The sequence below is a fragment of the Ixodes scapularis genome, unplaced genomic scaffold (assembly GCF_016920785.2).
Source record: "Ixodes scapularis isolate PalLabHiFi unplaced genomic scaffold, ASM1692078v2 PGA_scaffold3__209_contigs__length_174095766, whole genome shotgun sequence".
NCBI classification, from domain to species: Eukaryota; Metazoa; Arthropoda; class Arachnida; order Ixodida; family Ixodidae; genus Ixodes; species Ixodes scapularis.
Genome location: NW_024609868.1, coordinates 48,613,423 through 48,685,511, shown reverse-complemented (window position 1 = coordinate 48,685,511; position 72,089 = coordinate 48,613,423). Strand labels below are relative to the sequence as shown.

The window sequence follows — 72,089 nt, the reverse complement described above, 5'->3', positions numbered from 1 at the left end:
TAAATTTACGAAGCCAAGTGGATGCCATTTTTTTAGACCTGTCAAAAACGTTTGAAAGGGTCTCCCCCAATAAACTACATTTCAAGTTAACGAAAATCTTAGGCGACGAACAAGTTGTAAATTGGATTAAGGACTATACGTCTCTGGACGATCTCAATTCGTGAAAATTAACGGAAATAGCTCAGCTCAAAAGACCGTGTGTTCAGGAGTACCTCAGGTTCAGTACTTTTCACTTTTATCTTCCTGCTCTATATTAATGACATAACTGATAACATCAACATCAACATTAGACTCTTTGCTGACGATTGTATAATATATTCTGAAATAACAAATTCTTCGGACCACTTAAAATTACAAAGCGCGTTGGACGAGATCTTAGCCTGGTGTAAAGAATGGCAGATGCTTATTAACACTGAAAAAAGAGTAGCCATGTTCATAAGTAGGAAGAACAACGTACTGAACCATTCTTATAAGATAAGCGGAAACACAGTACAAAACGTGCACGAGTTCAAGTAGGAGAGTGTTGTGTTCACAAGTGATCTGGACTGGGGCATGCACATAGACGCAGTGAGCAGAAAAGAGCTAACAAAATTGTGGTGAATAAGAAGGCGACTAAAACACGCTTCCCGCGATACCAAACTGTTGGCCCACACAACACTTATTCGGCCTGTGCTTGAATATGCCAGCCCTGTTTGGTTCCCCTTCACAAAAACTACCATACCAAAATTGGACAAAGTGCAGAGGCTCGCTGTGAGGTTCATTACCAATAAGTTTGGCCCGCGTGATTCATCATCTGAGCTGTGTTGAGTGCTCGGCGTGCAGCCATTAAAAAAAAGAGCTGAGCTCACGAGTTTGAACCTAATTTACCAAATAGCCAATAACTTGACTAAAATAGAAAAATCGAGGCACCTTATTCCCCACGAGGGAAAAGAAACCCGTTCAAACCATTGGGAAAATATTCAGGGAGTTCCAACCTAAAAGTTATTGCTTTAAATTTTCATTTTTTTTCCGCTAGCATTTTAGGAATGGAACAGTTTGCCCTGACACGTTGTCCGCGTTAGCTCGCTACCACAGTTCATGAATGATGGCGAAGCTCTCATGATGTGAAAATACCATGTCTCATCCAATCTGTTTGTTTCAAATATTTTTTACCCTCTGTATAACTCTTTTTTCTGCACTATGGTTATGCATCTGTATTTTGTACCACCCTACAAATATCCTCTAATGAGGATGAGTAGTATTGATAAATAAACAAAAAATAAATTTTCAAAATACTGCATATTTAGTTAAATGCCCCTGTGTTAGCAAGTCTTGTAAATTTCTCCCGCTAACCAGGACAACAATATTTCAAGCAAAGATGAACTGTATAAAGGGCGACACTGGCAAAGTTGGGAACCCTGAGCTTTTATAAATACAGAGAAACAAAATCTTTAATCCAGAGCGTTATTTCGCAAAGTGCCGTGTTCGCGACTTTGTTTCTCAAAATAACGAAACTAATACTCGGTGATTAATACTTCTTGTCAATTCTTCCTATGCCTAATTTGTCAGTAAATATTTCTGGACCCATAGCCAGAACAGTTTTTGTCCGGGGAAGCCACCCGAAATGCCAACATCGCGCAATACGCAAAACGCTCACGTGATTGAGAGGGTGCGTACAATCCTTTTTCGCGAACACAATTTTTTAGGATTTATTTTATTCTCCTGGGAATAGAGCCAGCAAATTATTGTTTTTTATCAAAATTAAAAATTGTCACCGGACATGGTTGTTCCATCCTATTTGAAAACGCTCAGCTGTGATTGGCGCTCAATCTGCACGAGCACGCGGGTACTCGTAGGTTTGTAAATACGCATGAGAGCTCGCGTGCAGTCGAGCTATGTCTAGTTGTTTTTGTTGTGTCCTTGGTACGTAAGAACTCAACTTTATTAGGGTATATAAACCAGCCCGTGTGGCTGGCGGAGATTGCATGTTGGAGGTCTCTGGAACGCTCGGCTTGGACGCGCGCGGTCTCGCTGGGGCGTAGGGTCCGCAGGCGCGCAAGGCACGCAAAAACGAAACTTGACACGGGCCCGGTACGGTGCTTTCATGACGCGTGGTCCCATCTGGTGCAACTCGGGGAAACTCCAATATACTCGACTCCTCGTTGAAGACCGGGGTGGGAGAACTTGAATACACCCCCCCCCCCCCCCCCCCCTAAACGAATTCTTTCAAATGGGCGCGATGGCGCGTTGTCCGACTTGATCGGCGCGGTGCGGTCAGTGCGGTGTTGAACGTGTTACTCTCAGATGGATTTGTGGGTCCCGCAGCAGCGCGCGAGGGTGACCCAGGAGCAGCGGCCGCGGTGTCACTCTGGCCTTGGCAGGTGTTTCCTCAGTTTCAGTCCCAGACGTTCCCGGCATGTTGTGCCTTGCAGCCGACTCGGCGCCGTCACGAGTCTCTTGCGGATCAAGGTCCGCGCCACAATAATCCGGAGCGCGATCACGCGTATCAGGAATGTCCGGCCTGTCCGACTTTCGTCGGCCAATGTGGTCAACGTGCCATTTCCAAAACGCGCCGTTATGCAGCTTCACCTGATATCGATATGAGACCGGACCACTGCGAGAGTAGACGACAGCGGGAATCCAGCGTGGACGTCCCAACGCAAAGCTGAGAGCGAACACGCTGTCGCCGGTTCAGAATTCTCACGTTGTTCTGCTGCTCTGCACGTGCTTCTCTTGGCGCTGCTCGATGTAGCGCTCATGGTCTGGACGGACGCTGTCCAAAGCCGACCTGAGTTGGCGCGACATCATCAACTCTGCCGGACTTCTTCCTGTCGATGTGCTTAGCAGGTTATGCTGCTCAAACAGAAAACGTGTGAGGCACACATCGATGTACGCGCCTCTCAAGTGTCTCAGCGCTTTCTTGGTGTCTTGGGTGAACCTTTCCGCTTGACCATTCGATGGTGGATGGTAGGGAGACACCAATGCTTGTCGGATGTTGTTGCGGGCAAGGAACGTGCGGAACTCCTCTGACGCAAAGGCAGGGCCGTTTTCCGAGACAACCACATCGGGCAGTCCCTGGGTGGCGAACATCCTTCTTAGTTCGCGGACGACAGCCGTTGCTGACGTGGACTTCGTAGTGATTCGAACTTCTAAGCACTTAGAATACGAGTCCACGACCAAAAGGAAGGTCTTTCCTTGGTAGGGGCCTGCAAAGTCCATGTGCAGTCGGGACCATGGCCTGGAGCTGCATTCCCAGGAATGCAATGGAGCTTGTGGAGGAAAGTCCTTTGTGACTTGGCAAGTCGAGCAGGTGCGGACCTGCTCTTCGATTCCCTTGTCCAGGCTTGTCCACCAGACGTAGCCTCTGGCGAGACCCTTCATGAGCACCATGCCGGGATGTGCAGAGTGGAGAATCTTAAGAACCTCGGGGCGGAGACTAGGTGACACAACTACGTGGCTGCCCCAAAGAATGCAGTCGCGGTATGCGGACAGTACGTCGCGGCGCACATAGTAAGGTTGGAACTCTTTTGATGGCTTCTCGTCAGGCCATCTATGCTTGATCCATCGGAGGACGCGGGACAGCTTCAGATCCTGTTTTGTTAGTCGAGCAATTCGCTCTGCGTCTACTGGCACCTCCGGAGCAGCCTCGAGCAAGAGAACGCCCTCCAGGGGGGGGGGGGCGGCGGGGGGGGGGGGGGGGGTTTGGGGCTGGAAGTTTTTTGTCGGCAGAGGCAACCGACTGAAGGAGTCGGCATTGCCCATCTGTCGATCTAGACGGTAGACCAGCTCGTAGTCGTACTGCCCCCGGAACAGATTTCATCGGAGCAGGCGTGGCGATAGAATCGCTGGGATGGGTTTGCTGTGGTGCAGGAGCCCAACCAAGGGTTTCTGATCTGTGTAGATTTTGAAGTGTCTCCCATACAGGTACTGGTGAAACTTCTTGACTCCTGACACCACGGTCAACGCCTCTCGGTCTGTTTGAGAGTAGTTCCGCCCGGTCGGAATCATCGTCCTGGATCCGTACGCGACTGGAGCTCCCAGGCCCAGGCTGATCTTCATAACTCAGCACAAAACCAAGTCCGTATGGCGATGCGTCGCTTGCGAGTATGAGGGGCTTGTGGACGTCGTAGTGTCTCAACACCGCTGACGATTCCAGAAGCTTTTTTTGCGTTTTTAAATGCCTGGTCGTCCTCCGGTCCCCATCTCAAAGACGAGTCTTTGCCGAGGAGACGGTGCAAGGGATCGAGCGTGTGCGCTGCTTCGCGTAGGAAACGGTTGTAAAAGTTCATAAACCTGAGGAAGGACTTAAGCTGCTGCTTATCCTTGGGTGCTGCGGCTTCCTTCTGAGCCTTGACCTTTTCTTCAGTCGGGTAAATGCCTTGGCTGTCGATGCGATAGCCCAAGAAGACGACTTCAGGCACTCCGAAGGCGCACTCCACCTTCCTGGATTCTGTTCAAAACCGCTCGGAGGTGGCGGTGGTGCTCTACTTTCATCGGCCTCCGACGATGATGTCGTCCAGGTAGACGTGCACCATTGGGAGTCCGGCCAGCAGTTCCTCCATGTATCACCGGAAGATGGCAACGACTTTGGCGACACTGAATGCGTGTTGACTATCAGCAAGTCGGCGGTCTCGTCGTCCACAGTCAGCTGCTGGTATGCTTAATCTAGGTCAGGGCGCGAGAACTCCTTGCAACCTGCGAGATTGGCGACGAGCTGCTCCGTGGTAGGTAAGGGGTATGTCTCCCATTGGAGCGCTGGGTTGACAGTGCACTCGTAGTTACCGCACAGACGAATCTTGCCGTTTTTTTTCACGACTGGGACGACCGGGGTTGACCAACGTGAATTTCGTACTGGCTGGTAGACGCCTCGTTGGACAAGAATGTGGATGAAGGCTTCGATGCGACGACTTAGAGCAACGGAGGCTTCGATGCGAGGACGTAGAGCAACAGGTACCTGGCGCGCTTTGAGAAACCGGGCTGTAACCGCAGGGGTGACCACGATACGAACAGATAGTCCTCTGCTTTTTCCTAGTCCTTCCTTGAAGACCTCAGGAAATTCGGCTACCACGACGCTGACCGGTTGCTGTTGTAGGGTTTGTTCTTCATAGAGCTGCTTCACACCAGGGTTGGGCAGAAATACTCAAAAATGTATTTGGAAATACAAATACTAAGATACATTAAAATAGTAGCTAAAATACTGATACTGAAATATATTTGTTAAAGTGTATAGCGATACGTATCGGAAATACATTTTGAATAGCGGCAAAATGTATTTGGAAATACAAATAGAGGAATGCATTTTAGGGAGGGCAGAAATACAAATGCAGAAATACCCAGAAATACAGAAATACCTGCAATATGTTGCTGGAATACTGCAACATATTTTTCGAATTTGTTTGAGACGCCAAATGAGATGAAGCTTGAGGTTGGAAGTGGAGGTTTTTGATCCTGAAATTACTTTCCCGTAGGCTTAGCATTTTGCCTTGAAGGTAGTGATTTCGGACGACGCGGAGTCTTCAGTGGGCTCAAAAAAACGTTCCTTCAAGGACTGACCGCGGTCCCTTCGCTGACATCTTGTCTGTCTGACGAGGGTTGCGAAAAGACTTCGTCCTCTAAATAAATTCCATGTCATCCTAAATCCAATCAAAACGTCACCACGCCCCTGTCAACATTTATCACATGACGTCACGGTGGAATTAACTGGTATTCTTTATCTGTAGGTGTGGCCTTGAACATAAAACTTTACCACGCTGCTGTATGAAAGGACAATACGTACTTTCGTTGTAGGTTACCTCGTTGAAGATTGTGCAGGCAGTGTCATTTGGAATTTTCGAGAATAGTGGACCACCTGAAGCATCCTGGAACACATGTCTTATCTTCTGTTACGGTTGAAAAAACAATACGGTGACATACCTGTTGTGAAGGCCCTTTCTGTTGACCCTCCGCCACCAATGTTGGGAAGTATTTTAAGTACATTGTACTTAAAGTACTACTTCAGGTAGATTAGGAAACTTGTACTTTACTCGAAGTACATTCTTCGAGTATGTACTTGTACTTAAAGTACTTTTTCTGGTACTTTCCGAGGAAAGTACAATTTCTGACTTTAAAGTACATTCCCCAAATTTAGTTTTGTTAAATTTGTATCTCGAAATGATGCTTTGTCAACTCCGAAGAAATACTGGGAGGGATATTCTACTGTCAGCAGAGACGTGAGCAGACGACGCATTGCTCCGCTTGTTCTGGAGGCAGTTTTCCAGTAGCTTCTTCAACTCTCGCTACTTCTCGGTCATTCAGCGCAAGTGAGAAGATTTAAAATATTATGAGGGCAAAATTAATCATAATCTAGCACCTGAAGCAGAGGTGCGGAACAATTAAACTTTCAAGTCGAAGAAAAAGACAACAGAGGATAACGTCAAATGTTTTGAGATTATTTCTTTTATCTTTTCCTTCTACTTGAAAGTTACTTAATTTTTTCGCACCTCAATCTCAGGTATCACATTCTAATTAATTATCACCAGCTCGCATGCACACTCACTGATGTCATGCTCTCTCCTAGCGTGTATTTAAGAACTGCAAAAATCTAGTGCAAGCGGCGCCAAATTCAGAAGAGGGACTTCTGAATTTAGCTCAATTCTTGAAAATAACTACTCTGTGGCCACTTGATTTTATCAAATATTCGCCGCCGTTCTAAAAATAGGTCATGTACCCTTATTACCCCTGGGCAATGCATACCAGTTAAAAAATCACTCTACTAATAAAATTAATTAATTAAATGACATCATGAAAGATTGTATTAAAATACTTGTACATTACTTTGTAAGTACATTGCATTTATAGTACTTCACTTTGAAAGTGCATTGCATTTATATTACTTTACTTCAAGTACATTGCACCCAGTGTACTTACTACTCTACTTAAAGTACATCGCGTCTCATTTACTTTGTAATTTACTTGAAGTACCTTTCAGATATAATTTACCCAACACTGTCCGCCACCGACGCATGGATTGCAGTCCTCAAGCTTCGCCTTGCATACTCCAAATAGAGACCTCGTGGATTGCGACCTGATATTGCCGGCACAGGTGCGAGCTCTCCGAGAAACAGCGCCGCGCTCGAGACGAGTCGCAGGTGTACGAAGTTTGGGTCGGCACAGCGAGGCCACGTCTGGCCTCTTTCCTCGGTGTCGGACCACCAGAGCAGCGGGTCACTTTCACCTCGGCTGATGGCGTACCCTTGAGCCGTGCAATACTACGGGCGTAGCCGCAGATGCATTCGCATATGTGTTGAACTTCACTGCGTGAGTCATCCTACCATTTCAAGTCAACCACCGCCAGGCTCGTGCTGCAACGGACTGTGACTCAGCTTTGCCGGCTGGGTGTACTGTGTACGCCAAGGCAAGAGAGACGGTTAGCAGCGGGCTTTGGATGCCATCAAACAATGACTAAAAAAAAACCCTACCTAAGGACCTGCGGCACAAGATGCTGTGACTCCACTCCTGGCACGCCACCTGGTTCGAGTCCCCGACTACTCAACACTTTTCAGAAGAAAGAAGAGGACGCATAGAAAAATAGTTTAGAGAATCGGAAGGAACCTTGGTCAGCATGATAACAATGCCCCAGAATCTCCTTGACCTTGGTGCCCTCAAAAGTAAAAAAAAAAAAGTGCGTTTGGATTTTTTTTTTTTGGGGGGGGGGGGTGAGTATTTTTTAAGATGTGTAACGAAACACATTTCACCCTAATTGTATCGCGATACAAAGGAATATTGGAAATGCATTTGGATACAGGAATACAGATACTAGTAAAAAAAATTTATCGCGATACAGACCTACATATAAAAAATGTATTTCTAAAACACTATCGCGATATATTTGTATCGCGATACTGCCCAACCCTGCTTCGCACCACTGAGGCCGATTCCCAACGAAGGAAACCATGCTCTACCCAGCAGGCTGGTGCCGGTTGTTTTCACCATCAGAAGAGGAAGGCGTGCCTTTCGGGTCTTGTAAGTGTCGTCATCCTCCAGTGTATTCATAATATCGAGCCACTCGTGGGTGTAGGATTGTAGCTGGAGTGGAGAGGGTCGAAGATTAGTGGTCGTGAGGTTCAGAACTCGGAAAGTTTCCGAGCTTATCACGATGCAGGCGGAACCTCAGTCAACCTCCATGGACCTGTGGCATGTCCGTTGATCGCAACGTCTGCGAAGACAGCGGGAGTGACGGAGCTGACTGTTGACAGTGACTGAAGAACCGGAACCTCCTCCTAGGGTGACCACCTTCCTGATAGCGAAATGCGGGACACGCGGGGCAGGGGGGGAGGGGGGGGGGGGTAGAGGAAATTTATTAACACGTAGACCACGTACCGAGGCTCTGTTAACAAATTTAATATCCTGTGCTGTTTATACACCTGCTAATTGTATTGCAGCAATTAAGCTCAAATAATTTGCACTCCCAGTGATATATATTTGTTATGCCAAAGCTGTTATTAAATGTGCCGAAATTCAAAACATAAAAATCGGCTGAAGCAGAACTCAATGCATCAAATGGAGTAAAGAAACAGTAAATCTTTTTCGGGTTATAGTTTCCTATCAATGCCTAATTTTATCAACATGGTCCTACAGAAATGTTTAACATTATGTTCTTTTTCGACCGTTGTGAGTTGCAGACTTTTCGCCTTGTGTAGCTGTCTTCACGGGAAAAAAAATCCGCGGCAACCCTTTGGCATTGACACAGCGATATGAAAATAATTACAATATTTTATATTTAAACTTTTGGCGAACAATTGTTTTTATAATATTTGGCCACCAAGGGAGAGAAAACGAAGAATGAGCATAGTTGTAAACCCGAGACTGGGGATACGGACAAGGAACAAACACAGAACGACACTTCGTCCGTGTCGTTCTGTGTTTGTCCCTTGTCCGTATCCCCAGTCTCGGGTTTACAACTATGCTCAATTTACACCAGCTAGCCTGCACCCTCACCATTGCTTCATAAGAATAAGCGTTGGCTCTCCTGCAAGTACGACGGTCGCTTCCCGCAATGCTTGGATAGAAAATGGCGTACCATTGCGATTCAAACGATTACCAGCGACCTCCGCGCTTCCCCGTGCCCCGTTGTTCGGCAGCGCCATGAGTTGCTGAGTAAATTTTACGACAGGCTGAAATCCGGGACAATTTGAAAATTTAGAAATTTCTCGCGGGACGCGGGACACGAGCCCTCAATGCGGGACAGTCCCGCGAGTCGCGGGACGGGTGGTCACCCTACCTCCTCCACAGGTTCACTCGTTTGGCGAACGGACTTCGTAACGTGGTAGACATCCTGATCTGGGGGATTGGTTGCTTCTGTCAGCTGGTGATTGCAGCCTCTGGTCCGCCGTTCGGAGTCAGATGGTCGTTCAGAAGCCTTGCCCGGTTTCTTCTTTTCTTTTGCCGCCTTTTTACGGCAGGCCTTCTGCAGGTGTCCTTCGATGCCGCAGAAGTGGCATCCGACACTGCGTAGGAGCAACTGGCGACGTGGCAAGTGGTACCCGGACTCGTCTTCCACGTATGTACAGCGTCAGAGCTTACTACGTCCCTTTTTGTGCGTGAAGCCCTGCTCTGCGCTCCGAAACCAGAAATCTTAGGCGTGGCCGCTTTCCATTGTGTTCACCCACCTTGGACCCGACATGTCTTCCTCGGACGAAGATACCCCGACTGTTGTAATGGCTCCTTTGGACCCATATACCTCGCCCTGGCTGAATTTTCGCCGGATCAGACAGCCTATCAAGGACACAACAGCTTTTTCAGGATCAACACGTCGTTGTTTATGTTTTCGTTGTTATTATTGTAGTTGTCAAGCCCTAGTACCAAAGCCTTTTCGATCTGGTACAAATTTGCTGCGTTTTGCTCCGCAAATAAAACTATAACGAATTACAATAGATCTGTTCTGTAGGCAAATAATTAAATAACTCGAGAACAGCTCTAAAAATATGCAATTGGTCCATTAAAAATTACAAATAAAGGTTTATGAACTCAAGTAATTATATTCGTTTTTTACGGATGACGTTCAAGTCCGGTTTTGTTTTGTCTATTTTGTAAAGAACTGCCTGACCTCCGAAAGCGCAGCCTCGATTAGAAGCATCCTAGCCTTCCTTGTTGGGGTCATTATGTTTTGTGTGTGCGCATTTTGAATGCCCCCCCCCCCCCCCCCCCTCCCCCGTCGAAAATTTTAATCCTCACGTCAGAACTCATGCGCCTGCGGAAAAAATGAGGTGCACGTGCCGTCCTCCGCTCCTTATCACGCGCATGCGCGGGTAGCGAGGCAAGGTAGTCACTGGAAGTGCCGCCATTGAATAATATAGTAAACGTTAAAGAGTGGCCACTGAAGCCCCATCGCGGCCCAGCTGATTCACAACACCCGTTGGCGCAGTGGTACTTAATTATTTACACATTCGTTGTATTTGTACCATCAAGAAATGGTTTTACTTTTATTTACATATTTCTAAGACTATTAGTAGATTCAAACGTTTTTTAAAAAAAATATTACAACGACTGCGACTGGGGCTTTGGAAAGAGTGACGTCAAACAAGGTGGCGGGGGGCGGATGCGGTGTTTTGTTGCTGTATCGTCTGGAGTTAACGACGTTCTTTCTTTGTGGCGAAGGTGAGACCATTAAAGCGTAACCACGTGGAGAGTGTTTCGAGCGTCTCATCACAGGAAGTTGACAGCAACTTCACAACAGCCCATTGGTGCGCTGACAGTCAACTGAGCCGCTGGGGCCTACGGGAGTGGGCACACTTTACGCAAGTATATTACTCGATGGGGCCGCAGTATTCACAGTGCCTCGCAAGGGGAAGTAGCGGACTGAATATGGGATAGCTGAACAGGAGCAGTGACGTGAGGAGTATGACTGTGCTTGACGTGCCGAAGAGACTCCGGAGGAGAAAGAGCGACGTTTGACTGTAGGGATCGAGAGGCGAGCCGAGCTCGTTCTGCTACGACAAGAGCTCGTGTAAAGAAACAAGAAACCGACAAAACATCTTATTTTGTTACTCGGTATAGGATTCGTCGGAATATCGCTTTCAGAAAAGACGAGCGGTGCTATTACGGTGACTGAAAAGCGTCTCCGACACGTCTCTTTACGTCCTGTTCCGCCCATGCATCGAAAGTAATCCCATGAGTGGCAACAAATGACGTCGCAAACGCCGCAATGTTGTGCTCTACGTCGTGCTGTCGAATCTCTCGACCCTGGCGATTCGGCGTACGAGTTCCTGGGAAAAGCAGGATAGAAGGCGAGTTTCGCTGTCGTCACAGCGTCCATACTTCGAGTGTAGGAACAAACGGTCCCGGAACTAATGGTTCCGAGTCCAAGGTGAACAAAATGGTCTCGTAAGAAGATTGTTTTGAAACTTAGATATACCATGCAATATACTTCATCCGTTCATCAGTGATTTCCTGGTGGAAGGAAGGATCTCGTTTATATTTTGAGGTAGGTTGGTTCGAAGGAAGTGATCGGGTATTGAACGTAATTTTATTCAAATTCGTCAGCGTGTTTTTGAACGAAAAATGTTTGAAACAGAAATGAATCCCCCTAGTTATACTGTTGAACCGGGTCCATATCACAAGGGCGAATGACGTTTTAGTGAATAACGGGAGCGCGTGTTAACCCCCCGCGCTGCGCTTGCCTCGCGTTGCGGCGACAGTCTGCGGCGGCCTCATTTAAAATATGTTAACCCACTTGGCTTGCCCGTAAACACGGCTTCGCGGCGGCCGACTATTCGCTAAGGTGTCATTCGGTGAAATCTGCGCGTTCGCTAAAACGCCTTTCGATGAAGTCAGTGCCCCCCTGTTGAAGCCACGAAACTCGAATTACTTCCCTCTCGTCATGACGCGTAGCGCTGGCACACATAACGAGGGAAGCTCGATACCTTTATAGGTGCATTACGTTTCCATAGTGCAAAACATTTTGGAGCTTCCCAGAAAAATATAAAAACCGGTCGAGCTCGTGCAACGGTCACCCTCGATATTCGGAGATTTCTTGTAAATTAAAAACTGCAAAATGTTTACCGGCGAGTGCCATTGGATTTTATGATATTTATCCGAAAATGCAGGAGCCACATGGGTGTTATTTATCTGCGACCATTTTTACCTAGTTTGTACTTGGGACCATCAGTTTCGGAGCCATTTATTCGGGACCATTAGTTCCGAGACAATTTGTTCTGGGACCATTTGTTTCGTTTCCCCCCAACTTCTGGCTGCTGGAGCTTCCGTGGACTGCCACACTGGACAGCGGCCTGCAGCAGAACAGGCGTCCGCCACATCCAACCCCGCTGCTGCGACACCGCCAAGATCGCGGCCGGTGAGAGCTTGACGCTTCCATAACGTCATAAGGCGGAAATCGAAGGGACACTCGTTTGGTCGCGGTAAATGCACCTGTCAGAGGCGCGTTCTAAGAAAGCAGTGCTTCCGCGTTTAGACGTAGCCCGCAGGGAAGTACCGCAGAAATACAGCCCCGTTTTTTGCTACGGAAGCGGATATAAAGACCCCTGAGGCGCTCACGTCTCGAAAGCGACATAAAAACTCGGCATGGAATCCGAGGCTCCCCAAGAGTGGTCTCGGGGAACTTTAAATTCTAGATTGTGGTTTACGGGATTAGGTTAAAAAAATGTACCGTGGGCACAACCAAAATATTTTGAATGCGCTCCTGTCGGCGGAGCGCTCGAGAGGAGTGCACCACCGAATGTAAACTTTTCCTCCCTAGCAGTGTTGCCAGATGGTCCCACCAAAAAACCGCCAAACGGCTGGGAGTTATAACCCAAATATAGCCCAGGCCGTAAAAAAAGTAGAGCCAAAATAGCTAAAACTAAAAACAATTATTTTAAGCCTTTTATTGAGAATTTTTCAGACACATACAAAACACGTTACATTCTCTTCAACTCTCAGATGCGCCACATTTTGTGTATATTATGTTACTTGTGAATAAAAAAAAAGCTTCGGAACGATGAAAATCCGTACAACACTGACCCTTCCTTCGTAGGCTTTATTGTGCAGCCCGGGAGATATGATCATACAGTAAAAGAACAAAATGCAAAAACAAAACAGTAAGAACACTGGGAGTTTCAAACCGGAACCCCCAATGTTTAAGGTCCTTACCAATATTGCCGCGCGCAGACTTGCAGAAGCTTCTCGTTTATTCTTGCTGCGAACATAACTTCTATCGTTTTTGTTGTTCTAGAAAGTGCGTGTTGATTCTCGCCCCAAGCGCGCGCTACGCTCGAACGTTCCCCGCCGAATCTTCGAGATAGTGACTCCCTCTAGATAAGAGGCCGCCCGCGACCTTGTCGAGTCAGTTTCGCCCCAGCGCTCGACTCTGCTGTCTCGCCGACTTCGACGCCCGCGACGCTCTGTTATTATCTTTTGTACCCTTTTATTTTTGGCACAAGTTCGCCACATTAAACGTTTATTTATTCCTGTTTATTTCTTGTTTATTGGTCACCGCCCGTGACATTTTGGTGGAGGTGCTGGGTACCCGCATGCCCGTGCAGCGCTCCCCTCCGAGTTCCCGCAGTGCAAGTCCGGACCCAGCCTCCCGAGGACCGAGCGAAGACCAGATCGAGACCCGATCCAGTCGCCGCACCCAAGGTCTACTCCCGGAACACGGACTTCTGCCACCCCGGACCAGGCAGCCAACGAGGCCGACGATGGACAACCAGTCGTCGCAGAACCCGTCCGCCGCCGCCGTCGTATACCTTCCCGTCGCACCCCGGACTCCGACGCCATTCAACGGGGAGGTCCACGAGGACGTTGAAGATTGGCTGCAACATTACGAACGAGTTGCCCGCCATAACGCATGGACACCGGAGCAGTGCCTCCAGAACGCCTACTTCTCTCTGGAAGGCACGGCACGCACGTGGTTTGAGAACCACGAAGTGTCCATTGCGTCGTGGGAAGAATTCCAGGCCGAGCTGCGACGGACCTTTGCCAACCAGCACCGACGGCAGCGTGCCGAAGAACTCCTGCGAGCGAGAACCCAAGGGCCGTCCGAGAGCGTCACAAGCTTCGTCGAAGACGTTCTTCACCTCATGAATCGCGCCGACCCAACCGCTCCCGAGGAGAAAAAGCTGCGGGTCTTGATGCGCGGTGTAAAGGAAAACATCTTCGGTGGCCTTGTGCGGAGCCCGCCTACCACCGTCGAAGCTTTCATCGCCGAAGCAACCAACATCGAGCGCGCGCTTCAGGCACGTGCTTCCCACTACCAGCGACATCCAGGCGTCGCTGCACCCACACTGCTTAACGGTGAAAACACTCTGGGTACACCGGACATCCGGGAAATTATCCGAGAGGTTGTCCGAGAGGAACTGCGAAGGTTGCTGCCAACTACCAGCCGTCCGCCAACCCTTTCCATCGCCGAGGCTGTCCGAGAAGAAGTGCATCGGGCGCTACAACCAGAGGTTCCCGTCACCACGGTGGCACCGGAGGAACCGACGTTGAGCTACGCCGCGATGGCCCGACGACCGCCGCAAGCTCCCCGTCAAGCCACGTCGCCACCCCGAAGAGACGCCCCAACGCCGCAGTACCCCCGACGACAGGAAGATCAGGCGCACCCAGAGCAACCTTCGCCGAGGAAGACAGACGTCTGGAGGACGGCCGACCGACGCCCGCTGTGTTACCACTGCGGGGAAGCTGACCATGTGTACCGCCGATGCCCATACCGACGACTCGGGCTGCGCGGGTTCCACCCGAACGACCCGCGACCTCGTTATGGTGAACGCCCTCGGGAAATCGACGAGTACCTGCGACGACCTCAGTCCCCCGAGCCTGCGTTCCGCCGAGAGTTCCGGTCATCTTCGCCACGACGTCCAGCTTCGCCGATGCACCGACCCCGACGTGAAAGCCTGTCGCCCCTCGCTCCACGCCGGGGAAACTAGGCGCGGCAACCCCTGGAGGTGGAGTTGCCGAAGACGACCGACGCCAAGATCCTCCACGAACGTCGGAGGGCCCCCACTCGAACGCTACCAGAGACCGAAACGACGCCCCTGCAGCGGTGTCCAATAACCTGAATGTCGTCATTGACGGCCACGACGCATCAGCACTCGTTGACACCGGAGCAGACTACTCAATCTTGAGTGGAAGGCTCTCCCGCCGCCTTCGCAAAGTCATTACGCCGTGGGATGGACCCCAAATACGAACCGCAGGAGGACATCTCATCACGCCCGTCGGAAGGTGCACTGCTCGCGTCGAGATTCACGGCGAGACGTGTCCGGTAAAGTTCGTCGTTCTACAAGACTGTTCCAGAGATGTCATTCTTGGCATGGACTTTCTGTGTGAATACGGCGCCGTCATCGACCTGGGTGAGAACAGACTGACGCTTCGGAAGCCTGTTCCGCCTTCAGAGAAACCCCAATCAGGGTCAGCCGCCGTCCGAGTCGCCACCGACCACGTGAACCTGCCGCCGCGATCAAGTATTGTCGTACCCGTCGTGGCAGATACAGCTACCTGCGGCGAAGTTGTTCTAGAAGGGAACCTTCAATTGCTCCTGGGAAGAGGAATAGGCGTCGCAAGAGGGATAACAGAACTCCAGAATGGCCGCACTGTGGTCCTCCTGACGAACTTCCGAAACGAAGCGCAACACCTCACGAAAGGGGCAGCCGTTGGCCACGTCGAGGAACTCCGAAACTCCGCGGAAATCGCCGCCATTGCTGACGAATCCTCGCCACCTCAGCCAGACAGTACGTCGCCAGCGCAGCTCGACATTGACCCAAAACTTCCGGGCCCGAAACGACGTCAGCTGTTTAACCTTCTCGCCGAATACCGCGACTGCTTTGCGACGTCGTCGAAGGTGCGCCAAACCGCCGTTGCGAAGCACCGCATCGTTACCGAGGACGACGCGCGCCCTGTGCACCGATCTCCATACAGAGTCTCCGTCAAAGAAAGACAGGTGATCCAGGAGCAAGTTCAAGAGATGCTGAACGACGACATAATTCAACCCTCAAGCAGTCCTTGGGCCTCCCCAGTCGTACTGGTTAAGAAGAAAGACGGGACGCTTAGGTTCTGCGTGGACTACCGGCAGCTGAACGCAGTGACGAAGAAAGACGTCTATCCACTCCCCCGCATCGACGACACGTTAGACCGGCTGCGCCATTCTCGATACTTTTCATCGATGGACCTGAAGAGCGGCTACTGGCAGATCGAAGTCGACGAACGGGACCGAGAGAAGACAGCCTTTGTCACACCGGATGGGCTGTACGAGTTTAAGGTGATGCCCTTCGGACTATGCACGGCGCCAGCAACTTTCCAGCGTGTCATGGACACCGTACTGGCAGGACTGAAGTGGCAGAGCTGTCTCGTCTACCTCGACGACGTCGTAGTGTTTTCCGGCGACTTCGACGAGCACTTGCGACGACTCCGAGCTGTTTTCCAAGCCATACGGACCGCCGGACTCACCCTCAAGCCGTCAAAGTGTCGGTTCGCCTATGACGAACTGAAGTTCCTAGGTCACGTGGTTAGTAACGAAGGCATTCGTCCAGACCCAGAGAAGACTCGCGCCGTCGCAGCATTTCCAGTGCCAAGAGACAAGAAGGCCGTGCGAAGGTTCCTTGGGCTATGTGCCTACTATCGGCGCTTCGTTCGAGATTTCGCAAGGATTTCCGCACCGCTCACAAGCCTCACGAAGGACGCCGAGAAGTTCGAATGGGCCGAGGAGCAGCAGCAGGCATTCCACGAGCTGAAGCGACGACTGCAGGCGCCTCCTGTTCTTGGACATTTAGACCAGGATGCGGAAACCGAGATCCACACGGACGCAAGTAACGCAGGACTTGGCGCGGTACTGGTTCAAGTAGAAGAAGGCACCGAACGAGTCATCGCCTACGCCAGTCGGACATTGTCCAAGGCGGAGCGAAATTACTCCACGACTGAAAAGGAATGCCTTGCGGTCGTCTGGGCGATCACGAAGTTTCGTCCGTACTTATACGGAAGCCCGTTCCGCGTAGTCACGGACCACCATTCGCTCTGCTGGCTTGCGAACATCAAGGACCCGTCAGGACGCCTTGCGCGATGGAGTCTCCGACTACAAGAGTTCAACATGACCGTAGTCTACAAGTCGGGCCGCAAGCACAGCGACGCCGACTGCCTGTCCAGAGCTCCCGTCGAAACACCCTCCGACAGCAGCGACGACGATAACGACGAGTGGTTCCTGGGCGCAGTGAACACCGGCGACATGGCCCGACGTCAACGAGACGATCCTGAGCTGCGCGCACTAATAGAACACCTGGAAGGGAGTGGGAGTGCCATACCACGTGTTTTTTCACGAGCCCTGCCGACCTTCGCCATTAGACAAGGAGTTCTCTACAAAGAGAACTTCGGCAACAACAACTCGACGTGGCTGCTGGTAATCCCGACCGACCTTCGAGAGGAGATTTTCCAAGCCTGCCACGACGACCCGACGTCCGGACACCTCGGTTACAGCCGGACACTGGCCCGTATTCGTGAAAAGTATTACTGGCCCAAGCTCCCCAAAACGGTCCACCTATACACACGATCATGCCATGAATGTCAGCGACGAAAGAAACCTCCAACGAGGCCGGCCGGACTCCTGCAGTCAATCCCTCCGCCAACGGCACCCTTCCAACAGATCGGAATGGATCTACTTGGCCCTTTTCCACCGTCGACGTCGGGAAATCGCTGGATCATCGTCGCAACAGATTATCTCACGCGGTACGCCGAAACGAAAGCCCTTCCTTCCGGAACTGCTGTGGAAGTTGCCAAGTTTTTCATTGAATCCATCGTCCTCCGGCACGGCGCTCCCGAAGTCCTGATCTCAGACCGTGGATCCTCGTTCATGGCCCAGCTGACACAAGAAGTCCTTCGTCTCAGCCACACCAGCCATCGTCGCACCACGGCGTACCACCCTCAGACCAACGGGCTGACGGAAAGACTCAACAAGACCATCGCCGACATGATTTCCATGTACGTCGACGTGGAGCACAAGACATGGGACGAGGTGTTGCCGTACGTCACCTTTGCCTACAATACGGCCGTGCAAGAAACCACCGGGGTTACACCCTTTCAACTGGTTCATGGTCGCAAAGTGACGACAATGCTGGACGCAATGTTACCCCACGAACCGGCTGTCGACGGAAGTGACGACGCCCAGGTGGTTGCCCAACGGGCAGAAGAAGTCCGTCAGCTCGCCAGACTCCGGATTCAAGCCCAACAACGTATCGACACTGGCCGCTACAACCTTCGTCGCCGGGACGTCCACTTCCAGCCGGGAGACAGGGTGTGGGTCTGGACACCGATCCGCCGCCGTGGTCTCAGCGAGAAACTACTGAAGCGCTACTTTGGACCCTACAAAGTGCTTCGTCGACTCGGGGATCTGAACTACGAGGTGATGCCCGATGGAACACGGACTTCATCACGCCGCCCTCCAAGACCAGAAGTCGTCCACGTCGTGCGCATGAAGCCGTACTACGCTCGATAGGACTGTGGACCTTATGTGTTCCAAATGTCTCTTTAGTTTACCGTTATTTCTGTTTGCTTTGTTTTCGGTTTGTGCTGCATCGGGACGATGCGCTTTTAAAGGGGGGGATAATGCCGCGCGCAGACTTGCAGAAGCTTCTCGTTTATTCTTGCTGCGAACATAACTTCTATCGTTTTTGTTGTTCTAGAAAGTGCGTGTTGATTCTCGCCCCAAGCGCGCGCTACGCTCGAACGTTCCCCGCCGAATCTTCGAGATAGTGACTCCCTCTAGATAAGAGGCCGCCCGCGACCTTGTCGAGTCAGTTTCGCCCCAGCGCTCGACTCTGCTGTCTCGCCGACTTCGACGCCCGCGACGCTCTGTTATTATCTTTTGTACCCTTTTATTTTTGGCACAAGTTCGCCACATTAAACGTTTATTTATTCCTGTTTATTTCTTGTTTATTGGTCACCGCCCGTGACAATATCGCACCCGTCTCTTTTACTTTGTACAGAATATTGTCACAAAGGAACAAACGAGGAAACAAAGAATAACTGGGGAAACTGAAACGTTTAATGGGGGCGAACTTGTGCCCAAAATTAAAAAAAAAGGAACAGAATAAAGCAGAGCGTCGCGGGCGTTGAAGACGGCGTGACAGCAGAGAACGCTGGGGCGAGACTGACTGGCTCGCCACGCGGAGCCCCTTATGTACTACATGCGTGGGCTTCTGGAATAATCGGCGTAGAAAGTTCGACGCGTAGACCCATTCGGACTTCGAACAAGCAACAGGATTCTCGAATTTACCAGAATACTAGTCTGCAGGAATAAATAAAAAGCTGCGCCGCTCCCAGGAATCGAACCCTAGCTTTTCGCGCGGGAGCCAAATATGCCTACTTGGCCAGCTGCGCGCGCGGCAATATGAGTGTGCCCCATTCCGGTTCACTATATTTCTGATTGTGTTGTCCTTTCTTGGGGTGGACGACGACTGGAAGGTAGTCAATTGTTTGGCGGCCGCGGACTTCTGATTTTTACGAACTTGGGTGCCTAAGGATTCTCAGAATGGGCACCAAAGCAGCGTATAGAGAGTTCAGCTTAGATCCGCGTAGAAGACGCGCTACCAGGCCTGTGGTAATTGTGCGACCTGTTTGGTTTGTTTCACTGCGATGTGGGGAAACAGCTTGATCTCTGCAAGCACTGCTTCCATGCGCATTGTGAAAACCCCGAATCGAGGACAGGCGCCGAAAAAACACAAGGACAAGAAGAGACGTAAACACTGCCCTCCCTCCCGAAGTTTGTAGAAGTTTAAATACCTTTCTTCTTCTTCTCTCTCCTCTGGACTGGTTTGAAGATTAACTAGCGGAACCTCAAAGTTCGACGACGAACCTGAGGTTTCGACGAAGTTTCGCCGCATTCTTAGAAATAGCCCAAAAATAGCCACACAGCCAACCACGAAATTTTGACGCCTACTAGAAAAACAGTGTAGCCCAGTTTGGCTATATATAACCCAATCTGGCAACACTGCAGTCCTTTGTTCCCCTTCCTCAATGAGGCCATGGCGCCACCTTGATAAAAATAAGGGTAATCATCATTATCATATCTTCTAATTCAAGCCAAATGTTTTATTTTGAACCATACACATAAACGCATCTGGCAACTTCGTTTTTAGCGAGCATTGAACTCTTCAACAGCGGTAAGAGTTTCCTCATGTTCTTTCGTACACTTAAATTGTTTTTCGCTATTGTTACGTTGCGGTTTCTCTTTTTCTAATTCGCGATATCGCGTATAAGGTGACCGTCTTTTTGTGCCCTGCGGTGTCTAAACGTAGAAATGTAACCTATCAATGCACCTCTTTCCAGTCCATCTCTTTCGACAGAACTGGTGCGCAAAGGGGTGGATTGTGTATTTCACTTCTAATAAAAGGTCGTGCTTTCTACGGTTGATTGCCACTTCCAGAGGTCCTCGCTACTCGCCACACTTGTGACTTCTATAGTTACGCACGTCACCTCTACCAGCTTCCGCATAAACGAAAAGGACACTCCCAACACGGCCACGCAACACTTAGATTTTCGGGGGTTACCGCACGCACGCTCACCCCGCCTAATCATCGCCCGTCTTGTTTTTTTCGAACATTCATTTTATTTACGCCATCTCCAGAAGGTCGTGGGTCTCACAGTCTTTTAGACGCGAAATGCGCTGGTCGTTTTGTATCAATGGTACAAATCCGCGACGGAGACTGCGATTCGTGCGGAGCCGCTGCGCCTCCGGATCCACCAGTTGAAGACAACCTATCACGCGGGAGCGGCCAGCGATGGCCGGTCCCCGGATGTTGTCAGAACGACAAATATATGAGGGAGTGTAGTGGAACAGCCGCTTATCTGTTCCTTTCAGTTGTTTATGCCCCACGGGTATGTTGGCTTCTTGTGGCAAACAAACAGACACGGAACTATCTTTTTTATATACCCAAGCTTTATTTTTGGGTGAGGTGCGCGTAAACGACGACCTGAACATTACACGATGTCACCAAGAGTATGTAAAGTTCGCGAGATTCTTAAACTCCAATCATAGTTGATATTCTTGATACTGCAACAGCGAGATATTATTTTAATATGACAGACAAGGTAATCGAACAGGAACGCTGGCACAAACAAACTCACTTCACTCGGAAGAAAACGTGAAAATCCGTGTCTTTAATTCAGATATCAGTATGGAAAGATTACGCACCAGTAATAGCTTGAACTTTAGCACAGGCAACAAGTACGAAAAATAAGAAATGTGTAGTATTTGCCGCATACGAGAACTTATGCCGACCGTGCCGATGCCCGGCTCCGACAACCTGTTGTCAGGAATTCTGAGCGGCACCAGAGATCGGCTTCCGGTCGAATCGGCCGATTTCGGCAAAGTAAGATCTGGCCGATCCGGATCGAGATCTGGAATCGGCGCTGCTTGGAATTCTACATAACTATCGCTATCTACATCTGACGAATTTCGTCTTCGACCTTCATGAGTTTCGTTTTATTCGGGCCGTTTTGGGTAGTTCTCATCCAAACTCAACCGCTGCGCCTCATCAAGAAGACGCCTGTTCAGTAGGCTTCGGCATCGTCACACCGCACTTCACGAAGATCTTATCACACCACCCATCTACCGTCGAGAAACTCAGGCCCTACTCTCAGGGGCGGATGCAGGAATTTCCTTAGGAAGGGGTCAGGTGTTGGTCAGCGTACCATATGTTTAGAAACCCGTCCCCCTTCCCCCGTTTCCCGTTTCCACGCCCTAAATTTTTGCACATGCAAAAATCAAGAGGGGGGTCAAGACATCCGAACCCCCCCCCCCCCCCTCTAAATCCGCCCCTGCCTACTCTAGAGTGACATAGAGTGGCCCCACAACGCCTTGGTCCAAACAGGCCACCATATGGCCTATCCGAGGCGTACAGCTACGGCCATGGCACGGGAATCGATGGGACGATCGCGAGCAGTATTTTTTTTTTATTATGTATAAAAAGGAGTAATTCAGCAAAGCGTGCCCGATGCCCTATGATCGCGCTTGACGCAGGTGTAAATTCTTCTCGGATGTCAGGCCGAGGAGCTGTGACGTCGCCGTTAAAAGGTTACACAAAAGCAGCAGCTTTTGTGCGACCTTAGAGCAACAGATGAAGCAACAAACTTCTATGTTGTTTTAGCAATCATCAAAATTGCAATCAGTATGTTTTTTTTTTGTCCGCTTAAAACTTATCCTCCCCCCCCCCCCCCCCCAAAAATAAAAAAAAAACACTTTTTTTTCAAGGTTCAAGGAACTCATTTCTTAGTAAAAATCATTAATACGGGTAATTGTTTTCCAACATGGTCGGTCCTCAAACAACCTCCGCTCAACTTCATATTTATTAATTCTGGGTGTTTATGCAAAATAACCCTTATTTGCAATTATGAGTTGTGTGTTCCTTGATATTACGTAACAAAAGCTAATCGTGTCAAACTAAAGTGTATTTTACTGTTAATTATGGTGGTCACAAACTTGTTCACAATATCTTGCCATGATTATTTTAGCATGCACCAATGGTATAGCAAGCTTTGACAAATTGTGCCCTAAGTCCAAAAATCTTCCACTGCCCGTACTGGCTACAACAGTCACACAAGAGGATCACTGCCAAGCATTTTTGCGCTGGCCAGAACAATTATACACCCTCAGCGACGAAGGCAAGAAACGCTGTAACAAAAGTAGTTCGTTAGGCTTCGAAATGCATTTATTGTAATTATGTGCGCCGCTGCCACAATTTATCTAAAAATACTCAGCATATTATTTAAATTATTTGGCGGTATGTAATAACCCTAGCAATTTTAACTCCGTCAAACTGCTGTCTTAAACTGTATAAACGAGCCTATTTAGCAATATTATCACACAAGGTAAATCAAAATTCTGGTAATAGCGGTCATTACACTATTCAACACAAGTGCGATTTACATGTTTAAACGCTATTTATGCAGAAACGCAGGAACAAAAATACCGTGGGCTTTGGTTTGACGTCTTAACCTGTTGACTGGCTAAATCCAAGATATATCGCGTTTATTTATTACCAGATAGATCATAGAACTCGGTCAAGAAAATACCCGAATACGAGATTTTTATAGTTATCTGTAGGATTCCGTGTTTTCTGAGTTTATTTCTCCTAAAATTTGGTGGATGCTTTTCGGAGTTTATTTTTCGCTGAAAATTCGGGGTTTATCGTAGTTTATTCGTTAGATTGCCAATTCGCTTAAATTCAAAGCTTAAGTTTACTGTAAACTGAACTTTTTTAAAATTCAAAACAATATATGTAAAGTTCGAACAAAAACGTACCCTAAATTTATCAGAACTCGCATGTATCGAATGATATTTCTGCTGCTGCATTTAGTATTGAATCCCTTGTCCACTGGGGATACTATCCCACAACAAATGTTGGAAAGTGTTGCCTCAATAATACTCGATACTTTGAAATAACTAAACTCCAGGACGTAGTCGCGCGGAAATTTCAGCTGCACGAAACTTCGAATGCTTCCCGAAATTTTGTGCGCGTATTGCGTTCGCGCCTTAGTTTTGCTTAGAAATGCTAGACCCTAGATAGGGTTCCCTAGATACATTGGAAGACGGGCCCCTTCCGACATTGGCAAGCTGAGATGACATGCCACGTCACTGCCGCATGTCGGAAATAGCGCGGGGCTTAAATCAGCGACGGTTGTCGTCTACCAAGTTATGCGAATTCAAAACTAAACAGTACACAGAGGGCTGGTGCACAGAGGCGACTCATAACTCGCAGAGCTCTGATAACTCTTTGACTCGCACGCCGCCGCAGCAAGCTGATCAGTTATTGTTTTCTTGTAGTTCGAGGAGCGTTGTTTAGCAGGTGGCCAACCTTGCTGCCTTCCACGTTCATTCGCACGCACTCCTTTGAAGTGCGAAAAAAGCGAGATTCACTTCTCACTTCTCCTCTTGCACTTTGCTCCAACGCTTTTTTTTTATACTGCATTTTTACGTGTAAGTCTACCTTTTACTTGGTGTTTGTTCCAATGCTTTTACATTCAAGTGGGTTGGGGTTACAAACAAGCTAGCGGATGCCCGCTCATTTCCTTTGACTTTAGTCCCTGCATACTTTGTTTCACCTGCGATGGACCGCTGCGGACGCTTCGCTCCAGGCAATCCTGCACCGTCAGCTTAGTAAAATTAGTGCTTTTTTGAAGCATTTAGCGTTTTTTTTTTGTTTTTTTTTCAATTGTCTAAGCGTTTGTCAATGTCAGCTTTATGCTGCTTATGCCGGAAACATTGCGAAATGTAACTGTCAATTCCCAATTTTTACGTTTAGAAATTAGAGGAATGGAATGGAACGATTCAGTCATTCCAGGAGTGGGAATGGGCCCAGTGTCCCCAATCCTAGGAGTTGAAAGGAATTGAATTATCGAAAACTCTTATTCCCGGAATGGAATTGGAATGGAATGGGGGGTGCCCCTTCCGCAACACTGATCGGTCAAGGCATCGTCCCGGACAGGCGAAGGTTGCGGGTTCAATCCCCGCTCCTGGCCCAATTTTTCGCCAGCTCTCTTTCCCTTTCCTTTTCCCTAACTTCAATGCAATAAATTCAATAATCACCTTCTCCCCTCTTCGATCACAGTATTACCACGGCTGCACTTGTCAATCTTCACTCATTCCCATATTATTTGTAATTGCGGTAAGATTTCCTTCATTACACTTTTGTTTACTTCAAGTTTGCAAACTTGACTTTTTTTGTTTTTTTGTAATACGATTGTCGGGGGGAGTCAATGACCAGGCTTTTGGAGTGCATTCCATCTTACTTACCCGTGCTACGTCGCTCGAAATTCCATCTTTTTATCGCATGGGTTCTAACGATGTTCATTTTTCAGTGGTTTGTTAAGCGCAAGTACAGCATAACTTTTATATTTCGTATCAGTCTTAATAACCACCATTTAATGCCGTATATAATGGGTGACGTTGACTAAGCAAGATATTCAGTTACCTAAGATTACTAAAGCCCGGCCTCTCAAACACGGTACGCATGAGCGAAATGCTTTGAACTTTATATTTAACAAAACGATTAAACACGTGTGTTAATATTCACTTTATGTCGACAAAGTAGCTTTTATTTTCCTTTTTTATTATTAAGAGGATGGCAGCACTGTTCCGCTATTGCGGTGCTGAACGAAGCTGGGATAAAAAACACCCGGTGATGTCACATGCCATTTTGATTTCCCGGAGAAAACATTTTGGTGGCGAGCAGAAAGAGACATCGCTGACCTTAAACGGGATAATATGTGTGACCTTGAGTTCTGCATTGAATGTCAAACAGTAAAGGCCCGTTCACACTCTTGCGACTGCTTACGACCTCTTAAACCTGGGTTTCTTAAAACTTCTTAAACCAGAGAACACACTGGCGCCATCTATTGGGAAGCAGTGTAAACTCGGCGGTCCGGCATATTTTTTTTATTTCTCGCGCAATATCCTTTTTTTTTTTGGCTCGAAAAACTTTTGTCAATGTTATAAACGAGCCTTTCTATGGGTATTACGCACATTTGACCTCGGAAATCCCGCAAAACCTTCGCTTTTGTGAAATGCAGTTCTAGGGTCACCGCATAGATGGCGCCACAATGCCAGTGTGTCCCCTCATTGTAGAAACATTTAAGAAGTTGTATGAGATCTCGTCTCTCTCAGTCGTACTTGGTCGCAAGAGTGTGAACGGGCCTTAAGTGTTATTTTGCATCTACGCTGCACTTCACAGCGACGCAACATTTGACGTCCATTAAAACTCTTTGTGTTAATCTCGAAGGAAATACAATCCGCTTTTAAACACATATATTAAGCTCTACAAGTAATCTTCGTAAAAATTCTTGTGTAGCCATGCTCAAACGCGAAAATAGAATAATTAATTTCAATATACGTCGAGTGAGTTCACTACTTTAGTGGAGTGCGCATCGTTATTAGAGACAAGTGAGAATGTTGAATTAATTATGATCTGGTACTTCGCATGCGTTATTTTCCTATAGCACCCCAAGAGAAGTTGTACCTACCCCTCCAGGCTCCACAAAGACATCCGAAAAGCACTACAACAACAAAAAAACGAAAAAAAAACGGGGGATTGTCACCGTAAAAATTTGCATAGAGAAGTCTTCAAAAGTGACTCCAAAAAAGTTATAAAGTAAACTAGTAAAGTCACAACAACTTGCATATTACAAATTGTAGATTATGTGTATTATGAATTTGTATATTATAATTGTATATTGTAATTTGTGTATTATATTAAGGTAAGCTAGTTGGATGAGCATAATGAACAATAAATAGCGCGAACGACACACAAGGGCACGAACATTTACAACGAGAGGGCTATTGATGTAGCAATGCGCCAAGAAACTGAGGGAGAGGGGGAAACGATAGCGCGTGGGGTCGTCAGAACTCCGTGTTGTGGTTCGAATGATTAGGAAGATACAGGAATGCACACGTTAGCCACGTTCGGTTTACGGGTATCCCCTGAACTGGTGCACAAAAGTGTAGGGTATTCCGGTATGTGTATTTAGATACGACCGGAAGTGCACCACCCTACACTTTTCTGCACTGGTGCAGGAGGTGTAGGTAAATCGATGGAAGCTATTGAATAATGTCAAATTAGGTCTAAAGTACGCGGAAGTTATCGCGATGAATATACAGAAAGATGAAGTCTCGTTTACTGTATGCGCGGTGCATAGGCCGCCTAGTGGAAGCTTAAGTGTGTTTTATGAAAAATTCCACAAACTAATGAACTCCTTTAATAACAACGACTATATCGTTATAGCAGGTGACTTTGATATTGACGTCATGAGCAAAACAACATATGGAATCCAAGAATACTTAGTCATATTGTGTAATTATGTGTTACGAAAAATGATTGACGGCTGATAAAGTTACGAAAACGGGCATTGATCACATTGTAGTACGCACAGGCAACTTCATGTTTATAGGTGGGATCATACAGCAAAATGTAGAGGATCATTATTTTGTTGCTCTAAGAATAATAGACAAAACTACTACGCGTAAAGGGGTGTCCAAACAGGACACTACAAAACGCACAACTCCGACAAATCGTGAAAATTGAAGAGGACGCGCCCGCTTCAAGCCCGCTTCAATTTTCACGATTTGTCGGAGTTGTGCGTTTTGTAGTGTCCTGTTTGGACACCCCTTAAAGCGGAAGAGCAGGAATACCGACAAATTCTGGACAACAATAAAGTAGATCCGGTATAAAAAGATGAAACTTAAATTCCCTATAACAACTCAATCACATATCGCTCTATGAAACGGTAGTGGAGACACTCCGAAGTATATATGAACGCTCGATTATAACGATCAAACTAAAACATGGGAATGGTAGTAACAAATGAGTTAGGAAAAAAAACTATGGAATAGGTGTAAGAAATATCCCGACGATACGTTATTAAAGAAAGAGTATAGGCAGCTACGAAACAGGGTGAGAGCAAAAATTAGGCTGTCGAAAAAGAAGTTTCATATGACGCAACTCAGGCAGAGTGGTAAAAACATAAAGGAAACATGAAATGTAAACCAAATCATTGCAAAACCACCCTGAACCAGTGAAGACCAGTGTATAAAGAAACATTTTGATGTAACCGACTTTGAATCGTTGAGTAACGACTTCAATAATGCTTTTGTTAAACAGGTGGAAAATCTGCGTAGTCGGGTAAGCAGTACTGCAGTGAAAGCAAATTTATTGGGATATTTACAAAGCCCTCCCTACATTCCACGTATAACAGAATTGGATCTTCAGGACATAATTTGCACAATGTAAATAACAAAGCCGGCAGGATATGACAAAATGAGGGTCAGAGACTTGAGGGTCAATTTCAACAGCTTAAAGCGAATCATCCTTGCAATTCTGAATGGAATATTTGATACGGGAAAAATACCGGACAAGATGAAAGTTTCAATAGTTAGACGAATTTATAAACAAGGAAGAAAAAAGAGATCAAACCACAGGCCGATTGCGTTGTTGCCATTGATCTCCCAGATAATGGAAAAGTTTGTTTTAAAAACTATGGCCTCGTTTTGCGATAGGTTCTCATTGATAAACAGCGGTCAATATGGCTTCCGACAGCAGAAAAGTATGACGCTCTTGCTGGAAGACATGAGGGAATTTATGAATGAGAAACCAGATAACAATCAAATAGTACTGGCAATATTCTTAGACGTAACAAAAGCATTCGATACGATTGATCATTCCATATTACTTGATAAGCTGGAAAATCTGGGTTCAGAGGACCTATTTCAGACTCTTTAAAGGCTACTTTAACAACCGCACTCAAAGAGTCAAAATTGGAAACAATGTCAGTGAGGCCGTCGACCTTAACTATAGGTGTTCCACAGGGATCGGTATTAGGCCCTATGCTCTTTAATATATATGTGAACGACCTCGCTTTGCTGCATTTGAACTCGAACATTTATCAGTACGCTGATGACACGGCTCTAACATTGGCAAACAAAAATTACAATATTGCAGTGTCATCTCTACAACAGGGTACCAACCAAGTTATGACTTGGTTTTCAAGAAATTGTATTTTCGTAAGCACAAAAAGAAACTACTCTAATGTGCATCAGGGCCCATCAAAAACGTATTAATCTTAGGGAACCGGTTTTCTTACATACAGCAGAATGTAGGAATTGTCACTGCTCGCCTTAGTGTACGCTACAAAAACTAAGTGCCTGTGCGTACATCTCGACAAATGTTTGAATTGGAATGTGCACATAGATCACTTAATGAGCCAATTGAGGGTAATCGCATCATACCTGTATAGGCTGCGAAGTTACGCGGATCCGAATCTGAGGCAGCAATCGACCAAATGCTAGGTGAATCGAAATTGAGATATGCAATAACCATACATGCTTCCAGATCCGATTTTAAAAGAAAGAAAAAAATAAATAATATGATAAAAAGAATGGTAAAGAATATTGTCTACGGAACGCGGCTTGAGCATAATGCATTTGAAAAACAGCTCTCCGACCTGAATTTATTGCCAAAAGATAAGCTTTTGAGGTTTGTTCTTCTGACAAAATATTACTTCACACCGGATCTTAAGCCAGAGGCAACGAGACAAAAGCAACTCAGCAAAACTGAAAAATTTATTGTTCCGAGAATGTACACAAATTATGGAAAGAGGTTAAGGAAATATTACATACCGCGTCTTTTCAATGAACTACCGGATAATCTGCAGAACCTGCCTTCGTTTAAAATAGCAATAAGAGAGACAATGAAATGGTGTCAATGTGCGCGCACATAAATACCAAGTATGTGTTGCTGATTTATTTATAATTTGCCATAACATTAACTCGTAGCGCTTTTATGATGTTCTTTTTGATTTCGCAATGTTATAAAAAAAATGTGTGGAGGATTTTGTTTCAAATTAGTTTGCCCCGTTCGTTGTCAATGATTCTTGATTGTATAATTTCAACGTCGCAGCTGCCCCGTTTCGTGTATTTTATTGTACTGTTGTTGTTGTAGTTTCTTTTTTTGTTGTTGTCAGGTGTACTCCGGTGTACTGCTCGCACTCACACACAAGCACAAAAGTGCTTTCGTGAAACGGATTCAAATGTTTGTAAAATGAAGCGAAAATACACTATCACTATTACCATTACTATCTACAGAGACAGGCACATTGACATGGACAGTTGGCTCTATGCTTCAAACAAAGTTCAGTCCTGTAATGTTTATGTGTTGCTGCCTATGTCTGTACTTCCCGCTATTTATTGTTCATATTATTGTATAATATATTATTGCCTAATTTAAAACTGCGTATAAAACGCGTATGATTGCAGCATTCTTGTAGCACACAGAACAATTCCAGAACAGAGAGGAAGGTTAGCAAAAGTGACGTCATCACTTATGTCACCCGATTACGTCACAACGCCTTTGAAAGATAACAAGTGGTAAAAAGGCTCGCCGCATGCCCTGCAAAAATTGCAGCACAGTTCATTTTTTTTCTTTTTTTCTTGAAGCAAAAGCGCCTCATTCTAAATTCTGCCAAATGTCAGTGTGGTAACTAAATTCAGGAGAGGAAAAACTAAAAAAGGTCGCTCTTACCTCAGCAGCTTTTTGTGCTTCAACTTCCCTATAAAAATAATTTGTAAAAAGTCATTGTTGTTTTTCAATGCTTTTAGGTGGAGTAACGTAATCGCAAACTAAAATTTCGCCCTAGCTCCGCCTCCTGCTGCTCGGCGGGGGCCAAAGGGAAAGTCGGGGCGGTGGACAACTATCGAAAGTGACATCATCATTAGTGTTGACACCTGCTCTGTGTTCAACCGTACCATCTCGTAATGAGCGGCAAATCAACCTCAATTCAGCGAGGAAGCTTAAGCCGGCTTCGAAATGCCAACGATGACGGCACGACGCCTTTACCAATAAGAGGCGGCAGTACCCCGCGCGATCTGCGGCAATTGCTTCGCGTTATCTTTCATGATAAAAAATGGTTTACGCTATATCCTGTCCAATTTTGGCGCAATACCCGAATTTGCGACACAAAAAAAAAATTTTAGGATGCCGCTCCAACCCAGCCTATTGTTTAACTGCTTTTGCTTGTCTTGAATCAACCAGTTGACTATTTATATGCTTGTCTTACTATAGGGGCTGTGGGAAGCGGTGCGCTGTAACGAAGTACATAGCCATGCACGAGGAGAAAATAATTGTGATCGTACCGTTATAGTACAGTTAACTAGTTATCACTCTGAACAACTGAGCCAAGAAATTCTATCCTATTTTTGTTATGTAAGCTTCTTTCTTTTTTCGAACCGCAATCAATATAATTTTTGTCTAAATTGACTTGACATGCATCGGAATAGTGTCGTCACCGTTGGCTGCCGAACTTTTGTCAACGCCAGGACGCTTGAACCGTCATATCACCAGAAGCAAGTCCAATAAGGCCATTCGAGACACGTACTAACTGCAATTTTTTTTTCTCATTTGGTTAAATGTTTGATTGTAAATGCAAGCGATTTATGTTGTCCTTATACGAACTGAATATACAAGAAAACAAAACAAAGTATAAATCTAAATATTGCAATAACATAAAATATATTATATTTGATGTGTTCTCGTGTTCTCAGCAACATATATTTTGTAATATTGCCGCGGGCGCAGCTGGCTAAGTAGGCAGCGCGCCCGTGGCAAAACGGTTGTCGTGCATGGCTCCCACGCAAAGAGCCGAGGGGAATACCATATAATAGCTTCGCCAATAGACCTTTTCTGTGTACTCTCGTCCCCAGCCACCTAATAGGCGTATCCTATATGAGCGACGAAAAAATAATCCAACATTTCAACCTGCAAATAGTAAAAAAAAAATAAAGGGGAGGCTAAACGAGAAAGTGTGACGGTTACGCTTATATCCTAAATCCCTTCTATTGGCGTGGCAAAGGCAAAACAATGTTTTCGCCCATACTGGGAGTAACGTCAATTCAAGATGGCGGTGCCCTTGCAGAAAAGGTCTATACTGGAAACTCCTCCGAAAGCCCATTGGAGCGACGGCGAACGCGACATTGGCGCCTCAGGGGACTTGGAGTCTACGGAAGCAGACGACGCAATAGAAAAGTGTAGGCTCCGCGACGTCCTCGAGCTTTGCGAGCCCCGTTTCGTCACCCCAACAGCTGAAACAATTCATTACCGCCGGTCTGCTTGAAAAGTGGAATCCACTGATTTCAACTGCAATGACATTCAAATAAGAAGGCGCGCACAAACAAAAATATAGCAGTTTACTTAGCGCTCTGAAACGTCACTCAGGGGATCACAAAGGTTTGAAGCGTATCCGGGAAGCAGAAACAGGGCGTTTAGCTACTTGAGCTACGCCGTAAGAGGTTACTGTTGATTCGTTACAAACTGCGTGGTCACAATGTTTTACATGAGTAAGTGATAATTAAAGCGTGTGCAAACAACATGTCAAGATTACCAGTGCAAGCGCACCAGCCACTGCGGCATAACAAAAGCAAAATGCAACGAGAAAAATGATCGTGAAAACATTTTCCGAACTTTGCTGAAAAAATAGGGACCTGATCCCAGACGAAAATAAAAAGAAATCCGGAACAGTCCCCAAATAACGGCGAATAAAACAAAGTTAGCACACGATACAAAGATACAAATCACCCAGCAAAGAAACTCCTTCAACGAAGACTATCGTTGCGCAGGTAGTTTCAGAGCCGTCGATGCTAAGATCGCAACAAACAAAGTGGAAGCGAACACGACGAAACTAATCGAAAAAGAAAAGAGTTCACTTTTTTTTTCAGCTGCTTGTTACACGTTTGTTTATTTACTTTCGCAGTGTTGGTAGGACCTAAGAAGAAAAGAAGTGAAAGGAATAGCGTAGTCCAACTCACACTGCCCCTTAAATAAGAGTCGCACGCTGCAATCTGGTACGTCCAAGCAGTGCGTGACCTTTTTTGCTTTCGCATTTCTTTTCCCAGAGACCTTGGCAGGTTTATGCTTTGCTGGCTTGACGAAACAGTTCAAACGTACATTTAAGTACTTCTGTACGTACGTGTTTAGGCAAGCTTTGCACACCGTGCTTTTGTTTCGAGCGTCGATCAGCGGCCTCAAGTCTGCCTTCAGCTGAACTCTTATTTGGTGCAATATATCAATGCCATGAGTGTCGAAGGCAGGGTTGATGTTATCGGCTAGGTGATGAGCGAAGTCGGAGGATGGTGTCATTTTCGCTTGCGAATATTGTTTGTTCAAAAACAAAATGTATTTCGTGGTGTTCCATGTTTCTAATTGCAGTTGGACTTGGCAAGCATGATGACAGATCTGACTGGCTGCCCACCAGGCTACATAGGGCTGGGTGTTCAGTTGTGCATCTGGTCTGACGTCCGCGAAGTTCTCCGCGATCTACAGGGTGTTAAGAAAAATTCCAGGGTATTTTTCACCGCGAAAATAAACTAGGCATCGCCGAACGCCCATTCTCCGCCCAAAAGTAGCGCTAGTGGTCACAACCAGATGCCAAAGATTCAGCCCGATCCGATACCTTAATCCAATGTTAACAGTGATTTTCTGAAACTTTTAATGGGAAAATGGCGCCCATTTTTGCCGTTTTTGGTTTCTGATGCCATAGAGCCCCATGTATTCGAACACTCCATCGGCCGCAATTTTCCCATTGAAATTTTCAGAAAATAACTTATAACTTTTGATTAAGATATCGGATCAGGCTGAAACTTCGGCATCTGGTTGTGACCTCTAGCGCAACGTTTGGTCGGAGTATTGGCGTTCGGCGATGCCTAGTTTATTTTTGAGGTGAAAAAAACTATGTACATTTTTTTTTGTGACACCCTGTATGTGGAGTTGTCATAATCGTCTATTGAGGCGTCAGTGACGATTTTGAAGCCAGACTTGGATAGCTCTTGCAGTTTAATTTGAATGTTGCAGTAACTTAATTACTCACGTTTGTTCGGTCTTTGGGAAACGGAAGGATTTTCCACCAGATCGCAAAAACTTTCCTTTGCGGTTGTAGGCAGCACATGGCATGCCTGTGATCTCCAAGTACGCGCTGGTGTTTGTCCGAAGGCGGCCGGTTGACCAACAAACGATGAGCCGTAGCAGATATGCCCGCGCACACAAATAAAATCCGAATAGGAATGTATAACGAGCTTACACTTTTTAATATTTTTAATAAAGTCAAAAAGCCTATATCAATATTTCGAATTAGAAACTCAATCGAAGTCGAAAATAGGAGGTTATCGCTGACGACAGTGGTAGAAAACAAAGACAACAACAAAGTTTTAGATGGCCCCTTAGTCCTTAGTACTCGAAATAAATTAATTAATTGAAGCTATTCATGCTTTAAAATTGTTCAGAAGTAATTGGGAGCAACCAAAAAACTAGTATTTTTGATATTATTTTTATTCGTTTATAGATTTCGAGAAGAAAACACTCATATCCTTTGCATGCTTAGGGAGCAACGTGAAGGGATTGCTCAGTTTTCATGCAGAGCCGTGTCCTTCCTTTATTCATCTGATCGATCAATATTCAGCGTGGACCTCGCCCCCGGGAAGATGCAGTCTTGGGTGGGGATTGTGCGGTCCATCCGGTTATGTCTGCTGTGCATGCTATACCAACATTTTGGGCTTCGTCGTTGTATTTTTTTGTCAAACTCTGTGTCTAGAAAATAAATTATTTTTTTAGTGTGACTACCGTAATATTGTAACTTTACCGATGCGGATTAGTGAATAAAATTACACATGCAGCAGCCCTTTTTATTTAACTTTTTCTAAATAACCCACGAATTTGTTTTAAACAATAATAACTCAGTTTGTACGTACACCTCTTGGTTGTCCCAAGTACGCGGTTAAAAAAATTATTACCACGTCATTGTAACTTTTTTCTCATAAATATGAAAATTGTTAAAGGGCAACTCCGCTCAATTCCGAAGATTTCGGGATAATGATTGATTTCGAATTAAAAAGCCCTAGTAAAACACACTACGTCGTTTGCTTCGTGAAAAATGGGACATATATTTTTAAATCTGATTTTAAACAGGAGCGGAAATCGAAACCGAAGCTTCGGCTCCGCCCGGCAACATTGACCTCGGGTCGCCAAGTACATGGCCATCACGTGGTACGAGATGTCACGTGATCCTCGGCCCAACGACGGGCGGCATTGGGGCGGGCGTGTGGCAGGCGCGGGTGTCGTCTGCACCGCACTCTTCGTCACGTTTGGGTGTCTACGGCATTCAACGACGTCTGCACAACTGCGGCATAAGTGTGCGCGCACGTGGTGTCCGTAGTGTGGACGAAACTCCGAGAGACAATAATCACAATCGGTGAGACGACGACGGCGGTTGTGACGCGGAAGACGGCGGTAACGGCGGGACCACGGCGGGCGGCCGGACGGCTCCCAAGAAACGCGCTGCGCAGGCGCGTACGTGGACACTGCTGAGCGCCGAGAGGCAACGTTGCTGACGTCATGCGCTACGCTCGCCCGGAGAAGTGAAAACAAGCAAAAGGGGGCCATGTAGATGGCGTTTAGCTCAATGTTGGCTGCGCCCATGCCGTAGCCTCGACTGCGCTGTTGGTTGCGCCTGAATTCGCCCGCTCAAGTCAGCCGATTTGGGCAACATGGCGAGTTGGAAAGTTTGCTGGACCGTTGAAGAAACATTTAGACAGAACTGCGTCGTAAGATTTCACGTGTGGTCTTCCTAGGCGATACTGAAGAGGACTGCATTGTTTTTTCAAAACCAAAAATGAAGCGGAGTTGCCCTTTAAGTGATTTTTAGATTTTTATGTTCACTTCTTTTCAAAAAGTACGTATATATTTCCGACAGCTTGTTATGACTGACTGATTTAATCAGTAACTTTCGAATGGATAATTAGGCAAACCTTCTCGTCAAACTTGAGAATAGTAAAGCCTGGAACTAGACAAACTACAAAAGGTAGGGGCACGGCCGAGGGGGAAGTCACTGCAACATCTCTATTTTTTTCTATTATTCTGTAAATAAGACTAATATAAAATTTAACAATACATGCAGAAGCTGGTATTATTTAATTGGATTTGATTTTCGTTTGTTTCAAAACTAATTGAGAACGCAGCCTTCGTAACCGACTTCCTTTATTATTATTTGACCTGGTTAGTAGTAGTTATGTGCCCCCCCCCCCCCCATCTCAAACTATCCCATAAAATCTAGGCGGCCATTAAATGAAAAAAATCGCCAGCCGAAATAAAAAAAAAATAAAAACTACAAAGTATTTTGCGGTGCTTCTCCGCAGCATAGCATTTCGACGTAGTCTGCCGTCACGGCCGGACTGGGTACGCCGTTTCAGTCACAGAAAAAAAAAGAATGAGCACCATTCAACGTGGGGGCCCTACAAGCCAACTATAGGTATACTTCACAGCACATGCTCAGAGGGAGCTGCTATATATTGCATCCCGACGTTACTAAAACACTCAGTCGGGAAACTTACCCTTAAAACCCGGACCGCTCGTGTACCCCCGAGACCAAACTAAATACGATAACAGCGCCGCTCTTTAGCGACGAGTCAAAACATGAAAGTTGATTTATATAGCTACTACGATATAGCACTCTGAGATGGCGCCACAGACCCTTGCGTGACTCCACCTAAACCGATACGTGTAGCCGTGCAGTTCCCGGAGTTGCACCGATCCCTAATGCGGTAGGCTGGATCGGGATCGAGGCTTGTCTTTCTGGGGTCGAGTGACACTGCCGGCAGCCGTCACTTGACACAAAGCGATGGCTGCCGGTGGTGCCACTCTTGACCACAGAACATTTATTTATTAGCATCCTCGATCATCCGCACCGGTGCACACCGGGGCACTGAGGTGCGCCCCTTAATCTTCGATCAAGTGCACCGGTGCGCACCGTACGTTCTCGATCAACGAAGCGCACCCTCCCGGTGCGGCTTTTCGTTGCCCCAACGCGCACCAAGAAATTCGGCGGTGCGCCGGGGGGCAGTCCCATCAGGCATTGCGGCTGTTGCGGCCAGGAGCAGGAATCGAGAAGATGGTGGGAGTAGCAGACGCGCAGACTATCGAGATGGCGATCTTGCAAAAACGAACACGCCTCGCAGCTGCACCAGATGATTTCCTCGGGTCTTCTGACGGCGAGACGACGAGTTTATCACCATCGCCGCGATTATTGGCGATTGCTGCGGTGGCAAGGAGCGCCCGAAAAGCACGAAATTCGTGGAAAGCGGCGCGAGGCGTTTCGATGACAGCGAGGTACGGCTATTATCTGGTGTTTCGTTTTCTTGAACTAATAATGGGATGGCCAACATCTACATGTGGAATTGTCACCCGCTTCGTGACTCCATCGACAATCACGTCTACGATGTTTATTTCTGTGGGACCGTCAAATCCGCGAGTAAAAAAATAGAAGAAATTGACAGCAGACGGGCACCGTGCGCTCAAAGAGTTATTATAATGTACGCTAAAGATTCAACTGGCGCTAGTGTCTATGCGACTTCCGTGACGCAAATTGAAGTAGACAGCAACCAGTCTACTTTTGCGGTGCTCCTGTGCATTCCTATGGGAAAACGCGCGTGAAATTTGCCTCTTCGCCGGAAAATAACACGAATGGCTTTTATTATTTCGGTTGTACCGGATAGTATGTACACTTATTAATATTGTAAAAGTGTAATTGCTTTAATTACAGCATTTTTCTTTACCACTGAACGATGTTAAGCTTCGCTATATTTCAGGCCCAAACCTATGTTCCATGGCAGGTATGTAAAAACGAGCGACGATTCTAAGCAAACTAACGATCGAAAAGAAAGTAGAGTGTGTTCAAGGTTCGCTAGCATTGCAGTGGCGCTTATATATTGCTAATATGCCCGTCCTGTCACTCTATGAAAATGACTCCGTCGTGCATCTTTACGATGGTTAAAAAACATTCGAATGTAAGAAATAAAGTACGTGGACTACGAAAGCTGTGCCTTTTTATTATTTCCTATGTCGGGCAGTTGTTATCGGGCCCCTGTTCTCTGACCTCTCCCTATTTGCAAAGATTTGGAGCGTGCGGTTGATGATTTGAACCCAGAACATGCATCTTTGCACATATTCATGACCAGAAAGAATAAAGCAGTACTTATTTATTGCAAATCGGACTATATCAGCTGGCTTTCAATTTATTTTGGTCGCCTGCATGCACAAGGAGTTACTTATCCAATGTTACTGCGTAGTTCTCGCCGTCTCTCTTGGTTTTCCACATCTCCTTCGTTCGTTTGACACGTATATCCCCATGGTGGAAAGCGCCGATGCCGTGTCCGCGCTAACAGTGTCCGACAGTGGATATAAATACACGTACGAAGACGTTTTAGCACCGTTTTGAATCCGATGAATTTGAAAGAAAAACGCCGTAACTGACCAATTATTTCGTCGGCCTGACTCAGAAATGTTCCAAGCTACCTAGTACGTACGAATTATTCGTGATATTTGCTCTTATATTCGAGCGCGGAGAGAAAATGTACTCGCTTTTTCCCATAGAAATGCATTACCGGAAGTCAATTTCCGACTTGTTGCTGTCTGCTTCAATTTGCAGCAGCACACTAGGGCCACTTGAACCTCTAGCGTACATTATAATAACTCTATGCGTGCGCTGACCTACGCAAAATAAACGAACAAAACGCGAAGTGACGCAAGGTGGAGCTCGCCGCGGTGCACCGGCGCGGCGCAGTTTGTCCTCGATGTTGCACCGACATCGCGCTGCACGACCGAGGAGCGCTGTGCACTGTGCTGGTTTCAGGGCGATTCCGGTGCGAGTTGATCGAAGATGCTATATAAGAACTGTAAGGGCTGTCACTCTCATGCATTCTCATGCATGGGACTGGGGAAAACGAGGGAAAAGTGCCGCTTCTCCTGTTTCTAGGCGGTTGTCGGCACTGAAACTTTTTGGCAGCTTTTCGAGAAGTCTGTCAAATAGCTTGTGCAAAAACATTAAAACTGACAGCCCTCACAGTTTTTATAAATAAATATGTTGGGGTTAAACACAAGAGTGACTCCGCTGGCCGAAAAATGTAGTGCAGCCCAATGAGACAAGGGCTACCAAGAGTTACCGCGGAGTTGGTGGCGGTTTCGATGAGTTCGGTTTAGCAGACGACAAGCTTGAAGGCTTTGCTGCGCGGAATTCGCTCACACCTGGAAAGCCGCTGTCAAGATGGAACTTTTCCAAAATTCATCAACTTCCTAGCTTCCCCGAGGACAGTCCTATTTACGGCAAGTTACTTTGTTTACTCCACTACGAGAGCAAGCCTGCCAGCTCAGCCGTGGGTGCTTTGTCACGTTTGCTATTTTAATGGGCGTTCAAACGCTTGACTGATACCGATTCGATCTCCAAACACCCGATAAAATAGTTGCGCGAGGCCAACGCATGTGGGCTGCTCCATTGGGGCAGCCCACATGGGTTGCCCTCGTGGTGCCCATGGAGGGCCTACTTGGGCAGCCTAATTAGGCTTCTGTTGAGGGACCTAGCAGAAAGTTGGCTCTGAAAGGGGGGCCGACGTGGGTCCCACTTGGGCAGCCCACGTGGGTACCACGTCGGTTCTGCAAGTCAGGCCCAAGTGAGGCCCGCTTGGGCAGCTCACCTGAGCCGCACCGGGGGACCCACAAGGGACTTACTTGGGCAGCCCACACGGGCTCTCCTCGTGGGGTCCGCAAGGGACCTAGGTGGGCAGCCCCCGGGGGCACGCCTCGTGGGGGCCATAGTGGGCCGGGCAGACCAGGTGAGGCCACCCCAGGAATCTCATTTGGTTCGGGGTTATTTCATATTTTCTTCACGGTGTGGGGTATTGCAGCGCATACCAAATTGAGCATGCCTCACTTTCCTTGTAGGCCTACTAGAATTATTACAATTTTGATAAGAGACTCGTTGCTCTGGGGCAGGCGGCGCGAGCGCTTCCTCAAGACGCGACCATGTTATGCTCACTGCATCATCTACGTGGCGCTGCAACGTTCGATTTTGCACATGCCGTGTCCGAATACAAGCATATCTCAGCATCTGTAAATGTGCAATAACAAAACGTTAAAAAATGCAGCCTGAGGCCACGGCGTCCTATTAAACGTTCATTTAGCTTTGATATTTGTATTGCTTTCATTCATAGGTTCCGCGCGCACGTGTGTTCACTCCACGAGTTAGAGTCTTCACTTTACGTGATAGCGAAGCCGAAGCTTGCAAAGGCACGTCCCCCTGAACGATGCTCGCATGCACTGCTTGGGCGCGCGCGCTTGACCGACACACTGAAGGCTTGGAGCTCGCCCCTGTAGCCTCTGCTACGCTGGCGCCTATAATGGAACGGAGTACGAAAAAACTGTAGTGGGAAAGCGAAATGACGAACGTTCAAAACGCGAGCCAAAATATTCCACTTACTCGCCTGGAACGCTGCTCAAACCTTAAGAGCAACGGGCCTCTAAAACGTCTTGAACAAGGCCACAAATAATTGGGCATTTCAAGTGTACGAACTAGAACAAAACAAAAAATGCTGTGGACATTTCCATGTAAACGCCTGTTAGACCGGTAATCGGGATGTGTAGCCAGCTTGAGCTGTAAAACTGCCTTCTTACATTCACACCACTGAGTAGTCAGTTACCGCCGAATTCAGAAACCTCACTCAAACTACACTCAAACTGAAGGGCCGCTCCACTTCCTCGAGGAAGGCGCCAGGGCCGGCGCTGGCCAATCGCGACGGCGGATCCGTCCTCGCGATTGGTCAGCGCTGGCCCTCGCGCCTTCCTCGAGGAAGTGGAGGGGCCCTTCAGTTCGAGTGTAGTTTGAGTGAGGTTTCTGAATTCGGCGGTTAGTTATAAAGTTTAGAAGCCTAAAATAACTCGCCCATGCTTAGAATTACAATCCTCAGTGATTCGGTATCAAAATTAAGCCGATTTCTTATGTTGAATTTCCAGAACGTGGAGTAAATATTCTAAATATTAGCGGGAAGGGACCTTTTGGGAGTTGCACAGTTAGTCCAAGTTGGGCATGTCCACGCTTTGCCGCCTTGGAGCCCACACCTTTGCAAACTTGGCCCCCGCAGAGGAGGGACCCATGGTGGTTTTAGTCAGGCAGCCCAAGTCGGGCATGCCCACGCTTTGCCACTGTGGAGCCCGCACTATCGCTAACGTGGCCAACGCTCAGCCGAGTTGGAAGCCACGAGGGTTTTACTTAGGCAGCCCAAGCTGGGCATGCCCACGCTTTGCCACCTTGGAGCCCGCATCACTGCTAACATGGCCCACGCAGAGCCTAGGTAAGAGGCACGGGGGTTTTACATGGGCAACCCAAGTCGAGCATGCCCCCCATTGGCCGCCGTAAATTCCACACCGTTGCTAACTTGGCCCCCGCAGAGCCGAGGTCGGACCCTCGGGGGTTTTACATGGGCAGCCCGAGTCGGGCCCGCCCATGCTTAGCCGCCGTTCAGCCCACATAATTGCCTTCAGCCCCCGTGCAGCCGAAGTGGGTCCCGTGGGGATTTTATCTTCTGGCAGCCCAAGTTGGGCATGCCCACGCTTTGCCACCATGAAGCGCCGAACTTGGCTCCTGCAGAGCTGAGGTGGAACCCACGGGGATTTTACATGGTCAGCCCAACTCGGGCACGCACGGGCATAGCCACCGTGGAGCCCACACCATTGCATGTGCCCCCGTAGAGCCAAGGTGGGTGCCACGGGAGTTTTATAATGGCAGCCCAAATTGGGCATGCCCACGCTTCGCCGCCATAAAGTCCCCATCTCCGTAAACTTGACCCCCACAGAGCCGAGGTGGGGCCCACGGGGGTTTTACCTGGGCAGCCCAAGTCGGGCCCGCCCATGCTTAGCCGCCGTGGAGCTCGCATCATTCATTACCTTTGGCCCCCGTGCAGCCGAGGCGGGTCCCACGGAAGTTTTATAATGGCAGCCCAATTTGGGCATGCCCACGCTTTGCCGCCATGGAGTCCTCATTTCCGTAGACTTGACCCCCGAAGAGCCGAGCTGGGCCCACGGGCCGGGGTTTTACATGGGCAGCCCAACTCGGGCAAGCCCACGCTTAGACGCCGTGGAGCCCACATCACTGCTTTTGGCCCACGTATAGCCGAGGTGGGTCCCGTGGAAGTTTTATAATGGCAGCCCAATTTGGGCATGCCCACGCTTTGCCGCCATGGGGTCCTCATCTCCGTAGACTTGACCCTTGAAGAGCCGAGCTGGGCCCACGGGCCGGGGTTTCACATGGGCAGCCCAACTCGGGCAAGCCCACGCCTAGACGCCGTGGAGCCCACATCATTGCTTTTGGCCCACGTATAGCCGAGGTGGGTCCCGTGGAAGTTTTATAATGGCAGCCCAATTTGGGCATGCCCACGCTTTGCCGCCATGGAGCCTTCCTAAACTTGGTCCCTGCTGAGCCGAGGTGAGACCCATGGGGGTCTTACATGGGCAGGCCAACTCAGGCACGCTCCCGCTTAGCCCACATCATTGTCTTTGGAACCCCGTAAAGTTGAGGTGGGACCCACGGGGGTCTTACATGGCAGCCCAAGTTGGGCATGCCCGCGCTTTGCCGCCGTGGAGTCCACATCACCGCAACTTGTCCCTCTCACGACCGAGGTGGGACCCCCGGGGGAACTGCATGGTCAGCGCAAGTTGGGCATGGCCATGCTGTGCCCAAATTTACTCTCGCATATCCGAGGTGGGATCCACCGCGCCTGGGCAGCCCACATGGGACCGACGTGGATTGGGCTACCGGAGCCCCCATTTCACGTGGCCCCACGTTGGTCCCACCTCTTGTGCTACTTGGTAACGTTCAAATTCTAGCAACGACGTTGTAAAGTCATATGGATATGGCTACATTATATGAATGTAGTTTGCTGCGCTTATATTTTGCTTAGATTATCGCAACAAGTTGTAAATTTATCTCCAGTGCTGCGACAGTTGCGATGTAAACTTACCTCATAGTTGATGAAGCTGCTAGGCATTATTGATCTCTGTGCAGTAACAATAAAAACGTGAATTAGAAGGAAGTTAGAGGATGACCACGCATAAAACAGCGGCTAGTAATCTTGTCAGGATACGTCGGCAAGCTCTATATACTTGCTGTCATAACAAGAATGACTGTTGATCGTAAAAGTTTGCTTATCGGCCTATCAATTAGCGCAAAATGTGTTTTAGAAAAAAACCTCCCAAATGTAACCCAGCCCCTGTTCATCCAATGTGTACGCTTGTTTGAATAAAAACATATATTAGAACCGTTTCCACGTAAAACACTTAAGTTTTCCCGTTTTCCAAAACTCAGCCAATATTTGCGGACACAACTAAACTTGTGGTTTCCAGAGATTAAACTTTCCATAGAGAAGAAAATTATGTTTTTTTCTACGATAATTACACAGTCGTGGCATGTAGTTTTCAACGTCTAGCTCAGACATCAGGAGATTGTACATCACTTGTCATGTAGATCTTTCTCATTTACATTACATCTAAAAAAGAATTTAACTTACAAGGTCGCACATTTCGCTTACAAGTTCGGTTATTGTTAAACAATTATCATCCATATAGTTTGTCCATTTCTCTTTTACCTGCACGAGGAAAAAGCACATATATCGCATAAGGTGGCCGAAAGGGAATATACTAGTTATTGTAAAATTCACCAACACTACGCCGCTCAGCTCTTTGTAATACTCGGTTTGTTCGTAAAATAAGGCTCTAAGTCTAATTCAACGGAGGACATCTTGAATACGTGTGCAGTGTATATGTTTTTAGACAAGACATACGATATAAATGTATCTTAGGCATTTTTATTCATAAGCAAGCGAAGAAACGCCATGTCAACAATAGCAAGGTTTCTAAAGCCCACACAAGAAAGCAGTTAGGAAAGATAAACGTATTGCGTTGTTTTCTATGGAGGTTTCCGGCCTTTTTTCTACATAAAATGCACATTATATGCAATCTTCTTCATTGTATCCTATTAGCTTACCGAGGAGCTCAAAACTCGCTAAATGTACTTACAGGCGTAGATACGTTTTTCAGTACGCATTCCATAATTTCTTCCGTTTTGTTGGGATTTCTATACCAAGCACCTGTTCGGGGAGACAATACGATGGTGACTTGAGTTATGATTACCATCATAACGAAACAGCTCGATTACATGACTGAAAATTTCATAACCATCACGTCCCCAGCGTCATTATGCCACTGGTAATATCACAAGTAACCCGTTACTTTTAAAGAGCCCAACATTACCAGCAAAGCGTAAAGAAGTGCCCCATCTAAAATTAGCTCGAGATAAATTTCTTAGCTTGAAAAACCCATTGGATAACACAGGATGAAGAGTATAGCGCCCTTATAAACTAAGATAATTTCGTCAAATTGAATACATTATTTCAACCGCTTTGTTATTACGCTACTATCTTCGAATATTCAACAGCTGCCGGCTCTTACTAACTTAAATATTTTAATTTGGTTTAAATAAAGTGTAGTTAAAAATCAAATCGGGCTTCTGAATATTCGCATCCAAGATTCACTTGTTGCAATAGCCAATGACAATTTGAGGACTGCAGGACGTGGCCTATTATGTGAAACGCTTCTTGCTTTGTGATTTGTTCTGCATTCTTACTGTCTAGTGCTGCAGTCGTATTGGTCGCTAGGCAATAGTAAGAGGCTTAAAACTCAACGTGGTCTTCGCCGTTTTCTTTTTTTTTTCATTTTTTTTTGTGCTGTCGGAGGTTGTAGTTGGCGGATATTTTTTTCTTTTTTATTTAAAGAGGTAAGACAACTCAACCTTTTCCTTGAATAACTGACTTCGATGGGGAATGACCATTTTATACTCATTTACACATAGTGAATTTGCCACCCACTCTGCCGAGCCAGGTACACAAACCCTTGAGGCTTACACCGGTTCATCATTGTACTTTTTGAAAATGTATGTATTGGAAATAAAACTATCCTATTCTATTCTGTTCTATTATATAACCTAAGCCGATCACTATTCAAGTGGATTGCAGCGCAGTTTGTCCTTAGAAAAAGAAACCCCACGCTTCAAAGAAGATTTTTCAGAAACGAAAGGTGCAGCTCTTCGCCTTATTAAGCCATTTCAGGATGTAGGTGCCTAATTATTTTTTTTTTCATATGTGTTTTTTTTGTAACAAATATCGCTGCATACACAAAACAAAAAAACAAAAAAATTCGAAACATATTTTAAAGAGATATAATATTACGGCGTGCAAGTTGGTCTGCTCTGGTCCTTGCGCACCTCGTGCGTTTATTTGCCCCCGAAACGCGCCTGGCCCGCGTGCGTTTCTTTCCCCTCGACTTCAGCCAATGACAGCGTGCGCTTGGCTGCCTCGTCATCGCGCGTTCACGCGTTCTCTATGTTGCCCTTTCATTAGGGAGTTTTCGTAGATCGTTTTCGCCGTCCCGCAAGGCCCTCCGCAACCCGCTGCGATAGCGGGAACACCACAGTCAAGGTTATCGGCGCGCACGCGCAGTAGCAACTTCTTCGTTGCGGAACGCTTAGCGAAGGGGGCAGCGCGGTCTACGAAAACTCCCTAGTGGCGTGCCCTCCTTAGCGTTTTGGTGCGCCAAAGACGTATTTTCAAACACTTGCTCGCCGTGGTACGGCGAGCAAGGGCGTTCGGATACTACCAATGCCGATTCCAAGTGTTTAGCATAACCATCGCGCGTTTTGTTTTATGAATATCGTTTAAAATCTCGTGCCAAGTCTCACTTACCGCATATACCGGGTTCCCTTCCCAAAACTGCTTGATAAAGGTACTCGTCATTTGCCACTACCAATGCGTACGAGGACAACTGCATGCCTACGAACGCTGTTCCCAGCAACATGCGGATCAAGGCAGCTTCCATGGCATTCAACTTTCTTGTTCCCGGAATGCGGAGCAGGAAGTGTTGTAAGCAACTAACGTGTTCTGTGTTTTATTTCAATACGTATACGGGGGCGTAGTCACATATGTTGAATAGTTTGCGGAAGAAAACGTTTGTTCCAACTTCAATGACCCCTGTAGTTTTTCTTTCCGGTATATATTAAAGGGGTCATGAAACGTTTTTCCAGCCTTTTCCTGCTTAGCTTTCCTCCTCAACTTATAAATCGTGCATTACACCAAACAGCTCAAGAATACGGAAATAGGGGAGGCCACCCTTGCTCGGAATCTTGTTTGTGTACCCGGACAGAGCAAATGTCCCCCTAGAAGATTAGCCCGTTGCTCAAAATTCAGACAAAAGTTGATTTCCCCACCCCATTCACCCCGAAGCTGACAGTGCTGTGGATGCTACGTGCTCGTTGGGCCAGCCAGACCTGCCACGTGATCACGCTCCTTTGCGCATACCCACGCGCAGAGAATGAGGTCAGGTGATGAAAGCGAGGCGGTTGATTGGTCCGGCAAGCGCGTAGCTTCCACCACAATGTCAGCTTAGGGGTGAAGGGACTAAGTGAGGTCCGGTTTCGGTGTGACGTGCGTTTGGACCCGATGACGCCCTTTTGGGACCACGGATGTATCACAGTGAAAAGGCAAAGAGCTTACGAAGGGGAGTAGGTATAAAATAGTCCGCTGTGTTTTCAAATTTTCGCACTGAAAGTCAGGCTTTTGACTTTCTACCTTTTTTCTTTTAGCCCATTGAACGATGTACTATTAGTAAAATCCCAATCTAAAATGATTTATCAAAACCTAAAATTCGTTTCATGGGCCCTTTAATTTGCTTAATATGATGATGCATATTCGGTGTATTGTATTAACACTAATTGTTTGCGCATTTACTCAGTGAACGACTAGAAATCCTATCCTCTTTAGACGAATTTGGGTATTACTTTCATGGCGCATCTTAGATTTCTTAGCACGCCTTGAACGATGTTGGTAGAAGTTACATTTGTTACGTCATTTCGCGTTTTATATATATATATATATATATATATATATTTAATAAGAAAGGTGGGTGGGTAGGTGCGTAGATGGGTTTGTGGGTGGGTGGATACGTGGGTAAGTGGGTTTGTGGGTGGGTGGGTGGGTGGATACGTGGGTGGGTTGGTACGTGGGTGGATATGTGGGTAGGTGGGTTTGTGGGTGAGTGGACACGTGGGTAGGTAGGAAGGTGGGTGGATATGGTGGGTAGGTAGGTAGGTCGGTGGATACGTGGGTAGGTAGGTAGGTGGATGGATGGGTGGGCGGGTAGGTAGGTGGGTGGATACGTGGGTAGGTAGGTAGGTGGTTTGATACGTGGGTAGGTAGATAGGTCTGTGGATACGTGGGTAGGTAGATCGGTAGGAATAAAATCAATAAAGTGGCATTAGAGGCTGACCTCCTCTCCTTGAGTGTTAATTATTTTACACGATAATTCTTAGTGTGTTATTGACACCCCCCCCCCCCCCTTTATAATGTCCTAACGGGCCCCCAAGGAATAATAAATGAAAGAATAAAGGAAAAGGCTTGTCTATGAACAAATATCTGAATTGTTCAGCCATTCAACAAAGAATTGTCATCTTACCGTTCTGCAATTTTCTATTAGAGCGCAGCTCTTAAGCGCGGTCCAAACCAACGCGTTTTTGTGCTCGCGAAAGTCGTGCGCTTCCCAGAAATGGCGTATTTCGTGACGTCGCGCTGATTCCTTGAGCCTTCCGGGCGCGCATAAGAGAGTTGGATGATTTCAACTTTTTCTAAACGCGCACAAAATCGCGCTGTGAGGGAAAAGGGCTCCCTTCTCCCATATCCTCTCACGGCCAATCGGCGGAGGGCACCAGTTCCGGCTCCGTGTTGCTTCGCCGTCGGGCGCATATGCTCTCCGCTCACCCGAAAGCGCACCGTCCTAAACAAAGGGCACGCTTGTGACTCAGAAGGCGCACAGGAAACAGCAAGAACGCCACGAAATACGCAATTTCCGGGAAGCGTACGACTTTCGCGCGCACAAAAAGGCGGGATGGGGACGATTCGTCACATGCGCACTCGTAACAGGAGGATTGGTCGCAGGACGATTCGTCACATAGGAACATTCGTCACAGGATGACTCGCCATGCGGGCAACTGGTCATATCGATTGGGCAGTGGACGATTGTAAATTGTGAGTTTCAACAGCTGCCCACATTCCCTGATGAGAAGTTTCACGACTTCCCACTGTGGCATAAATCAGTGGTTAGAAAAAAACTAATCTTACAATACTAATCTGCTTTTCCTCTCATCATATTAGGAGTCTTCAGTAGGTTGATCTGAGTTGCTGGCTTGAACGAGCAATAATTCGACTGGCAGCCAAATCAGTTTTTACTCTTTGGCCTTGCATACACCTCTTCGACAAAACCAATAAGTACCGGATTGCTTTCTGCTGCATGTGTGCGAGTACCCCCTGGAGCAGCAGCATGGCTCCACCTCTCTCTGTTGTCTGAGTTAAACAATAGTCACTCTTACATGGCCTCCGCATTCACCGTTCGGGACGGACCCGGAAGCTAAAATGTCTGTTACAAATTCTTCGACCTTAAGAAGCGAAAGACATGCTAAGATAAGAGGTGACCTACTTTGTCAGGCCGAAACAACATTCAATGTTCGGGACCGAACCACAACCTAAAATATTTGTTACAAATTCTTCGCCTTTCAGAGGCCAAAGAGATACTAAGATATGAGGTGAGCCACTTTGCCCGTCCGAACCAAATTGAACAATATATTTTTGGGGGGACGAACTATTGTGGGAGAGGTTGGCTGCGTGACGAGTCATCCTATGACGAATGTTCCTGTGTGACAAATCGTCCTGTGGCCAATCGTCCTGTGACGAGTGCGCATGTGACGAATGGACCGTATCCCAAAAAGGCTGCGTGTTTTCTGCACCGATTTGGGACCCAGGCGGCGTGGCTAATGACGCCACGGACGTCAGAATAACAGCTTTTATTTTGACGTCAACAACGCGTTTTCTTTGGATGCCGCTGACTGCATCTTGAAATGTCGGTCGCTCGGCATGTGTGTGGCCGGGTGCTCGGCGGCTGGGCGGTGTCCGCGCTGGTGCATGTTGTCAACATTGCCGCCTGTACTCGTCGCGTTCTCAGGAACATCAAAATAAGCGTTCTCCTTTTTGAAACTTCGCCCGGTGACGTCCGTCACTCCTGTTGCAAATGAAGATTACGTGTACCGAAGGTGACATAGCCCAGCCGCAGTAATTTTGTCAGCATTTTTCTGCAGCTGTACTTGTGTGCAATACTACAGAATATCACCCTCGCATAGAATAGCTGCGAAGGTTTTGCAAGCGGTGAGCGAGTAGCCTTGACTGGCATGACTGCACCCGGCCGCCGCTGCAGGAGTGCTCGTGCCGCGCATCCAAAGCAACTATATCTCGCGCATTTAGCACCGTTGTCGACAGCATTCTTTTTTTTTTCAGTGTTAGTCGTAAAAAATAAATGGCGTAAATATTGCCAAATGCTCCGACAAACAAAATGTTGAAAAAAAAAAAAAAAAGTAAGCTTCCACTGCGGATCGAACCAACGACCGCTTGCGCTTGAGACAAAGATTTTAACCACTAAGCCACGCCACAACGCCGGAGATCACGTTCTGACATTCGTTTTGTACGAGACTTTCGGACTACACTGAGTACCGTCGGTAGTGTACCGTCGGACGGCACTTGAACGCTCTGCAAACGTACCGTCGGACGGTACTGTAGTCACTACGAATCTTCTTTTGCAACAGGAGTGACCGACGGCACCGGGCGAACGAATTTGGAAAGCACTATTTCTGGATACGCGACAAGCACAGGCGGCACGTCGACATACACCAGCGAGTACATCTGGTACACCGGCGAGCCGCCGAGCACCCGACCACGCGCACACACTCGCCGACCGACCGACGTTTCAAAATGCAGTCGGCGGCATCCAAAATAAACCGTGTTCACATCAAAGAACACCAAATAGAATCTGGACGTCCGTGACGTCACTGGCCGCGCCCCCTGGACTTCAAATCGGTGCCGAAAATACACCCCCCCACAAAAACGCATTGGTTTGGATCGCGCTTCAGGCGCCCGTTTCCAGCTTCAGCGTAACCATAAGGTCACGTGACCTCCCCCCGAGGTCACGCGACCCCCCTGAGCTCACGTGAGCACCCTCACCCCTGAGGTCACGTGACCTCAGGGAGTCACCTATCCCTCAGTAACCTTCCATCCTCCTCCTCAAGAGCTGCGCTCTAACGCGGCGTTACAGAAAGTTGTAAACGGCTTTAATTTTTTTGTTTTGTACTATTCCTATGACTGTGCATGTTGGCACTTTTTAGCGTATCAGCTATTTCACTCCTGTATGACCGTTGTTATTATTTTCTCTTATCTACGTATGCCTGCTTTGAGCACTGGTGCAGTAACCAATAAAATCAAGGTTAACTAAAAAAATACTTCCGGATTTTCTTATAATAGACATCTCACCAAGCGTTCGGCGCATGCGTAACGCCGTCATAGCTTTAGTTCACGGGGGGCAAACGCCTCTAAGTGTGAGGACTCGTGCCGTCTCGTGCTCCACAAGCGCAGAGCGCCAGCAAGGTTGTTGCACGTGCAGAAAGACTAAAGGTCCCTCGATGCATTGCGGCAGCGGTGGCGTAGTCAAACCAGCTGGTGAGATCGGTCTATTGAAATAACTAACGCATTTCGGGTACATTTGCAATAGACCTATTGCTATAAGGAGTATTCACTGGGCGCCATATTTGTGGGTGCTGTCTAGTGCGCATGCTCAGAACGAGCCCACATTAATAGGCTGCTAAGACCGGCAATCTTGAGGGTGCGGAATGTACGTTACAAAAGAACTGTGGAAGCTCGCCATCAGCACGCACTCAGGAGTCGCGCACACAGCTATGGCCGCCAGGGAGTACTTCCTATATTACCCAAGCATCAAGGATAATGCAGGGATTGGTGTTCCACGCGCTGCACGTGCTGCCGTCAGCAGTAGTAACTTTTCTAAAGGGCTGTTTATACTCCGACGTTGAACGCGGCGTAGCGCAGAACACGCGCCTTTCATTAGCCGGCTACAAGAAACTCGATATCAACGGCCAATCAGTATCTGTGCGCGCTGCGCTACGCCGCGCCCGTCGACCTTACGTTGGAGTATAAACGTACCTTAAAGCAAAAGCCTAAAACAAATGGCATCTTTCACTCGCGTTCGTCAACACTTTATTTTGGTTATTTACTTCGAATCTTTTATACGAGGAAGGCGTGCGCGTGCGGCGCGTGGAACACCAATCCCTGCATTCTCCTTGATGCTTGGGTAATATAGCAAATGGTCTATTCGTTTTACCCTCAATGGATCTATTTATATCTATACTATTAACAAGCACACGCAAATACGCAATACCATAAAATATGGATAATTAGGCACATTAATAAAAACACTAATTGACTGAGTGACTTAAAAATTGAATACAATATGAACGTTCTCTTAGATATTTTATTTTATTTTATTTATTTATATTGTACCTACATCGCCCTGTGGTCCTTATTGTAGTTCTTTTTTTAGAAAACACTTTATGACAAGTGGAAAAAGAAAATATTACTATCATCAATGGACACAACATCCGGGAGGTCGTTCCACTCTCTCGCAGTTTCGACAAAGAATGAATTGGCAAAACTGTCAGTCCTGTAAGTGGGTACAACAACTTTTTTAGAATGATCACAGCGGGAGGATACGTAGGAAGGCTCCATCATATAAGTGACTTTATCAATTCCTGTTTTGTTGTGAGAAACACGTGGAATAACTTTAGTCTTAGTTGTTTTTTTTTTTTCTTCTACATTCGAGTGTTTCCCAACCCATAGCTTTCATATCTGTAACACTAGCATAAGGGCCATAGGTTTTCAGTACGCAGCGAGCGGCCTGATTTTGAAGTTTTTCTAGTTTATTGATAAGAAAGTCGTGACAAGAGTTCCACACAACGCACGCGTAATCGAGGATTGTTCTGACCAAAGAAAAATAAACTGTTTCTTTAATGCTTTGTGACGCGGATCTAGAATTTCGGCGGATAAAATTAAACATTTTGCTAGCCTTGCCAATTGTATACGTTCTGTGTGGCTGTTCCGTTTTAGGGAATCTGCAAATAGCACTCCTAGATAAATATACTCGAACACAGCACTGCATAAGATGGTACAGTTGATTAGGTAGCTTTGAAAATCGTGCAGCTTGCTTCTCGAGAAACGAATATATTTGCATTTACTTAAATTTATGCTCAATTTTGAGTGATTGCACCGAGAATATTAAATGTTTACATCGGTTTGTAATGTGGCAAGGTCGTCTGACGTGTTTATTTCCCTGTATGATACGCAGTCATCGGCGCACACTTTAGTATGAGACTTATTTTCGGTGATGTCATTTACGTATATGAGGAAAAAGTAAAGGCCCTGACACCCCCTTCTGGCACGCCCGACGAAACCTGAGTTGATGCGGGTGTAGTACCGTTTAGGACAACACCCTGCTCTCGACCTTCTAAATAATTTCGTATCCAGTTCAGGACATTTGGATCTCCGTAAATAAAAGCCAATTTATACATTAATATCTGATGTGGAACCGTGCCAAATGCCTCGCGAAAGTCTCAGAACACGCAGTCCACATATGTTTTGCAGTCGGGTCCGATGATAAATTTCTACTAGCTGTGTGTTGCAAGAGTAACCGCTTCAAAAAACATGCTGTGAGGGGGAAAGAAGTGTGCCGAGTCCAGGAACGAGTAAAGGTTACTATAAATAATCTGTTCAAACAACTTACACGAGATCGATGTTAATGAAATAGGGCGACAATTTTCAACATAAAAAACAGGCGTGACGTTTGCCATCTTCAAATCCATTGGAACCATCCCTGTCTTTAATGATTCGCTGAATATAACAAAAATATAACGCGCTACAGGTTCACTACACTTAAGGAAAACAACAGAGGAAATTCCGTCAGGTCCAACGACTTTGCTTGCACCAATTCCGCGCAGCAACAGCACGTTATCGTTCATGTCAATTGTAATGCTGGGCATTACGCTTTGCTGTGTTTGGTAAGCCACTGGAGATACTAGATGCGGAGTTTCCTCCAAAAATACTGATTTGAAATACGAGTTAAACATTCACCCTTCGCGTTACTAGACACCACTCTACCGCTATCAACTGCCAACGCAGGAATAGAAGTGTCTTCCTTTCTGTTCGCATTAACAAACTTCCAGAATTTTTTAGAGTTTCTTTTTAGATTTTCGTTAAACTTGTCAAAAAACAATTTTTTGTTTATTTTTGTTTGCCTTTGGTCAGTTCGGGCTGACCAACTTTTGGAAAGTTTTTTTTTAAAGCAAGTCTTGCTTCACCTATAATATGGGAATTTCTACATTAACATTACATTAAAGCATGCGAATTTCTACATTAAACTGAGGTTTTATTTGTGTTCTTTTACGTTTCCTTATTTGTTTTGATCGAGTATATACCTCCTTAAGCTCTAGTACTTTGTTTCTAAAAGCACGCCATATAGTTTCGACGTCATTATTTTGTGATAGACGACTGAATGTACAAAAATAGGATTCAAGTTCTGCATCTATCCCGTCGAAGTTGTCTTTGTCGTGCAGAAATACGTTCCGTGAGCACTCCCCTTGATTTCGCGTTCCGGGCTCCGAGAGCTTGGCAAGAACCGCGCAATGATCACTTATTCCGTGAAGTATAGTGACCTCGGAAAGAACACCAGGAAAATCGCATAAAATCAAACCCAAGACAACAATCGCTCAAGTCGTTTTTTTTTTTTTTTTTTTTTTTTTTTACATATTGTTTGAATCCAAATGCACCCATTATGTCAGCAAACATTGAATAAGCGCGGGGCCTATGTAGCAAGAACTTCATCAGCCCAATTGGCAGATTGAGGTCTCCTCCCAAGAACACGCTTTCTGAAATGGTCCTCAAGTCACCTTGTTTGTCTATCGAGTACGTATCACTATCTGGGGGGCGATAAAATGTACCAAAAGGCTCGAGGTTGACCTAGGCACTTCTTATGAGTTGTGAATGCGAAGGAATGCAAGCCACTCGCCCGCTTTCTTATTTCGTTTGCTGCGTGCTTTTCGTCGCCGGTCAGCGCGCGCTCTCCTTGGCGCGCTGACCTTGTTAACAGCGCGCTGACGGACACGCAACGCCATGGGGTGAGCGGTCGTTGAAAGTGAAACTGACGCGGAGCGGCCAATGGGAGCCTCGTCGACACGCGCCAGCCAATGGGACTGATGGCGAAATGCATCAGCTTCACTCCGCCCCTTTGGGATCGGGGAAACTAGTTGCCGTTGTCTAGGTTTTTCGCGTAGTTTCACAGCTGGGAGCTGGCTTCAGGATTTAAGGTGCCTTTTTTCGCTTCAAACTGATGACGTCGGCTCGCTCCACTGGACAATTAATGCTTTCGCATAAAAAAAAAATGAAGTGGACCTCTTGGGTAAAAATACACGACATCATACAGACTCAATGTTGTTTTCGGAGAAAAGCAGTTCACTGCTACTCCAGAGCAAGCACACACCACCTCCGTGTCCATTTCTGTCTTTGCGGTATACGGTAAAACCAGAAGGAAAAATTTCGGCATTAGTAACCCAGTCTAACCCAGTCGTGTAGCCAAGTCTCTGTTCCCATAATAGCTCTGGGTTCGATCGTCTCAACAACAGATAAGAAACCGTCCGCTTAATTTGTTTTTATGCTACGGAAGTTCACGTGAAATACCGAAGCGTCTACATGTGATAAAGCGGCATTTTGACAGATATTTCTCGCACTGCGTCAATCCTGCTAAATCGGTGCAGCCTTTTTACGAACGAGTATACAGCATGCTTTGTTTAAAATCCCAGGTGTATGTGTCTCCGCAGATAACAAGCTTGTCGTTGGTATGAAATACTTTGTGGTTCTTATCTTGTCTTTTTTCTTCGGAATAATCCCATAGCTTGTGCCTTTTTTCTCTGACGAGTGCACTGATATCGTCGGAAACGCTGTAAGCAAAGTGTTTGAATTTAAACGCGTTGCGTATGATGTTGTCACGTTCTTTCCAAATTTGAAAGCTTGCTATAATCGGCCGACAGCTATATCCCTTGAAAGTAACTAGACGCGGTGGGTCCTCTGTATTGAGGGGATATCAATACCTAGATTACATTTACAGATGCGTCTAAAGAGAGTTTCCGATTTTTCCCATGACTCCAGCATTGTGCCATCAGGTACGCAAAAAAAACAACAACAAAAAAAAACACCAAGTTTGTTTTGCGGCTCTGATTTTCAAGGTCGACTACTCCTGTTTCCAGCTTTCTTCCCATTTCTTCAACATCTGAGATCCGTACTTCAAACTGCTGGTTCTTTGCAATTAAATTCCCTATTTTGTTGTGACATTTTTTTTTTTTCAATAATATTTACCTTTGCGAGGACATTTTTTTTTATCGCTTTGCAGTTTAGTTAGCATAGATTGTAGGAGTTTCATTTGTTCCTTAGTTGCAGGACCAGGATTAGTTTATACTTCGCCACTCAGCAACAGCAACAAGAGCAGAAACAGCGCTTTTTTCCTGTGGTATAGTTTGCGTCTATTACCCACTATGGCATGAAAGTGCCTATTCCTAGTGCTCGCAATCAAGAATAGGAGGTTGGGTGGAGCTGGCAGGAAAATACCAGGAGGACGAAAAGGGCCAGATGGGAAATCACTAACCTGCATCAGAAAAGGTTTGCGTGAGCACATGACCTCGTTCCTGCCAGTTATGAAACCCAGGGATTCCGTGACAAGCGTCGGCTTATATGCTGACTCGAGCAGTCGATTCGGTTGGCATGAAGGTGACTGGTGGGTGGGAGCTCATTCTTCTGTTTTATACCTGACCTGAAACTAGTGAAATATTTTACAACGTTTTTCCATCGATATTTTTCTACTTTTCAATATTTTACCACATTTTTATTATTACCTTGACACATTTTTCGTGGGTACGCTTTGCGACAGTTTCATTGAATTACGAGTAAATTGTAACAGGCAAACAAATTTCTACACAGTCAAAAAGTATTCAAGATTATCAACTATTCAAAATGCGCAAGCTTTCTCATGTTACAATCATGTTAAAGGTCGCTAACATTTTCCACGGGCTCATACAGAACATGAAATATCCTCAGGTTATTCACTCAAACTTGCATCGTCATCGACCGTGGAATTTTAACGTCCTTTAGACAATATAAAGGCGTCATGTTTGCTTACGTTTCTATTTAACAATGACGCACTGCCGCCCGCATCCGCAAAGCCAACGGCCAATTGACGTAGTTGTTTCCGGCCACCTAAACGATTTTGTTAGATCCCTGCATGTTTGGTTGATAGAAGCGATATCGTATGAACTGTGATGTTTTTGTTAAAGTTGTTGTTCCCCCTTTTCCATATTATATATATATATATATATCTATATATATATATATATATATATATATGTATTTATTTATTTATTTGTAATTGCGGTAAATGATTTTCGTGGCTAATCCTTCATTTACTTCGAGTTTTCAAACTTGACATTTTTCCGCATTTAAATTTTTAACATACAATTAAAATATAGTATTTTTTTTTCTTTTTATACGATTGTCGGGGGAGTTATGGGACCATGGTTTCATTCAGAGGGCATTCTTCTTACCCATGCTACTTCGCTCAAAAGATATTTTTATCACAGGGTCCACTCTAACGATGGTAATTTTTAGTGGCTGATGAAACGTAAGTACATATATATATATATATATATATATATATATATATATATATATATATATATATATATATATATATATATATATATATATATTGTATTTCGTATCAGTGTTAATTTTAACTGTTAAATGTCGTCTATAATTGGTGAAGTTCACAAAGCAAGATATTCTGCTACCTAAGAAAGCTAAAGCCCGGCCTGCCAAAAACAGTACGCATGCGCGAAATGCTTTGAACTTAATATCTAACAGAAAGAAAAAAACACTTTTATTAATAATTGCTTAATGTCGACAAGACTGCCTTTGTATTCCTCTTTAGTTTTTTTTTTTTTTTTTTCATGAAGGGGATTGCAGCAGCTGTTTCTCTATTGCGGTGCTGAACGAAGCTGGGTAAAAACCCCGGTCGTGTCACATGACATTTTGATTCCCGGAAGAGAACATTTTGGGTAGCAAGGAGGAAGAGGCATCGCTGATTTTAGACGGGAGAATATATTTACCCTTCAGTTTTACATTGAATACCAAACAGCAATTGTTATTCTGCACCTACGCTTGGTTGGAGAGAACTTTATTTTTCCATTTTGTTCTGGCTTTCTACTTACAATTCTGCATTTAACGCTGCACTTCACAGCGACTCAACCTTTCACGTCCATTAATGGTTTTGTGTAGATCTAGGAGGAAATAAAATTCGTTCTTAAACACATTCCTTCAGCTCATCTCATAATCTTCGGAAACATTCTTGTGTAGCCACGCACGAACGCCAAAACACAAGATAATGCATTTCAAAATACGTTGAATGATTTCGCTACATTGTTGGAGTGCGTCTCGTTTTTATAGACGAGGGAGAATTCTGAATTAATTATGAGCTGGTGATCTGTATGCTTTATTTGCCAATGGCACCCCAGGAGAAGTCGTACCTACCCCTCCTGGCTCTACAAAGATATCCGAAAAGCACAACAAACAAAACAAAAACGGGAGATTGTCCCCGAACAAAATAGACATAGAGGTGTCTACATCAATGACTTCCAAAAAAGTTATAAAATAAACTAGTAAAGTCACAAGAATTTGTTTATTATAAATTTTATATTATGCGTATTTTAAATGTGAATTTATAATTGCATATTATAATTTGTATCTAGTTGGATAAGTATTATGAACAATAAATTGCGCGAAGGACAGACAAGGGCATGCACCTTTACAAATGATTACATGAGATACGAGAAATCTATTGATGTAGCAATGAGCCGAGAGACTGATGGCGATTTGCACTGGTCATTTTGGACCAGTGAAATTGGATGTAGCGCGCCGGTATCGACTTTTCTGGAGCTCGCCTGTCTCACTGGGCGATCGGGATTGAGACGAACGTACTCCTCGTCGTTTTAAATCAGCTCCCACTCCAGACCTCGATCCGGGTCCGAGAAAAGTAACTCCACCGATTTTGGTGGATTCTACCGGAAGCCAGTCTGGCCAGCCCTCGGCGAGCAAATAATATACAGTGGTCCCACTTAAGACCCCTTCCGGTAATCAGGCGTTAGCAGCGCGTTCAACAATATGGTGAACTATAGCTTTTTTCTTCTGTTTATTGGTTTATTTAAACTGTCTCAATAGTACTAATTTATTATACTTACGTTATAGTTTTAGAGAGCGTTCAGAACCGTACATAACTATAAATTTATATTGTAAGGCAAATGTAGCAGTGGCCCTCAGCCACCGTTAGGCCCGTTGGCACCTTTGGCCTTCAAAGGTTCACTGCCCTGCGTCCCGCTTGTCCGAAGCCATGCTTTTAAACTTCAGCGGTCCCGTTGTCCGTGATCGCTCTGCGAATATCTATTTCTAGGCGGCCTTTTCTTTCAGTCAGCCTCGCTTGGTGTTTAAATTTGACGTGCGTTTCCGAATTACAATGCAAATTCGTTTTAAAGGGGCCTCCTTGGGCAGAAGCCGACAAGTCGACTCATTAGACCAACTGTGACGCGGCTCCAAGTTCTTTAAAAGTGCATACATCTTTTAAAGTGTTCGTGCTGCCTTCCGCGCAAGGCCAGACACGAGTGTGCTTTCTCGAACGCAGTGTACATCGGGCGCAGCCGGTTAACGTTTTTGATAGTATGTGTTAAAGTGCGCTATACGGCGTGACTAAGAGACTCAACTCGAACGTAACCAACTACTACTTCACGCTTTATAATGTCTGCGTAACTTTTGTGGAACGAAGGTTTCACACCACCTTACTGAGAAAATAAAAAGCTCCTTGGAAAATCCCGTTATACACGAACTTTAGGTTATGCTAATCTGCAAAATAATAATAAAACAAAGCATCAAATTACCTCTTACGGAAACAAAACAAAAAACTGTACCACTTGATAAAGTCAATTTACGAGTTATTATATTAAGATGCATGCAAAGAAGTTGAGAGGGTACAAACCCCTTAATTGACTTGTAACCCGATGTACCTCTTATAAAATTGAATGCAGAGGTACCTCTAGAAATAGCTTATTTCATATATGTCAGCTTCTGAGATTCACGCTGGCCATCTCTTGTCAGGGTTCCTTGTGGGCATGGCAGCGTCTCTCTTCCTATCAGCGGCGAGATGTTTTGGTGGCGCCCTCCTATGGTTCCCCCTTGTGACGTCATTACCTTGCAAACAACAAGTTCAATTGTGTTTGTTATTAGCATGGTGGAAGCTTTAAATCATTGCGCTCTCAAAGGAACACTGCCAGCACCGTCAAAATTAGTTCTTTCATTTCTCTTATTTCCGTCGATGATAAATCCCCTTTCCGACGTCATAGTCAGCGTTCGGCCAATAATGGAAGGCCGACCACAGCGACGCTTTCGGTCGCGCACGGGGCTTATTCACCGTCCAACAAGGGTCGAGCCCTAGACGGCATCTATCTCGGCTAAACATGCAGCACGGTGAGGTCCACAATGATCCTTACTCTTATATTAACATGTTCCTGCAGAAAAATAAAACCTTATGTTGTTGTTTTTTTGACCGTTGTGGGTTGTAGGTTTCTTGCCTTGTATGGCCGTTTTCCCTAAAAAAAAAAAAAAGCTTTCCACAATAACCCTTTCGCATGATACAGGATGATAGTTGCAATTAATTACAATAGTTTATTTTTCAGCTTTTGGCGAGCAATTTTCGCTTGGAATATGTTGCCATCAAGCGGAGTGGCACAACGGCGCATGCGCGTCGGTCTCCGGCAAGAACGACGGCTGCTTCCCGCAGTGCTTGGCAAGAAAATGACATACCATCGAGATTCACAGATTTATCAGCGACCTCCGCAGTTCCCCGTTGTTCGTTGTTCGGAAGCGCCATAATTTGCGCAGTGAATGTTTCGGCAATGTGAAATGCGGGACATTTTGAAGATTTGGGAATTTCTTGCGGGACGCGGGACACGAGCCCTCAATGCGGGACAGTCCCGCAAGTCGCGGGACGGGTGGTCACCCAAGGTACAAAACGACTTTCGATAGGCAAGGGCTAATTTGTAACTATAGTGACTGGTAATTTTCACAATATTAAATTTTTTAAACAATGGTTTCGTATGACTGTCATAGCTAGTCTGTCATATCATAGGAATCACTCTCTTCTGAAGAATATGCATTTGATTTATATTAGTTGATTTATATTAGTTTGATTTATGTTAGTTAGAAATGTTGTGTCTGCTCCAAGATGCATACGACCTCACTTTAGGTAGCATGGGCATTTTCTGGTCATCATTGCTATTATCGCTGCCAGTATGAGCTGAAACGCCTTGATGTGTGGTGCGCAGCAGTATCAGAGCCATGTATCATATTTTTTTCCTAAAACTGCAGTGCCCGCTGTGGCGAAACCTAGTTTTCTCCTGCGCTCGTGGTGCTACTCTGAACCTATGTGTTATCCTTTAGTGAGAAAGTAAAGATAATATACCTTTGCTTAATTGAGCCACAAAACCTATGCATGACACGGCATAAATCTACCGCACACTTTCTTGAAACACTGTCTATGGAGCCCTGACCTATGATCACGCAGTGATCAGTCCACTGTTGAGTGTCTCAATTACACATATCTCTGCATTCATAAAAAAAAAATGGTGAGTGAATATGTTTATACAGCCTGGAACTTAAAGTCTGCCTCAACGGGCGACTTGTCTCCCAGCTGTAGATGAGAAATTCAGCCAGTGCACTACAACCGCTAGCCTTGGGTCTTTAATGTGCGTCACGCGGTAGTAATACACGAACGACCGCAGCCGGCACGACGCTCATCCAGATCGAAACGGGCAGGGTGGGGATTGAACACATAATTCCTTGAGTTCTGCAGCGCGAGCTTTCACCCGACGTGCTCCGAGCTGGTGCCCAAGCAGCATATTACGACCGGCTCAAGCCTGAGCCAGACTGGGTAACCGGGGAAGTTTCACTGGGCCTAGATTGTTTTGCACCATGGCGCTAGGCAGCCCCATCCTGGTATGCCAGTCTGGCGACCACCGGCAGTTCCCTGTGTAGCCATGGACTGGCTCAAAACTGGAATTATGGCCTGGGCCAGGCGGAAAGCTCAGTGGTACCCCAAGCTTGGCTCTTTATTGTACATACAGCATGGGCCAGGTTAGTGGACGGGTGGTCAGCCAAGCTTGGCTAGACAATAGAAATTCACCATGCAGTTAAACTAGTTTAACTGGTCATATTGACAATACGCGTCGTAAATTAATAAAATGCAATTTATATCACAAAAATAAATACATACTGCAGGCCGCAAAAATAGGCATAAAAACATATGTACAATGCAAAAGATTGTCATGATATTATTCATGAGTCCCAGGCGGTTGGTGAGATTCTCCACATCTTCTGGAGTGTCGGGGTTCCGGTGGTGGCTGACGTAGTACCCCAAGGCATCTGAAATAAGAATAAACATCAGTATTTAGAACCGTGGCAGCTTTATTAGCACCCGTCTGTTCTAAAATGGTATGTCACTGATGCCACGAATAAAAAATATGCACTATCATAAACAGTATGAGAGAGAATATGGCAGCGTGTGGCCAATCGTACATGTGGTGCCAGTCTCGCAGTAATTAAGTATAAACCACATCTAAGCAATTTGACGGGCGACGACGATCCGCTTCGCTGTCGTTCGGTCACTCATGCGACGCGGCAAACCGCATAAAAGCGACGGGAGCAAGCGACCAAGGCGATGAGCAACGATTTGTAGAAATCCAAAAACCGAGTGACGCGAGGAGCGATTGCGGGAAATCTCCGCCGCTCGTCGCTCGCTTAATCACTTACGTGCGGTTCAGCCTTTACGAAAATCAACGCCTAGGAATAAAAAGATCCTGCTGTTGTTACCCCCTTCCTGCCTCCCAGTTTGTCGTCCGCTATCCAACTTGCAATTGCGAGTTGCATAGCGGGCGACAGACTTGGAAGGCAGGAAGGGGGTTACAACAGCCTGATCCTCTACCACAGTGGTTAACCCCTGTTGTAGAGAATCTCTGAAGCTGAATGTATACACTGCCGGTTGTATTACTAGCATATCTGTTCCAAATTGGGTTGCAAAACGGTTCAGTTTCACATGCACCTGATTACGAAAATGAATCCAAATGGTCGAGCCTGCTTACCTGGCACGCTGGCGCGGAGACAAGAGACTGCCATTGCCCGCGCTGCAATGAGGACGAAGCGAATTCGGAACACGCCGTTCTGGGATGCAGCCATTTCGCCCACGAGCGAGTGCAACTCCGCCGGAGGAAGTCATCAGCCACAGGAACCATCGGGAGAGGCAGCACTCAAGGCACCGGCAAACTATCTTATACAAACACAGCAACTTGTAGCTTCGCCAAGCAGAGCAGCAGCGAGAACTGACGGGCAGGGTTGCCGTTGGGCAGACTTTGAAAGAAGCCAAAACTCAAGCTAAAAGTAGCCAAAAGTAGCAATACCATTTAATCTTAGCGCCACATTTGTAGCCAAATTGAACACAAGCAATATTATGAATACTGTTTTTATTAGTAAATTCGAACAATCAGGGATAACATTTTGAATCAACACAGGAAACAAAATAAATACATCAAAACTTTTGGCACCTTTGATTTGTCACAGGTATGTCGCAAATAAATAAATTATTAAATGTTCGGTGGGCCGGTACATAGTTTATCTAGAATAGATAGTGTTCTTGCCAGAGTAATTTTGACACATTCTAGTCAAAACTCAGTTGGGACGTTAAATGTCGAAGTTGTTTTTCCCTGAAGCTGTAGACCAAACTTGACTCGTAGGATCGCCATGAATAGGTTTAGCTTCATTTTGTTGCGGATCTCTGTTTTTGTCAGGTTCATACAAGAGAACACGCGCTCAGCATCAGCATTAGAAACTGGAAGACACAAAAATTTCAATGCACCTCGCGCCAGGTGTGGAAAAGGGCATTCGCCGCAAGCGTCCTTGTACAATGCCGCTGCATGCCAGAAACTCCATCATGATGTGCGATCAAATGCACCGATAACTGTTTGCAGTTGCCGTATTTCCGACTCCAGCTCGATGGAGGAACATGAAAAAAAATGCAGCGGCAGTTTCAGTATGCCTTCACGGCTCTTCGCAGTTTCTATATTATCAGGATTGATGGCGTGCTGCCTCCGAAGTGTAGACGAGGCATCTGGAAGCCGCTGCTTGAGTTGTATTGCCATCTGCCTCAAGAACTGGAAGCAGCGAACCCTCACGGCCCCTCGGTCTTCAGTAGAGACTAGAGAAAGTTTCTCCCTGTAGACGTCACCCAGATCCGCCGTCTCTGGTTGCAAAAAGATAGACCTCACCTTCACCAGGTCTAGAGACAGCAGGCTTTCCGTTGTGTTATGCCTCAAGACTGATGGGTGCAAAATTCATCTTAGGACTTCGAAATACAAGTTTTCTAGCTCTTGAAAAACAACCAATGGGTCGGGCGCGTTGGTCTGGAACATTTTGTTCACCCGTCTGATGCTACGGAGAACTAAGGCAAGGAACACGAGGTAGGCATTTTTTCTGTCCCGATACATCTCTCGCAAAATGCGCACGTTGTAGCCTGCGCTGTTCTGCTTCCTCAAAAAACTCTTGGAGGGACTGGAACTGCGCCAAAATTCTTTCGATGCAGTCTGCAATAGCAAGCCACCTTGTCTGCGAAAGCGACAAAAGCTTGGGCGGTAGCTCTACACTTTCATCGTCCACCGACATGCTATCATGAAGTCTCTTATAACTATCTTGCCGGCAGCTGCTGTGTGCAAAGTAGTTGTGAGTTTCACGCACTAAGTGCTCAACCGCAGAGGGAATTGCCTCCATCGACTTGGATGCCACAAGGTCCAGGCTGTGGCAAGAGCATTTTACCAGGAATAATTCTTTGTTATCCTCACGAAGACGGCTGAAGAGAGAATTGTGTTGGCCGCACATGGTATTTGCCCCATCAGTGCAGAGCCCGAGACAGTTCTTGATTGATAGGCCGTGCATCTCCAAGGTCTTCAATACGGTGTTATTGAGTGTTTCTGCTGTTTCATCTGAGAGCTCTACGAGATCAAGAAGGGTAGTTTTAATCTTGTTATCTGCTGAATCCAGAAACCGCACAACGATGCACAGTTGCTTTGTCGTGGATATATGGGTTGACTCATCTACCACGAGGGAATAGCTCGAGCATCTCAGTTGTTTGTCCATGCTGTCCGTGAAGTACGGGAAAAGAACGTTTGTAATTATAGCTGTGCACTTTGCTCTGTGCAGATCAAAATCCTTGAATTCAGAATGCAGAATCTCACCAAGCTCGTCCACAGCATTTATAGAAGTGTGCACAGCGCTGTACAAGGCAATCCTCAACTCTCGGTGAGCCTTTTCATACTTCGTTTGACTGGAAGACGCTAGAAGCTGCGGCAGTTGTTGTTGCGAGCTTGGGATTACTGCGGACTCGCGGTGTTTCTTGGTTTTCGCGTGCTTGAGCAGGTCACTGTAGTGGGGCCGAATGTTGCAATTGCAGTATTTGCAGTGAGCGGTCGTTCCGTTCTCACAAGATGAAATCCAGCCTGTAACACGTGGTAACAAAAAATGCACATGAGATGCTTACGCGACACGCAACTAAACGCTTCACGCATAGTTTCCGTTTAGCTTACTGCTCAATTTCATGTCCTTTCGCCATTCTTCTCAGAACGCACGCTTTGCACTTGCGCACGTGCTTTCCCATGGCAACAACGGTATTAGCACACTGGCACAAAAACAGCTCTGTCACCTCGGGGCTGCAAAAGTGTTTCCTTAGTATCGTGCTTGTCGTGCCGCAGCAGTCGTAGCGTTGCGTTACGCCGTCCAGATGGCTGCACCGGCTTCTCCTTCGAGTGTGACTTCGGCTGCGCAGCTGGCGCAGCGATCATAACGGAGACAGTACTTTCGGTGTACGCTGTATTCCCCAGATGGCGCGCAGAGTCAGCTGCTGCGCATGAAGTCACTGGCCACTCATAGCGCTTTTAGCCGCGCGTACAAGGGAGGAACACGGGCGCATGACGCGCCACGACGGCGAAGCATGGAAATAATGACTTGTCTATATGCTTGCTTGCTATTGTATGTGCTATTATTAAAAAAAAAAAGATGGCAAGTAAATGCGCCAAAAGAGGAGTTCCAAGTAGCCAGGAAGTAGCCAGGGAGCCAACGTGAAATTTTCATCGCCAGCCACCAACGGCAACCCCGCTGACGGGAACAAAGACCCAAGTTGCCCAAGTTCACGCCACAAACGCGAAATCCGGCTTTTTTTTTTTTTTTTAACTGCGTTGTTACCGACTCAAGCCGGCGCTTCGAGCGGACGCGAGGGCCGCGCTGATTGGCCCGCGCGCTCCCTGTCCTGGCACGTGAGCAGCTCTCCTTTTTCAAGGCATCCGCGCTGTGCTCGGGGACACTGCATCATCTCCGGTCCCCCCGGGGCACTGGCACATTCCAGGCGTCTGACTAACCTGCGGATTGCACCTGCGGGTGCGGGAGTTTCCCGCGCTTTTCCAACATCACGTGGGGTGGGAGGCTCTTCGCCTCGGGCACTTGCGCTGGAAGCGGCTTCTCTGAGCAAGCCAGGGTAGATAAAGGCCGCTGTAAAAAGCGGGAAAGTTATAAAGTTCGAGTTCGACCAATTTTGACAGTTTGATTTCCAATCTGTCCGGTACAATTCCACTACAACCAGTTCATTTCGGGTTTGGCCTGTTCATATCCAAACTGTTTTCAAATAGTTTTTTTTTTCTTTTTCAACGGGGAAAACGTGATCTTTTTTATGCCTCTAGCTAAAACAGACTTCTTGCACTGAAACGTCGCTTTCTACTGCGAGGGCTCGTGCCACAAAGCACCAAAAATGAGTAAAGAGAACGCTCATACGAATTTTAAAAAAAAGTAAAAAAAGTTAAACGAACTTGAGCCACAGAACATTGCATAGCGGCAATTCCCTGCCATTCCTTGGCTCACCCTATCTTCGATCTGGCAACATGCTGAACACTGGCTGTTGCTTGTATTGAGCGGACCAGGGAATTCCTGTGAACCACCATGGAACCTCAAAGCTTGGCAGAGGCATTGCTACCCTGGGCACCTCTGACCGAGGAAAATGAATAGAAAGCCAGGCTACATCAAATACTGGCAGCGGCCTGTTTACCCTGGCCATCAATGACCGAGGAAATTGATTGATCAACCAGGGAAGACGTTCCCTGGCAGTTCCGTGGCTTTCTGGGGCAAGGAAAGACTGTGAAACGCCAGGCTGGCATACAGACGTAAATGGCTGGGCAGTCGTGGCCAAGCTATCACAACTAAGTGCCAATCCTTGCCCCAGGCAAACCAGGCAAGTGTGCTACCTGGGTGTGAGCTAGCCCACTCGGCCACCGATCCCCCTCTGCATTCGTCACATACATTAGAAACCGTCAGAAGTCCCAATAGAAGTGCGCCACATATTTGAGCATTAAAGTATATCGGCTATGAATTGCATAATTTGTGCCGGCCGAAATGACCGTCAACTTAGTGATGAAGCACACAAATGGCGTTCTCGAGCAGCAAGGTATGAAAAGAACCGCCAGTTGGTCCCAGCGGTGTCCGTGCACCCTTTCCATTTGGGAAGGCTGCACGTGCATATCCACGGGCAATTGTGGATCTAAGTGTATATCCACGGGCAAGCAGGACTCGGGGCATGATTTTCTAAAACTTTGTTCAGTATTAGCCAAAGGTGTCAGAAAATTCTAACAAAATTTCACACTTCACTTCACAAGGATATCATTACCATCTTTGCTGTCAGCTTGAAAGACTACTTTTTTTCTGTAGTATAGTACATTTCTGCTGTATTTTTTTGAAAATGGCAATGTTGTTTACACTTTTGACATCTTATTTATCTTACATATGTTTTTGCTTTGTGCAAAGAAAAAAGTATGTTCATGCCATAGCTTAGAAGCTAAAGCAAATCAGAAGTGGAGAAAAAATCTATACAAGCATTTTTGTGTAACAGATGCTACAATTCTGTGCAGTGTGATGTAAAAACACACTGATCACAGCATTAATGTCAAACAAAATTAAAGTGGTGTGTGCGGTACACGTTTGGAAGCCAGAGTCTGTAACTGCTTACTTGTGCTTTGATTATAATACCGTCACCTAGCTGTGTTTGCAGATTTGTGTTTGTCCTTTGTCCCTCTTGTTCCCGTCCTCCAGGCGATTATCTTCGTCGTCTTGCTTGTGCTTGCTGCAGATGTGCCGAGTCGTTCTGTTTGTTGTTTGCTGAAAACAGAGTCTCTAAAACAGGTGTGTAAACTGCTCGATGCGCTAAGGTCTCGCTCATAGGCACACTTGAAAGTGCTTGCATGGGCTATGACTACCAAAAGAAGCTGGACTTCATGAAGTATTAGGTCATAGTGGTGTGGAAGCAAAGGCCATTGTCTCTGCTTAAGTGTTTGGGCAATAACTGTACGGGTATGCAGTTTTGCACATCTGGGAAAAATGAGGGTTGAGGGATTCGTCTTCCTCAGGACCAACAATATCGAGCCTTCTTCAGTCATTCGTGAGAGAGGAATTTTTTAGGACATCCCTGGCACGAAGTCATTGCAGGTATATGTGAAGGCACCGTGAAGAAAACCCTTATGCAGTCCGGCCAGCTCACAAACTGTAAAAGGACTTTGATCATGTTCTGATATGTCTGATACCGCATCAAGGACCAGCAGGACTCTGAAGTTTTTAAGCTGCCTGGTTACAATACCCAGTGCTTGAACCGCTTTGTCAAGAGGGGTGTAGGCGTATTACCGTTGATAAAAGATACTTTACATTTCGACATAGGTCCAGATTTAACCAAAATAACAGACGATTTTGAAATCTTAACCGTCATTTGCGATCGAAATGTATTTGCTGTACTATACCGCCCCGCCCCCCCCCCCCCCCCCCCCCCCCCCCCCCCCCCCCCGGTGGACTCGTATGTACTTTTCTGGCGTTTCTGGATGACTTCTTCACTTGGGTTAATCAAAATAACTTCAAATATGGTTTTAGGTGGCGATATTAACATTAACATGTTGGACGCGACAACATCACAGTGTGAACTGGTAAGGTTATTAGAGTCAAATGCTTGCATTAACACCATTACTGCGCCCACTCGCATTCAGAATAGTTCTGCAACGCTTCTTGACGTTTTTATTACAAACATAGATGCTGAGAAAGTGCTCTCCGGTGCGATAGGTGCTGATGTCAGTGATCACCTGCCCATTTTTCTGATAACGTATCAGGATGCAATAATGGAATCATCTAAGCAAATGAACCACGTTACATTTCAAGATATCAATCCACTTACTTACATTAGAAAAATTTTACGAGTTATCACAGATTAGCTGGGAAGTAGTTTATTGCAAAAATGACCCTGAAGACGCCTACGACACGTTTTTGTCTTTATTTAAGTCAGTTTATATGAAGTTATTTCGTTACAAAACATCAAGAAATAAAAAGGCGCGAAAGCCTTGGATACAAATAATTTATTACAACTTATAAAATAAAAAGATGCTCTTTTCAAACGATTTTTAAAGACAAGAAGTTCAGAGGATCTACATGCATTTAAAGTGTTTCGAAATAAAGTGACTAGTTCTCTCAGACACGCTAAAAGAACTTATTTTCATAACCTTTTCGACGCCGCAATAATGAAACGTAGTGATGTTATGTGGCAAAGACTGAACGCAGTACTTGGTCGTAAGCAGCAGCATACACAGTCTGTTCAAGAGCTTATATTAAATGGGCTACCAGTATCAGGAACGCCGCTGGCTTACTCTTTCAATAACTTTTTTGTATCACTGGCAAACAGCACACATAAACCACACAGCCTTGAATACTTAAAATCCAGAAACCGTGAAAGCGCGTTTCTAAGACCTACTGATGCTGACGAAATTCATCAGATATTTCTTTCCTTCCGAAACAGTAGTTGCTGTGATGCCGATGATCTGCGAATTCGCCCAGTTAAACACGTCTTAGATATAATTTGCCCTGTTTTAGAACACGGGTATAATCTTTCGCTTATGTATGGCGTATTTCCAAAACATATGCAGTTGGCTAAGGTGAGCGTCCTATTTAAAGGGGGTGACAAAAATGAATTATCAAATTATAGATCAATATCAATTCTTCCCGTTTTTTCAAAGTGCTTTGAAAAAAATATTAATCTTAGAATGACTTCATTTTGTGAAAAACAGTATAATAACGGACTCTCAGTTCGGCTTCAGAAAGGGTCGCAGGACTTCTGACTCAAAAAAAAACTTATTATCTCTGCAATAGAACAAAAATTGTTCACGCTAGGACTATTTATAGTCCTTTCGAAGGCGTTCGATAGAATAAATCACGAGACCCTACTAAGAAAACTCGAAATTTATGGTTTTCTGGGGATATTTTTAGATTTATTAAGAAGTTAGCTTGAGTATCGCTGCCAGAAAGTTGTAATAAAGAATAAAACGTCACGTATTAAGCCCATTCATTCTGGGGTACCCCAAGGTAGCATCCTTGGACCGTTGTTATTTAAAATTTATATAAACGACATAACATACATTAACGATAATACCCAATTTGTTATTTACACTGACGACACCAGCTTATTTTTTTAATCTACAAAGGCTAAAGAATTAATTGATCATGCAAATAATGTGCTAAGCAAACTAGACAAATGAAGCATATACAATTCCTTAACCATAAACACATTTAAAACAAAGGCTGTCACTTTTAGGCCTAGAAACCAGAAAGTAAATGTTGAAACCAATCTTATGATCGGCACCTCAAATGTGGATATTGTTCCTTCAGTAAAAAACCCTAGGAGTGTTCTTTGAAGAACACTTAGTTTGGAATAAACATATTGAGATGGTTGCAATAAACTTGACCGCGTTGTTGGAGTTCTGACAAGGCTGCGATATTCTCTACCAACTAGTACAAAATTGATTATTTAGAACTCACTTTTTCTCTCGAACATCACCTGTTGTCATTTAGTTTGGGGGAACACAACCACGGCAAACACTTCAAAAATATTCGTACTACAGAAAAAAGCCTTTCGCGCTATCTCTAGTTCAGCCTACGATGCTCACATAGAACCACTTTTTAAGTGTCTTAATGTTTGTGCTGTACAATTTTTATATAATGACTTGCTGCTTAAAGAGATACTGTGCGAGAAAATACAAGATAACAATTTTATTGAGCAATTATCGAAATTAAAAAGAAACACTAGCAGCTATAACACACGTCACAGTGAAATGTGGAATATACCCTTTGCACGTACAAATTGCGGTACTCAATCAATTCTTTACACACTGCCATCATTACTCCATTCCCACACTCATTAGAGAGTAAAAGTGTTTTTGATGTTATTATGCTTCGTTTTATACAACATTGTTTTTCCGGTTTTTGTTTTCACTGCATTAGTGGCCTAACATATCCTAAGTTCTGTTTTGCAAACTGCTGTATAGATTGTTACTTCTTCCTTGTTTACTATTGTATAATAGCCGCTGTCACTAATTAGATCAATCGGAGGCACAGACCTCGTCAAGCCACACTCCAGTGGCTTTTTGTCTGTGCTCCCGACATCACCATCCTTGTACGATGTGATGTCAAATAAATTTGATTTGATTTGATTTGATTGATATCTGCAAGTATTCTCGTTTTCGGCACCATGCTGTGTTAGCCGATTGACAAGAACAAGGCCAATTCCCTCAAAACCTGACTAGTATATAGTGTTGCCAATTTCTGTTCATAAAAATAACATTAGCAGGATTTGGTACGGCTATGAAAAATAAATTGACCATTCTTTATATTTAGAGACATTGCTTGCACCGGTTGCTACGGATCGGTTGGCTATATTAAATTTGTGATTTTATTCAAACTGAGCTGGTACTTTCGACATGCTATCTGAACAGTATAAGCATGAAGTGCCTGCTATGCTCCTTTGAAATGCTGTCCAGCTTGTGAAGAACCTCTGGGTCAGACCAATCCTGGAAAACGAAGTTTAAGTTTCAGTCCCTGAGGTCTAAGAAATATGTAGACATCATGAAGCTTCCGGGGACCAGAGAGGACAAGAACGAGTGTTGCAGCTGATATTGCCACGAGCGCAGCTGACCAAGCAGCAGCGCGCCCGTGACCCAACGGTTATCGCGCTTGTATTCCACGCAGAGGCCCAGGGTTTGATTCCTGGCCGCGTCTACACATTTTTGTTGAGGCTGTAATGTGATGTTCTGGTAAATTTGAGAACAGTCTTGCTGATTCGAGGTTAGAATGATCTACGCCGAATGTTTCAGAAGCCCACGCGCGTACATAAGGGGCTTCTCGTGGCGAGCTGGAGTTCAGTCTTGGCCCAGCGTTCGATCCTGCTGCTACGCCGCCATCGACACCCGTGACACTCTAGTGTTATACTCCGTTTTCCTTTTGTTCTGGGCACAAGTTCCCCCATTCAACGTTTAGTTTGTTTGAGTTTTCATTGCTTCATTATCTGTCGTTTATGACATTTTGATGGAGGTGCGGCATATTTGCATTTTATGGCCGTGAACCGTACCCCTCCGAAGACACGCCGGCCAAGTGACGTGCTCAACCCCTGGAGGCTACCTTTCGCAGAAGACCAGACCAATGCCCGGTCAAGTTGCCGCTACCAAGGCCTACCCCCGGGTTTGAGACTTTTACCCGACAACTCGAAGACCAACACGACGAAGATGTCTCAGCAGAACCCGGCCGCTCTTTCCGCCGTCTACCTGCCCTTTGCTCGTCGGACACCGGCTCTCTTCCACAGAGGAAGCCACGAAGAAATCGACGACTGGGTGCAAAAGTATGAACGAGTGACTCTCCATAATGGGTGGACACCGGAACAGTGTCTTCACGACGTTTACTCCGCCTTGGAAGCAACCGCGCGGAGCTGGTTCGAGAACCACGAAGCATCAATCACCTCCTGGGAGCAACTCAAGGCTGAGTTAGGAAGAACATTCACCAACCAACACCGAAGTGAACGCACTGAAGACCTTCTTCAAGCGAGGGTTCGGGGCCCTAACGACAGCGTTATTAGCTTTGTCGAAGATGTTCTTCGACTGAGTAGCCGCGCGGATCCTGACGCCTTTGAAGAAAAGAAGCTGATGGTATTAATGCGGGGCGTGAAAGAAAACATCGGGGGCATCGTGCGGAGCCCGCCTACCAGCGTCGAAGGTTTCATCACTGAGGCCACCAACATCGAACGTGCTTCTCAAGCACGGGCCTCACACTATCAGAGACTTCCCTTTTTCGCTGTAATCTCGCCGCCCAGCTGCAGCATCCCGGATGTCCGCGACAGCGACCGTGACGTCATCCGGGAGTAAATCAAAAAGTTCCTGCCTGCTGCCCACCAGCCTGCTTCGCTGTCGATAGCCTAAGTTGTCCGCGAGGAAGTTCAACGGGCTTTACATCCTGAGGCTCCTACCAGCGTAGCAGCACCCGAGAAGCCCTCCCTTACCTACGCGGCAGTAGCTCGAAGACCGGCGCCAGCTGCCCGGCAGTATTCCACGCCACCGCGGCGTGAGCCAGAGCCACAGACCTTTCGACGTCGGGAAGAGCAGCTACAGCTCGTCCATACTGAACAACCGGCGCCTAGGAAGACGGATGTGTGGTGCACGGCCGATCGACGACCGCTGTGCTACCTCTGCGGTGAAGCGAACCACATCTACCGTCGTTGCCCCTACCGCCAGCTGGG

At 46.2% G+C, this 72,089-nt stretch overlaps 1 protein-coding gene across 1 annotated transcript; it reads right to left on the bottom strand.

The window, feature by feature from the left end:
* Positions 1 to 33,923: 33,923 nt before the first annotated feature.
* LOC120841978 lies at positions 33,924 to 45,215 on the bottom strand. Its single transcript, XM_042293000.1, has 5 exons — positions 45,083 to 45,215; positions 43,362 to 43,432; positions 42,854 to 42,931; positions 42,308 to 42,343; positions 33,924 to 34,055 (listed from the first exon to the last, which is right to left on the bottom strand). The coding sequence occupies exons 1-5, from the start codon at positions 45,213 to 45,215 to the stop codon at positions 33,924 to 33,926; spliced, it is 450 nt and encodes a 149-aa protein (XP_042148934.1).
* Positions 45,216 to 72,089: the final 26,874 nt, after the last annotated feature.

What these genes read in the sequence shown, in the direction of transcription:
- LOC120841978 (XM_042293000.1), bottom strand. Translation starts at nt 45,215, where the DNA reads ATGGAAGCTGCCTTGATCCGCATGTTGCTGGGAACAGCGTTCGTAGGC. An exon ending in AAGGGAACCCGGTATATGCG is followed by an intron (nt 43,433 to 45,082) that starts GTAAGTGAGACT and finishes CTCCCCGAACAG; the next exon opens with GTGCTTGGTATAGAAATCCC. An exon ending in TGAAAAACGTATCTACGCCT is followed by an intron (nt 42,932 to 43,361) that starts GTAAGTACATTT and finishes TTCCTCGTGCAG; the next exon opens with GTAAAAGAGAAATGGACAAA.